This window comes from Tachyglossus aculeatus, chromosome 24, assembly GCF_015852505.1.
Source record: "Tachyglossus aculeatus isolate mTacAcu1 chromosome 24, mTacAcu1.pri, whole genome shotgun sequence".
In the NCBI taxonomy this organism is placed as follows: domain Eukaryota; kingdom Metazoa; phylum Chordata; class Mammalia; order Monotremata; family Tachyglossidae; genus Tachyglossus; species Tachyglossus aculeatus.
Window position 1 is genome coordinate 4,815,749 of NC_052089.1, and position 60,524 is coordinate 4,876,272.

At 56.8% G+C, this 60,524-nt stretch overlaps 2 pseudogenes; both read right to left on the bottom strand.

The window, feature by feature from the left end:
• Positions 1–10,628: 10,628 nt before the first annotated feature.
• LOC119945104 lies at positions 10,629–22,529 on the bottom strand (annotated as a pseudogene).
• Positions 22,530–26,056: 3,527 nt separating this feature from the next.
• Positions 26,057–55,532, bottom strand: LOC119945105 (annotated as a pseudogene).
• Positions 55,533–60,524: the final 4,992 nt, after the last annotated feature.

Consider the following 60,524-nt stretch of genomic DNA (forward strand, 5'->3'; position numbering starts at 1 on the left):
GCGAAATGAACCTCCCTTTAGGGAGGAATATGATAACGTACTGATATTATAGCTTCCCTATCGGGAGGAATATAAATATGTGTTCCTGGCAAGTGGTAAAAAACCCAGGTCCCACCCAGGAGAAATCCACTTGTTGTTTGTTTGCACGTGGTGAGGCGGCTAGCTCATCATCATCATCATCAATCGTATTTATTGAGCGCTTACTAAGTGCAGAGCACTGTACTAAGCGCTTGGGAAGTACAAATTGGCAATATATAGAGACAGTCCCTACCCAGCAGTGAGCTCACAGTCTAAAAGGGGGAGACAGAGGACAAAACCAAACATACTAACAAAATAAAATAAATAGAATAGATATGTACAAGAAAATAAATAAATAAATAAATAGAGTAATAAATATGTACAAACATATATACATATATACAGGTGCTGTGGGGAATGGAAGTAGGTAAAATGGGGGGATGGAGAGGGGGACGAGGGGGAGAGGAAGGAAGGGGCTCAGTCAGGGAAGGCCTCCTGGAGAAGGTGAGTTCTCAGTAGGGCCTTGAAGGGAGGAAGAGAGCTAGCTTGGCGGATGGGCAGAGGGAGGGCATTCCAGGCCCGGGGGATGACGTGGACCGGGGGTCGATGGCGGGACAGGCGAGAACGAGGTACGGTGAGGAGATTAGCGGCGGAGGAGCTGAGGGTGCGGGCTGGGCTGTAGAAGGAGAGAAGGGAGGTGAAGTAGGAGGGGGCGAGGTGATGGAGAGCCTTGAAGCCCAGGGTGAGGAGTTTCTGCCTGATGTGCAGATTGATTGGTAGCCACTGGAGATTTTTGAGGAGGGGAGTAATATGCCCAGAGCGTTTCTGGACAAAGATAATCCGGGCAGCAGCATGAAGTACCATGTGCACTTTCCACTTGGGATTCACCTAGCTTCCAGCCTCATAAGCATTCAGCGGGACATTCAGCCATCCCACGGCTCCTCACTTGGTGCAGGCAGAGGGGGCATCCCACGGTCTGGACAGAGGCGATCCACAGCCGGCTGGTACAAGTCTCGATCCCCTGCACAGAAGGTCACAGGCAGCTGGTATTCATCACCTGTGCTCCTAGGCTACTCCAGCTTCTGGTCTTACTTTATCCAATCTCCGCCCTCCCCCCTCCTCCATACCTAATTTGATTGGCATGGGGGCAGGCGACACCTTTTGAATTCCCGGCTTGGGATGTTTTGTTTGTGGGGGCGGTATCCCACCTACATTTCTGAGTTCCACCTTAATGGCTCGGGCATTTACGAGATAGCATTTGACTTTGAGACGATAGGTACCTCGGGTTCACCTTGGCACAGCAAGTCACTTCACTCCTCTGTGCCTCAGTTACCTCATCTGCAAAATTGGGATTAAGACTGTGAGCCCCATGTGAGACGTGGATTGTGGCCAATCATGTATCTATTCCAGCACTAGTATAGTTCCTGGCACACAGTAAGCACTTAAAAAATACAAAAAAAAAGACTGACAAAAGGTTTAGTCCCAAATACAGATTTTAGTTACAGAAAAACTAAAATAAAAAAGTAATCAGGTCGTATTGTACTAGAATCTGATTTTTTTGCATCTACTCCAGCACTCAGTGCAGTGCCTGGAACATCATAAACATGTTACAAATTCCCCAGTTACTAATCTAAACATATGTTCTAAACATATGATTAGATAAAAGTTAATCGTGTCAAACACAGTCCCTGCCCCACAAGGGGCTCACAGTCTAAGTACTGAATTTTACATATGACGAAACTGAGGCCCAGACAATAGAAGTGACTTGCCCAAAGTCACACAGCAGAGAAGTGGAAAATCAGAGATTAGAAGCTAGGTCCTCTGAATTTATTCCCCTCTGTTCGATCCCTTGAGTTCACTCACTCTTTATTAATTTTTCATTGTAGCACAGCCCATAGCGACCTTGTCATAGGAGACAGTGCATTTATCTTGTAATCTGAAAGTCCTGAATTTGAGTTGCAGATTGTGGCTTCACAGACTACATCCTCTCCTGGTTTTCTCCTCCTATCTCTCTGGCCGTTCATTCTCAGTCTCTTTTGCAGGCTCCTCCTCCCCCTCCCACCCCCTTACTGTAGGGGTTCCTCAAGGTTCAGTTCTTGGTCCCCTTCTGTTCTCGATCTACACTCACTCCCTTGGTGACCTCATTCGCTCCCACGGCTTCAACTATCATCTCTAGGCTGATGATACCCAAATCTACATCTCTGCCCCTGCTCGCTCTCCTTCCCTCCAGGCTCGCATCTCCTTCTGCCTTCAGGACATCTTCATCTGGATGTCTGCCCGCCACCTGAAACTCAACATGTCCAAGACTGAACTCCTTGTCTTCGATCCCCCACCACCCCTTCCCTCTCCCTGACTTTCCCATCACTGTTGACGGCACTACCATCCTTCCCGTCTCACAAGCCCGCACCCTTGGTGTCATTCTCGACTCCACTCTCTCGTTAACCCCTCACGTCCAATCCGTCACCAAAGCCTGCCGGTCTCAGCTCTGCAACATTGCCAAGATCTGCCCTTTCCTCTCCATCCAAACCGCTACCTTGCTAGTTCAAGCTCTCATCCTATCCCGTCTGAACTGCTGTATCAGCCTCCTTTCCAATCTCCCATCCTCGTGTCTCTCTCCACTTCAATCCATCCTTCATGACGCTGCCCGGATTGCCTTTGTCCAGAGACGCTCTGGGCATATTACTCCCCTCCTCAAAAATCTCCAGTGGCTACCAATCAATCTGCGCATTAGGCAGAAACTCCTCACCCTCGGCTTCAAGGCTCTCCATCACCTCGCCCCCTCCTAACTCACCTCCCTTCTCTCCTTCTACAACCCAGCCCACACCCTCCGCTCCTCTGCCGCTAATCTCCTCACCGTGCCTCGTTCTCGCCTGTCCCGCTATGGACCCCCGGCTCACGTTATCCCCCTGGCCTGGAATGCCCTCCCTCCGCTCATCAGCCAAGCTAGCTCTCTTCCTCCCTTCAAGGCCCTACTGAGAGCTCACCTCCTCCAGAAGGTCTTCCAAGACTGAGCCCCCTCTTCCTCTCCCCCTCCTTCCCCTCTCCATTCCCCCCGCCTTACCTCCTTCCCATCCCCACAGCACCTGTATATATGTTCGTACGTATTTATTACTCTATTCATTTATTCTGGGTCGTTGGACAAGGGGACCCGGACCAGGAGGCAGAGGGGCCCTGGCCGGGAGGCATAAGGGGACCAAAGCCTGGTGGCAGAGAGGTACCTGGGCCCGGAGACAGAGGGACCAGGGTCAAGAGGCAGAGGGGACCCACGGCCGAGACACATGGGGGTAAGAGGGCCGGGAGGCAGAGGGGCACCTGTTCTGGGAGACGGGGTTCAGGGGTTGGGATGCAGAGTGGGACCAGAGCCAGGAGGCAGTGGAGTACGTGGGCCTGTAGACAGAGGGGGACCAGGGCTGAGAGGCAGGAGGGTCCAGGGCAGGAACGCAGAACGCAGAGGGGGACCAGGACTGGGAAGCAGAGGGGAACCTTGGTCGGGAGGAAGAGTGTGACCAGGGCCAGGAGGCAGAGGGGTACCTAGGCCTGGAGACTGGGGGACGAGCGCAGGGAGGCAAAGGGGTACCTGGGCCCTGAGACAGAGGGAGCAGGGCCGAGAGGCAGAGGGCGACCAGGGGGGAGGCAGAGGGGGACCAGGGCCAGTATTTAGAAGGGTAACTGGGCCAGCAGACAGGGGGACCAGGGACAGGAGGATGAAGAGATCCAGGACCGGGAGGCAGAGGGGGACCAGGGGAGGGCTACAGTGGGTGACTAGGGCCAGGAGGTAGAGGGATACCTAGGCCGGGTGGTGGGGTACCAGGGCCGGGAGGAAAAGAGGGACCAGGGTCAGTAGGCAGAGGGGTACCTGAGCCGGAATGCTAAGGGATCCCCTTTGTAAAGGGATACCTAGGGCCGAGAAGCAGGGCAGAAAAGGGCAGGGAGACAGAGAGGGATCAGGACCCGGAGGTAGAGGGGGACCAGGGTCGGAGGCAGAGGGTTACATGGGCCGGAAGAAAGGGGTACCTAGACCGGGAGGTAGAGGGGACCCATGGCCAGGACGGAGAGAGACCCAATGTCCTAGAGGTAGAGGGAGACCAGGGCCAGGAGGCTCAAAGGGACCAGGGCCGAGAGGCGGGGAGCGACCGGGTCAGAGAAGCAGAGGCAGACTAGGGCCGGGAGGCAGAGGGCGACCTTTACCGGGAAAAAGGTGGACTAGGTCTTGTCCGGACCAGGGCCGGGAAACGGGGACTAGGGCTGGCAGGCAGAGGGTTTCCTCTGCCTCCCTGTTCTTGTCCCCCCCACATTCTGGACGTAAAGGCGAACTAGGGCTGATAGGCACACGGGAACCAGGGATGGGAGCCAGTGGGGTACCTGGGCCGGGAGACAGGGTACCAGGGCCAAGAAGACGGAGGGACAAGTGCCTGGAGACAGAGAGGGACCAGGGCCAGGAGGTAAAAGAGTACCTGGACCTGGAGACGGGGGACCAGGGCCCAGAGGCAGAGGGGTACCAGGGCCGTTAGATGGGGGACCAGGGCCAGGAGGCAGAGGGGGACCAGGGCCAGGAGGCTGAGGGGTACCTAGGCCGGAAGGTAGAGGGGTACACGGGCTGGTAGATGGGGGAACAGGGCCGGAAGGCAGTGGGGGACCAGGGCCAGGAGGCAGAGGGGTACCTGGGCCGGGAGATGGGGGACCAGGGCCGGGAGACAGAGGGGGACCAAGGCTGGTAGACCGGGGGACCAGGGCTGGGAGGCAAAGGGGTACCTGGGCCAGGGGACAGTGGGACTAGGGCTGAAAAGCAGAGGGAAACCAGGGCCGAGAGGCAGAGGTGACCAGGTCAAAGAGGCAGAGGCCGTCTAGGGCCGGGAAGCAGAGGAGGACCATGGCGGGACGGCAGAGGGAGACCAGGGCCATGAGGCAGAGGGGTACCTGCACCGCGAGGCAGGGGGACCTAGATCGAGAGGTAAAGTGTCCCAGGGTCGGGAGGGAGAGAGGTGCCATGGTCTGGAGGTAGAGGGAGAACAGAGCTGGTAGAACAGGGGGACCAGGGCCAGGAGGTAGAAGGGACCCTTGATCAGCAGGGAGAAACACCCAGTGGCCTGGTGGTAGAGGGAGGCCAGAGCTGGGAGGCTCAAAGGGACTAAGGCCAGGAAGCTGAGGGGGACCAAGGCCTGGAGATAGAAGGGGACCAGGGCCAGGAAGCAGAGGGGTATCTGGGCCAGGAGACGGGGGATCAGGTTTGGGAGGTAAAGAGGGGCCAGGGCCCAGAAGCGGAGGGTACCAGGGTAGGGAGGTAGAGGGGGACCAGAGGCGAGAGGCCGGCGGGGACAAGGTCAGGGAGGCAGAGGGGAACTAGGGCCAGGAGAAAGGGAAGGACAAGGGGCAGAAGGCAGAGGGGTACCTAGGCCTAAAGACCAGGTCAGAGAGGAAGTGGCGGGCCAGGGCCGGGAGGCAGAGGTGGACCGCGGCAGGGGGGCAGAGGGGGACCAGGGCCGGGAGTTAGAGGTGTACCAGAGCCGCGAGACAGGGGAACCAGGGCCGGGAATGAGAGAGTGACCAGGGCCTGCAGGTAGAGGGAGAACAGGTCCGAGAGCCATAGGGTGACCAGGGTCGGGATGCAGAGGGGGACCAGTGCAGGGAGTCAGAGGTGGACCAGGGCCAAGATGTAGAGGGGTACCTGAGTCCAGAGACAGGGGGGCCAGGGCCTGGATGTGTAAGGGACCCAGGGCTGGGACTGAGAGAAGGGTCATGGCAACGAGGTAGAAGGTGACGAGGGCTGGCAGGCACAGGGTGACCAGGGCCCGGAGGCAGAGGGTGACCAGGGCCTGGAGGTACAAGGCAAAGAGAGCTGGGAAGTACTGGGGCACCATGCCGGTAGGCAGAGAGGGCCAGGTCCAGGCGGGAGATTTGGACCGAGGCAGGGAGGTAGAGGTGAACTAGGGCCGGAGGGAGAGGACCAGGGCCGGACGTTTGCGGGAGGGCCAGAGTCAGACAGTAAAGTGGGGCCAGGGCTGAAAGGCAGATGTGGACAAGGGCCAGGAGGTAGAGAGGGACCAGGGGACGAGAGGCAGGGTGGGAGAGCAGGGCAGGGTGTCAGAGTAGGACCAGCGCCAGGAGGCAAAGGGGTACCAGGGTCGGGAGGCAGAGGGGGACAGGGCCCAAGAAGCGAGGGGGACCGGGGCCGAGAAGCCGGTGGGACCTGGGCAGAGAGGAAGAGGGAGACAAGGGCCGGGAGACAAAGGGGGACCAGGCCTGGGAGCCAGAAGTGTACCTGGGCCGGGAGACATTAGTACCAGGCCCAGGAAGTAGAGGGGTAACTGGGCCATGAGGCAGGGGGACCAGGGTCAGGAGGTTTAAAGGTCTTCATCCCTATTTCCACAGACGGGGGAACTGGAGCCCAGAGAGGTTGAGTGACTTTCCCAAGGTCACACGGCGACAAGTGGCGGAATGGGGATTTGAAACCATGACCTCTGACTCCAAAGCCTGTGCTCTTTCGACGGAGCCACGCTGCTTCTCTAACGAGCTGGCAAATACCACAAAAAAGGGGCAAGGCGGTACCGCTCGGGCCTGTTTCAACCTTCCCATGTCCAGAGCCGAGCCTTGTTGGGGCAGGGGGAGGCTGGCACTCTCTGGGTTGGGTGGGGTGGGGGAAGCGTAGGCTGTGGTTGGGCTGTTAAGCTCCCTCCTTCCTCAGACTGAGCCCCCTCCTTCCTCTCCCCCTCCTCCCCCCATCCCCCTGTCTTACCTCCTTCGCCTCCCCACAGCACCTGTATATATGTATATATGTTTGTACGTATTTGTTACTCTATTTGTTTTATTTGTACATATTTATTCTATTTATTTTATTTTGCTAATATGCTTTGTTTTCTTGTCTGTCTCCCGCTTCTAGACTGTGAGCCCGCTGTTGGGTAGGGACCGTCTCTATATGTTGCCAACTTGTACTTCCCAAGCGCTTAGTACAGTGCTCTGCACACAGTAAGCGCTCAATAAATACGATTGAATTAATGAATGAATGAATAAAGGGAGCAGGGCCTGGAGGCAGAGGGTCACTCGGGCCTGGAGGTAGAGGGTCACCAGGGCCTGGAGGCAGAGGGGGACGAGGGCAAGGAGGCAGAGGGGTACCTGGGCCGGGAGACGGGGGAACCTAGGCAGGGAGGTAGAGGGGATCCAGTGCCAGGATGGAGACAAAGGCCAGGGCCTGGGGATACAGGGAGACCATGGCTGGCAGAACAGGGGGATCAGGACCGGGAGTTAGAGGGGTACCTGGGTCGGGAGACAGGGGGACCGGGGCCGGGAGGCAGAGAGGGACCAGGGTTGGGAGGTAGAATGGGACCAGTGTGGGGAGGCAGAGGGGGATCAGGGCCCGGAGGCAGAGTGGTACTTGGGCTGGGAGACAGGGGGACAAGGCTGGGGCTGGGGAGGGGTAACTGAGCCGAGAGATGGGGGATCAGGGCCGGGAGGCAGAGAGTAACCAGGGCCAGGAGCCAGAAGCGTTACTGGGCGAGGGAGATAAAGAGGGATCAGGGCCGAGATGTTGGGGGGACCTGGGCCAGTAGCTAGAGAGGGACCTGGATCAGGTGACAGGAGGAATAGGACTGAGAAGCAGAGGGGGACCATGTCCGAGAGGCAGGGCATGACCAGGTCACAGACGCAGAGGCTAACCAGGTCCGGGAGTCAGAGGGGTACCTGGGCTGGTAGGCAAAGGGAGACCAGGGTGGAGATGTGGGGGCGACAAGGGCAGAGAGGCAGGGCGGGGCCAGGGCCGGGAGGCAGAGAGGGACCAGGGCTGGGAGGCCGAAGGGAACCAGGGCCTGAAGGCAGAGAGGGACCAAGGCTAGGAGGCAGGGGGGCACCTAGGACGGGAGACGGGGGAACAGGGCACGTAGGCAGAGGGGTCCAGTGCATTACCTAGCCCAGAAGACAGGGGGACCAGGGCCGGGAAGTAGAAGCGTTCCAGGGTGGGGAGGCAGAAGGTGACCAGGGCCGGGAGGTGACCAGGGCCGGGAGATAGAGGGGAACCAGGGCCGAGAGTCTGAAAGGGATCAGGGCAGGGAAAGAGGGGGATCAGGGCCGAGAAGCAGAGGGGGACCAGGGCCGGGAAACAGATGGGGACCAGGGCGGATAAGCAGAGGGGGACCAGGGCCAAGAGGCAGGGGGGTACCTACAGCGGGAGACAGGGGGGCCAGGTCCAGGAGGTAGAGGGTACAGAGGGTCAGGATAGAGACTCACCCTAGGGCCTGTAGCTTACAGGAAACCAAGACTAGGTGGCCGTGGGGGACCAGGGCCGGGAAGCACAGGGGGACCAGAGCCTCGGGCCCACTGCCCTTGTCCCCCGCCTCTTCTCGGCCCTGGTCCCCTTTTGTCTTTCGGTCCAGGTACCCCTCTGCCTCCGGGCCCTGGTCCCCCTCATCCTCCCAGCCCTGATCCGCCATCTCCCGGCCCAGGTACTCCGCTGCCTCCTGGCCCTGGTCCCCCACTGCCTCTGGCCCTCGTCCCCCACTGCCTCCCTGCCCTGGTTCTCCTCCGCCTCACGGCCTTGGGTCCCCTCAAACCTCCATTAATGTCCCTCTGTGTCCTGGGCCTAGACCCCATGTGCCTCCCAGCCCTGATCCCCCTCTGCCTCCCTGCCTTGTTCACCCTCTGCCTCCCTGCCTTGGTCGCCCCCTGCCTTACACCCCTGGTCCCCCTCTTTCGGCCCTGGGTCCCCTTTACTTCTGAGAAGCGGGGGGTACAAGTGCAGGGATTCAGTGGTACCACTATGCCTGCATTACCCGGCCCTGGTCCCTCTCTGCCTTCCTAGCCCTGATCCCCCTCTGCTTACCGATGCTGATCAGACTGCCTCTCTGACCTGGTCGCCCCCCGCCTCTCCGCCCTGGTTCCCCTCTGTTTCTCAGCCACATACGCCTTCTACCAGCACAGGTACCCCTTTGACTCTCGGCCCTGGTGCCCCTGTCTCCCGGCCAGGGACTCTTCTGCTTCCTGGCCCTGGTTCCCCTGTCTCCTGGCTAGGGACCCGTCTGCCTCCCGGCCCCGGTCCCCTTGTCTACCGGCCCTGGTCCCTCTCTGCCTACAGGCCCTGGTCCCCCTCTGCCTCCCTGCCCCGGTCCCCTTCTGCTTCTCAGCCCTGGCCGGCCTCTGCCTCTCTGAGACCTGGTCAACCCCCACCTCTCAGCCCTGGTTTCCTTCTGCTTCTCAGCCTTAGGCCCCGTCTCCTGTCCCAGGTAACTCTCTGCCTCCCAGCCCCAGTACCCCTGTCTACCGGCCCTGGTTCCCCTCTATCTCCTGTCCCCGGTCCCCCTCTACATCCCTGACCTTTTCCACCATGCTTCTCGGCCCTGGTCCCCCTTTGCCTCCCGGCCCTGATCCCCGTTTCCCAACCCTGGTCCCCCTCTGCCTGCCGAACCTGGTCCCCCGTCTCCTGGCACAGGTACACCTATACCTCCTGGCCCTGGTCCTCCTCAACCTCCAGGGCCAGGTCCCCCTCTGTCTTCCGGCCCTGGTCCCTTTGAGCCTCCCGGCCCTGGACTCCCTCTACCTCTAGGTCACTGGGTCTCTCTCGGTCCCGGTCATGGGTCCCCTCTACCTCCCGGCTCTGGTCCCCATCTCTACCGGCCCTGGTCCCCCTCTGCCTCCCTGCCCTGGTCCACCTCAGATTCCCAGCCCAGGCCGGCCTCTGCCTCTCTGACCTGGTCACGCCCCGCCTCTCGGCCCTTGAAACTTCAAGTATCAACTCAAGGGGAATATGCTGCGTGGAGTTTATGGCAGACACAGGATGGAAGAAACGTACCTTTGGGATTCTGGTCCAGAAAGCTCCCCCCGGCAGGGGAAAATTATACCCCCTTTGAAAAGAAATTGTTGGCCTCTTATTGGGCACTAGTTGACACCGAACACTTAACCCTTAATCATGAAGTATGGATGAGACCCCAGATCCCCATTATGGGATGGATATTGGGACCCTGGCCTCACATAAGATAGGACACGCCCAAGAATCCAGTATCATTAAATGGCAATGGTATTTGCAGAATAGGGTGAAAGCTCGGAAGGCAGGAATATCCACTCTACATGAAAGGTTATTTGATACCGCCACCCCGAGGACAATTCAGGCATCCTCTGGTCTTCGGTGGGCTCCCCTGGGGAATCATCTATTAAATGGAATTCTGGTTTTGACTCACTAACCTCCGAACAAAAGAAGCATGCTTGGTTCACTGATGGGTGCCAAGTATATTGGACAGAGTCAGCATTGGAAAGCGGTGGCATATAACCCAATTACCAAAGTGGTCTTGGAAAGTGTAGGAAAAGGGGGAAGCAGTCAGTGGGCTGAACTAGCCGCGGTGTCCCAGGCCCTAAGACAAGAAAGAGGGGGGCAGTGCCACCTATTTACGGACTCTTGGGCAGTAGCAAATGGACTAACTACATGGATGCCCATATGGGAGAATAAAGGATGGGAAATCCGCGGGAAAGAAATATGGAGAAAAGAATTGTGTATTAGCATTTGGGAGACATCAAAGAATACTAACATCTCAGTTTTTCATGTAGATGCCCATGCTGCCGTGAACACCCCGGAACGTGAGTATAATGCTTACATGGATGGTCTTGCCCAGATAGCTACCATCTAGCAAGACTCAGTACCGCTACGGGACGACGAAGAAAGTTTTGCAAAATGAGTACACCTCAAGGCAGGACATTTAGGTCCATAAGCCACTCAAAGGTGGGCACTAGATAGAGGAGTATCACTACCGTTACCCCTTTTGAGACAAATTACAGATGCTTGTGAACTGTGCCAACTTTATAAGGAACGATCTGTCCCTAGGACTGTTAAGGGGAATTAAATAGGGGAAATATACCTGCCCAAATATGGCAAATTGACTATGTGGGACCTCTTCCCATAGGTAGAGGATGTCAATATATCTGCATTTGCGTTGACACATATTTAGGGGTATTGATAGGTTGCCCCTACAAAAGGGCAACCCAACATAACACCTGCAGGACATTAGATATAATAACTTTATACTATGGCCCCCCTTTACAATTACAAAGTGATAACGGTACACATTTTAAGGGAAAGGAGATCGAGGCATATTGCCTACAACATAATATTGAATGGATTTATCGTATACCGTACTATCCGCAAGCCACAGGACTGATAGAACGAATGAATGGACTATTAAAAGAAAAACTTAGGAAATTAGGGAATAACTCCTATAAGAACTGGAAAGATAACTTATCTGATGCATTACAACAACTGAACAATAGACCCTTAGGCGATGGAACCCCTTTATCACGCCTAATAACTCCGAATCTTCAAATATGGGCTCAATCTAATTCAGACGGTAATAAGGTCATAAAGTGGTGGGCCTTTAACTCCAAAGCCCAGGTACCCTATCACGGTACGGCCGGATCTGCGGGATATGACCTATTTACGTTGGAAGATCTGTGGTTGAATCCTCAGCAGATCCGGATGTTTAATACCGGATTAGGGATAAAGATCCCAAATGGATACTACGGGCATATAATGCCGAGATCTAGCCTAGCAATACAAGGAATTACAGTATTAGGTGGAATAATTGACTCAGACTATGTGGCAGAAATTAAGGTAATATTACAGAACACTGGCCCAGAACCTTACAAGATCACAGAAGAAAAAAGTGTCGTCCAATTATTAATTATCCCGTCTTAACCTGGAATGGCAGAAAGTTGAGAAACCTGAGGCCCTGGAGTCCCGACAAGGAGGGTTCGGGTGCACGGATGTCCGAATAGGATCCAAAGTATGGGTAAAACGGCAGCCTACTGACAGACTTAGGCCTGCCGAAATAATTGCAGAAGGGCATAATAACACTATCCTGATATGCTATTCGGGTAGTGATCGTATATATACTGTTCCGCTAACTCATGTTTTCTTATGCGAATAAGTCTTCCGTCGAACGATGGAAAGTAAACTGGATCATCCCTTTCGGAATCAACGTGATGGGAGTCGGTCTGACCTGGACTCTAGGGGTACAATTAACCCTTAAAGGTACCTAAATGACCCGACTGGGATGGACCAATGCCACGACAGACAGAACTCAAGACAACTTCACGTGTCCTGCTAATCGACGTTGTTCTATACTGAATATGACTTTCAGTACGAACGTTGCATATTGGAGGGGATCCTCCTGATTGTACGGCCTACTTTTTGTGAAAGGACTAAGGTATAACATGACTGTGCAAACTGAGAACGACATAAATATTACATTCTGTATGTATAACGACTCTATAATGCTACCTTCTCCTTCTACCCGAGACGATATCTTTGCCTTAATAGGCGAATGTAGCAAGAGTAACAGTAACAGCACTGTTACCCAGTACCAGGGCTCTAACTTTACTATTAGTGTGAACCGCGCCACCACATTGTTTTGTTTTAACACCACCACCATAACTAATAGGACTTGGTGGGTAGAGTACGTTAGGTTATTGACCAATATTACCCCCATGTCACAAGAATTAATTATCGTTCGAGTACCTGGAAGTTGTCAGAATGTGACATTTAACACCCAGAAAAACTTGCTACATTTTAACAAAACTTTTCCCTCCAGGAAACCTTGTAACAGGCGGAGGAGATCATGGTTTGATACTCTCCTTGGGGGTGGGGAGGCAGGAATAGGTTTGGGTATAGTAAATTTAGTAGACCTTGAGACCCTGGCCAACAGACTGCGCAGTGCTGGCCACGATGTCTCTCAGGCTCTCACAATAAATGCTCAATGGTTACCCACAACGATCCTGCCCCACCAGCGTACCTTAAACATCCAAGGACAATTTCTATAGTTGTTTGATGCTTCAACGTTAGTTTCTCTCAACATAGACACTGATTTTTCTAAGCTATTTAATTGGACAAGGTGTTCATTGGAGAATACAACTTGGTAGAAAAAGAACGGGTTCAAAGAACGTTATCGGCTGGAACCCCGGACATTTGGAGACCAATTCTTTCTCGTTTCATTCCTCGAGATAACTGGATATCCAATAGAATTGTGACGCAATGTACTGAGGATATATGTACAGGGACAATTGCTCACTTTAAGGTTAGGTCTGCTATGATTATATGTAATTATCATGTCATTCCTTTTGTCTTGTCTTCGTATTTCGTTTTGCCCCAGTTGAATGGCGAATATATTCACCATTGTTTACCAACGTAACAATCCTCGAAGGGATGGTATATGGAATGGCCACATGACAGATGGAACCCTGTTTGTTAAACCATTCCTCTAATTTATGTACCTTAACGCTCTATAATAGTACTGATTTGGAATCCGTCGGGAAGGATTCCCCTTTCTCCGGTTGCCTACGAAATATTAGTTTTCTTCACTGGCAGGGTGATGATTTTTACTTTGCCCCTGTACAGGTGAATGATGTCCTACGAAATATTAGTTTTCTTCACTGGCAGGGTGATGATTTTTACTTTGACCCTGTACAGGTGAATGATGTAAACCTCACTTGTATCCCGAAACCCCTCCCGTTACCCACTACCTATGTATCTATCGAACCCCTAGTAGCCATCCTGAATACATCACAGTTACTACGTCAATTGCTTATTAAAAATCAAATAGCTCTTAATGAACATCGCATACAAACTCATATAGTTCCTGGAAAACTGATAGACTCATCTCATGTAATAGTAACAGACATAAATCATCATTGGTATGATTTCTTCTTTAAATCAGCGACTGCGCAGAAGTATTTTAATGCTCTGGCTAACCCTTTGCTAATATTTACCTGCATTTAAATCATTTTATGTTTATGCAATTGTTATATGTTTTGCAGGATACAAACGTTGTATAATAACTTTACTCCCAAGTTATTAACGGCCTATACTGTTAATGTGCCTGATTTTGAGGCCGAATGATCGGTAAATTTTGAAACTCTTGCACATTAAGTATAGTCCTCTATTTGGCAACGGCTAGACCGACCTGACCGCTGGGCGACCTCTACCGGGCTTGGCAAACAATCAATTGCAAAGCAAAGGAGAAGAAAAACAACTTATCTCTGTACTCTGGAAACGGGTCAATTCCCACAGAACAGAAACATCTTAAATAAACACATTTTCCCAGTGTGACCTGGCCAGTTGCCGGGGAACTTGCGCAATTGGCAAAATGCCTTCTTTTTTTTTTGCAAAGGGTTTATTAAGGCTCGTATGTTGGCGCTAACTCGGAATCTCACCCAAGGAGAGGACGCTCTGCCTGGGACCGTCCCATTCGGGACCCTGAAAGCTGAATCAGGGATTCCCCAGCATGAAACTTCACGAGTTGTTGTTCCCCTGAATTGGTGATATAACCCCTTTTTTGTATTTGTTTGTTCTCTTCTTTCGTATTCCCTTCCTTCTATTAAAATTGTAACGATGCACATATATTGCTATGTGTCTGCGCTTTTTTCTCTGAAAAAAGGGGACTTGTAGTCGCGGATCTGAATCTTATTTGTTGGTTACCTGAATAAATATTTCGTTAACCTAACACCCTGGTACTCCGTAGCCTCCCGGCCCTGGTCCCCCACTGCCTCCCTGCCTTTGTCTCCCCCGATTCTCGACCCTAGTGCCCCTTTGCCACCCGGCCCAGGTGCCCGTCTGCCTTCTGGCCCTAGTCCCCCCTGCCATAATGCCCTTATCCCCCTCTGCATTCCGGACCTGGTCCTTCTGTGCCTCCAGGCCTTGGTTTCCTCGTACCGCCAGGCCCATGGGTGACTCTCCATCCTGGCACTGGTCCCCTCTCCCTCCCGGCCCTGGTCCCCCTCTGCCTCCTGGCCCTTGTCCCAATCTGTCTTACAGCCCTGGTCCCACTGTACTTTCTGGCCCTGGTCCCCCGCCCCACTCCACGACCTTACAGCCCTGGTCTCATTCTCCCTCCAGCCATAGTTCCCCTCTACCTCACTGCCTTGGTCCTCATCTTTCACCCGGACCTAGTCCCTCTCTGCCTACCAGCCCAGGTCCCCCTTGTGCCTGCCAGCCCTCGTTTCCCTCTACCTCCTGGCCCTAGCCCTTCTCTCCGTCCCGGCCCTGGGTCCCCTCTACCTCCAGCTCCTGGTCCCCCTGTCTCCAGACTCAGGTATCCCTCTGCCTCCTGACCCTGGCCCGTCTCTGCCTCCCCGCATTGGTCTCCCTCTGCCTCCCGGCACTGGTGGACCTCTGTCTCAAGGCCCTGGTCTACCCCTACCTCCAGGCCCTGGTCACTCTCTCATTCCCGGCCCTGGGTCCCCTGTCTCCTTGTCCAGCTACCCCTCTACCGCTCGGCCCTGGTCCCCCTGTTTCCAGGTAAAAGGATACTTCTGCCTCCCGCCCCTGGTCCCCTTCTGTCTCGTGGCCCTGGTCCCAATTTACCTTAGGACTCTGGTCCCCCCCGACATTTTAACCATGGTCCCCTTCTCCCTATGGCCCTATTTCACCTCTATGTCCCTGCCTTGGTCCCCGTTTTTCTCCCGGAATTGGTCCCTCTCTGCCTACCGGCATGGTGCCACAGTTCTTCCCAGCCATCGTCACCTTGTACCTCAAGCCCTGGCCTCCCTCTACGTCCAGGCCAGTGGGTCTCTCTCCGACCCGGCCATGGGTCCCCTTTACCATCCGGCCCTTGTTCCCCTGTTCTGCCAGCCCTGATCTCTCTCTGCCTCCAGGCCCTGGCCCTTATTTCCATCCCGGCCCTGGGACCCTCTACCTCCCAGTCTATGTCCCCCTGTCTACCGGACCAGGTACCCCGTCTGCCTCCCTGCCTTGGTCCCCACCTACCTCACGTCCCTGGTTCGCCACTGACTTTCCGCCCTAGTTCCCCTTTACCTCCGAGAAGTGGAGGCAGGGGGGACAAAAGCAGGGAGGCAGAGGTAGCCCTCTGCCTGCCGGCCTTGATCTCCATTTCCTGGACCTGGTCCCTCTCTGCCTCCTGACCCTGGTCCCCCTCTGCCTCCCGACCCTTGTCCCCCATCCCCCGGCACTGGTCCCTTTGATCCTCCTGGCCCTGGCCTCCCTCTACCTCCAGGACACTGGGTCTCTCTCCGTCCCGGCCATGGGTCCCCTCTACCTCCCAGCCCTGGTCCCCCTGTTTTACCAGTACTGGTCTCCCTCTGGCTCCTGGACCTGGTCCCCCATTTACCGGCCTTGGTACCCCTCTGCATACTGGCCATGTACCTCCTCTGCCGCCCTGCCCTGGTCCCTCTCTACCTCCTGGCCATGGTCCCCCAGTTTCCCCGCCCAGGTCCCCCTCTGCCTCCTGGCCCTGGTCCCTTTGTGCCTCCAGGCCCTTCTCCTACCCACATCTCGGCCCTGGTCCCCCTCTGCCTCTTGGCCCTGGTCCACCGTCTCCGGACCAGGTACCTCTCTGCCTCTTGAACCTGGTCCCCCCTGCCACGTTGCCCTGGTAACCATCTGCCTCCTGTCCTCGGTTCCCCTGTGCCTTCCAGCCCTAGTTTCCTCTTACTTCCAAGAAGCTGGGGGGTAAGGGCAGGGAGGCAGATGGGGAGCAGAGCCAGGATTTAGAACGGTACCTGGACCAGGAGGCAGGGCGACTAGGGACGGGAGGTTGAGGGGACCCAGGGCCTGGAAGTAGAGGGGGACCAGGGCAGGGCAGCAGAGGGGGATCAGAGCTGGGAGGCAGAGGGGTACCTAGGCAGGGTGACATTGGTACTAGGGCTGGGAAATAGAGAGGTACCTGGGCCGTTAGACAGGGGGACCGGGGTTGTGAGGTAGAGGGGACCCAGGGTTGGGATGGAGAGAGAGACCCAAGGGCCTGGAGGTAGAGGGAGATCAGGGCCGGGCTGGAGAAGGGGACAAGGGCTGAGAGGCAGGTGGCTACCAGAACAGGGAGGCAGAGGGGGACCAAGGCCGGGAGGCAGATGGGTACCTGGGCCGGGAGGCAGATGGGTACCTGGGCCGGGAGATGAGGAGCCAGGGCCGGGAGGCAGAGGGTGATGTGGGCCAGGAGGCAGAGGGGTACTTGGGCAGGGTGGCAAAGGGGATCCGGGGTGAAGAAGAGGGGGCGACAAGGGCTGGGAGGCAGAGGGGGACCTGGGCCTGGAGGTAGAGAGGGACCAGGACTAGGAGGCAGTAGGGCAGTTGCGCATAGGGGGACCAGGGCCAGGAGGCAGAGTGGAACCTAGGTCGGGAGACATGTGGATTAGGGCCGGGAGGTAGAGGGGATCAGAGCCGGGACGGAGAGAGGGACCAAGTCCTGGAGGTCGCGGGAGACCAGGGCCTGGAGGTCGCAGGAGACGAGGGCCGGGAGGCACAGATAGTCCAGGGTCGGGAGGCAGATGGGGATCAGGGCGGGGAGGCAGATTGGGACCATGGCCAGGAAGCAGAGGGGTACCTAGGCAGGGATACAGGAGGACCAGGGCGGAGAAGCAGAGCAGGGCCAGGGCCGAGAGGCAGGTGATGACCAGGTAATAGAAACAGAGGTGTATCAGGGCCGGGAGGCAGAGGGGTACATGGGCCAGGAGGCAGAGGGGTACCTGGGCTGGGACGCAAAGGGAGACCAGGGCCGAGAAGCATGGAAGACAAGAGCAGGGAGGCCAAGGGGGACCAGGACCGAGAAGCGTGGAAGACAACAGCAGGGAGGACAAAGGGGACTAGTGCCAGGAGGCAGATGGGGCCCAGGACAGGTAGGCAGAGGGTACCTGGGCCAGGAGATAGGGGCACCTAGGCCGGGAGGTACAGTGCTCTGCACACAGTAAGCACTCAATAAATACGATTGATTGAATGAATGAATGAATTCCCCTGTGACGGGCTCATCCGTTGAGCGCCCGAAACCGAAGGGAAGACAATAATAATAATAATAATAATAATAATAATAATAATAATAATGGCATTTGTTAAGTGCCTACTATGTGCCAAGCACTGTTTTAAGCACTAGGGGGATACAAAGTAATCAAGTTGTCCCACATTCATTTATTCATCCAATAGTATTTATTGAGAGCTTACTGTGTGCAGAACACTATACTAAGCGCTTGTGAAGTACAAGTTGGCATCATATAGAGACGGTCCCTACCCAACAACAGGCTCACAGTCTAAAAGGGGGAGACAGACAACAAATCACAACATGTGAACAGGTGTCAAGTCCTCAGAATAAATACTAGTAAAGCTAGATGCACATCATTAACAAAATAAAATAAATAGAATAATAAATATGTACAAGTAAAATAAATAGAGTAATAAATCTGTACAAGCATATATATACAGATGCTTTGGGGAGGGGAAGGAGGTAGGGCGGGGGGGGTGGGAGGGGGAGAGGAAGGAGGGGGCTCAATATCAGAAGGCCTTCTAGAGGAGATGAGCTCTCAGTAGGGCTTTGAAGGGAGGAAGAGAGCTAGCTTGGAAGATGTGCGGAGGGGAGGCATTCCAGTCCAGGGGGAGGACGTGGACCGGGGGTCGATGGCGGGACAGGTCACGGTCTTAATCCACATTTTCCAGATGAGGTAACTGAGGCACAGATAATTGAAGTGACTTGGCCCAAGTCACACAGCTGGTAGGTGGGGGAGCTGGGATTAGAACCCGTGACCTCTGACTCCCAAGCCCAGGCTCTAGGGAAAATAAGGAGATCTGTCTTGGACCTGTTGAGTCTTAGGTGTCAGGTGGACATCCAGGTGGATATGTCCGGAAGGCAGGAGTAGATGCGAGCTTGGAGGGAGAGAGAGAGGACTGGGGAGGAGATAGAGATTTGGGTATCATCTGCATAGAGATGATAGTTGAAGCCGAGGGAGCGAATGAGTTCTCCGAGTGAGTGCAGATGGAGAATTCATTCAATCGTATTTATTGAGCACTTACTGTGTGCAGAGCACTGTACTAAGTGCTTAGCAAGTACAAGTGGGCGACATATAGGGACGGTCCCTACCCAACAGCGGGCTCACAGTCTAGAAGGGGGAGACAGACAACAAAGCAAAACATATTAACAAAATAAAATTAATAGAATAAATATGTACAAGTAAAATATATAAATAGAGTAATGAATATGTACAAACGTATATACATATATACAGGTGCTGTGGGGAGGGGAAGGAGATAGGGCGGGGGGATGGAGCGGGGAGGGGGAGAGGAAGGAGGGGGCTCAGTCTGGGAAGGCCTCCTGGAGAAGGTGAGCTCCCAGTAGGGCTTTGAAGGGAGGAAGAGAGCTAGGTTGGTGGATGTGCAGAGGGAGGGCATTTCAGGCCAGGGGGAGGATGTGGGCCGGGGGTCGATGGCGGCACAGGTGAGAACGAGGCACGGTGAGGAGATTAGCGGCGGAGGAGTGGAGGGTGCGGGCTGGGCTGGAGAAGGAGAGAAGGGAGGTGAGGTAGGAGGGGGCGAGGTGATGGACAGCCTTGAATCCGAGAGTGAAGAGTTTCTGCCTGATGCGTAGGTTGATTGGTAGCCACTGGAGATTTTTGGAGAGGGGGAGTAACATGCCCAGAGCATTTCTGCACAAAGACGATCTGGGCAGTGGCATGAAGTATGGATTGAAGTGGGGATTGACAGGAGGATGGGAGATCGGAGTGGAGGCTGATGCAGTAATCCAGTCGGGGTAGGATGAGAGACTGAACGAGCAGGGTAGCAGTTTGGATGGAGAGGAAAGGGCGGATCTTGGCGATGTTGTGAAGGTGAGACCGGCTGGTTTTGGTGACGGATTGGATGTGAGGGGTGAACGAAAGAGCGGAGTCAAGGATGACACCAAGGTTGCGGGCTTGTGAGACGGGAAGGATGGTAGTGCCGTCAACAGTGATGGGAAAGGCAGGGAGAGGGCAGGGTTTGGGAGGGAAGACAAGGAGTTCAGTCTTGGACATATTGAGTTGTAGGTGGCGGGCAAACATCCAGATGGAGATGTCCTGAAGGCAGGAGGAGATGCGAGCCTGATGGGGAGATATGTCTCCAAGAAATGGAAGGCTCTGGTTTCCCAGTGGCCAAGCAAGTGAGGGTGACATTGGTTCCTTCATTAACAATCATGTCAGTCGAGATGTCACAGATCTGCGGAGGAACTTGTACAGTTAGGTGCACCTGCATGGATCTAGGAGTGTGTTGAGTCTGCACGGAACAAGTATATGGACCGTCATCTGTAACATCAACGTTCTGTATCTGGAGGCTGTAGTCCCTTTTATTTGAAGTGGAAATTGAAACTCGAGGATCCACCGACCATTTATCGCTTCCGGCAAAAATGATACTTGACCGGTTCAGCCTAGCGCCCTTTGAAGCTTCATCTTCCAGGTAACACCTAAGCACCGCCGTTTCCCCCTTTTCTGACCATCATGTTGTCCACAGCCGGCCAGGGGAAGTCCATACTCTGTCCAGCCGGGAGGCAGGAAGGCAGCAGACAGCAGAGGCTGAGGAGCACGGCTGCCAGCCACTGGTTCAGAGAATAGAAGGGGACCAAGAACTGACCCTTAAGGGACCCCTACAGTAAGGGGATGGGAGGGGGAGGAACCCGCAAAGGATACTGAGAATTGAAGGGCCAGAGAAATAACCGGAGAGGGTAGAGTCAATGCGACTCCGCTCTGTCATTCGCCCCACACATCCACTCCGACACCAAAACCGGCCGGTCTCACCTTCACAACATCGCCAAGATCCTCCCTTCCTTCTCCATCCAAATTGCTACCTTGTTGGTTCAATCTCTCATCCTATCCCGACTGGCTGTCTGCATCAGTCTCCTTTTCTCATGTCCCATCCTCCTGTGTTTCCCCGCTTCAGTCTTGTCACCCGTCGTCCGGGGACGGGTTCGTTCAGTGATCGGCGAGGCGAGAGAGAGAGAGAGGCCGGGGACGGAAAGCCTAAGTTTTATATAAAATTTATTCCGCGAGGTGAATTGAATTTATGTAATTGTTTAGACGCAATGGATTGAGCTTCCCTTTCGGGAGGAATATAATCAGTTAGCAATATTAGAGCTTCCCTACACGGGAGGAACACAATCATCCGTTAATCGCACGTGGGTGAGTTGGTTAACTCTCACCCATGTGCACTTCCCACTCCGGAAGAATCCACTTACTTTCCCACATGGGAAGAATTCATTACATTACCCGCGCACGTGGTGGGCGGCTAGCTCTCACAATGTGCTCTCCCTACATGGGAAGAATCCACTCATAATTCCCATCAGCAGCGGGATACCTGGGTCCCACCCACGGCACACTCACCCATCCCGCGGCCCTTGCCTCAGTGTGTTGGTTCTGGTTGTAGAACGGTCATCTGGCCTTCTGGGCAGGGACAGAGACACGTGGGCTGCTGCTGCTGCTGCTGCTGCTGCAGCGGCTGCTCCTGCTGCTGCGTGTCCTGGTGTTCTGACCCGGAAGGTCAGAGGCGACAGGTATTTATTGCCTGTGCCCCTAGGCCATTCCAGCTTCCGGCCTCAGTCTATCCAATCGCTGCCCTCCCCGCCTCCTCCATACCTAATTTGATTGGCACGGGGGTGAGGGACACCTTCTGTATTCCCAGCTTGGGCTGTCAATCTAGCAGATTTGGTCGTGGGGGCGGTATCCCACCCTCACTTCCGAGTTCCGCCTGCTGGCTCAGATGGTCACGAGATAGCTTTTGACCTTGAGATGGCCGGTACCCGAGGGTCACCTCGGGACAAGTCTATACTTCACTCTGCTGCCCGGATTATCTTTCTACAGAAACGCTCTGGGCGTGTCCAGTGCGTCATGCCCGCTACTCTGAGCAGTGCCAGTCCTCCACTCTTCCCTCCCAGCCCCCTCCCTCCCCTCCTCCCCGCCCCCACCCAATTCCAGTTCTCCTTTCCCATCGCCACCCCTCTTCGCACTCTCCCCGCCTAGGCCCCGCCAACTCATTCCAATCCAAACCCTCCTCACCCCTCGCACGCTTCCCCTTCCCTCCCCTCACTCGACAGCTACTGCCAAGTGTGGCCTATGGAACCCCCGCTCCATTATAAGTAAGATGCCTTTCATCCTGGACCTATTCCTTTCCACCTCTCTACTCCTCCTCTCCCTAACTGAAACATGGCTGTCTCCGGACGACACGGTATCTTCTGCTGCTCTCTCCAGTGGAGGCCTCTTCTTCTCCCAATCTCCCAGACTCACCGGAAAAGGAGGTGGTGTCGGTTTCCTTCTCGCCCCCAATGTCGCTTTCGCACGATCCCTCCTCCTCCTTCCCTTTCCTTCCCTTCCTTTGAAGCCCACATTATTCGCCTCTTCCACCCCCTCCAGATTCTTGTAGCCGTCATCTACCACCCCCCGGCCCCACGTCCAACTTCTTTAATGATTTTGACCCCTTCCTCACCTTCCTTCTCTCCTTTTCCATGCCCACTCTGATCCTTCGAGACTTCAACATCCACATGGATATACCTGGCGACTCCTCTGCCGCCCGCCTTCTATCTCTACTTGACGCTGCCAAACTCTTCCTCCACCCCACGTCGCCCACTCACCAACTTGGTCATACCCTCGACCTCATCATCTCCTACCGCTGCACTGTGTCCACCCTCACCAACTCTGAAATCTCTCTCTCTGATCATAATCTTCTCACCTGCCTCCTCACTCACACTCCTTTCCCCTGTAAATCTATATTACTCCCTCACAGAGATCTCCACTCTCTTGACCCCATCCATCTTTCTGGGCGCCTCACATCCTACCTCGCCTCCCTCTCCTCTCCATCCATTCTTGATGATCAGATTACTGTTCTCAACTCTACTCTTTCTACTCAGCTAGACTCACTCGCTCCCCTTTCCCTTCGCCGCTCTCATACAACTAACCCACAGCCCTGGATCACTGCCACTGTCCGCCTCCTTCGCTCTTATGCTCGAGCTGCCGAACGCTGCTGGCGAAAGTCTAAACACCATACCAACCTCGTTCACTTCAGGTTTATCCTTTCCTGCCTTAACTCAGCCCTCTCCTCTGCCAGACAAAACAATTTCTCCTCCCCTATTGACACCCATGCCCATCATCCCCATCAGCTCTTCCGTACATTCAACTCCCTACTCAGGCCCCCGGTTCCTCCCGCTCCTCCTTCCCTCATCCCCAACGATCTGGCCTCCTAAGTCATTAATAAAATTAAATCCATCAGGTCTGACCTCCCCAAAGTCACTCCCCCAATTCTCCAAGCCCCCGGCTCACAACACTCTCTACTACTCGCCCATCCTTCCCAGCAGTATCGTCAGAGAAGCTCTCCTCCCTCCTCTCAAGTGCTACTCCGGCCACCTGTGCTTCTGACCCATTCCCACTCATCTCATGAAATCTCTCGCTCCGTCCCTTCGCCCCTCCTTAACTTCCATCTTCAACCGCTCACTCTCCACTGGTTCCTTCCCCTCTGCCTTCAAACATGCCCATGCCACTCCCATCCTAAAAAAACCCTCTCTTGACTCCACCTCACCTTCTCGTTATCGCCCCATCTCCCTCCTAAAATTCAATTTCAAACTCTTTGAACGAGTCGGCTGCACGTGCTGCCTCGAAATCCTCAACACCAACTCTACTCCACCCCCTCCAGTCTGGCTTCCGTTCCCTAGACTCCACGGAAACTGCCCTCTCAAATGTCACCAATGACCTCCTGCTTGCCGATACCAACGGCTCATACTCTATCCTAATCCTCCTTGACCTCTCAGCTGCCTTCGACATTGTGGACCACCCCCTTCTCAATCAATCAATCGTATTTATTGAGAGCTTACTGTGTGCAGAGCACTGTACTAGGCGCTTGGGAAGTACAAGTTGGCAACATATAGAGACAGTCCCTACCCAACAGTGGGCTCAGAGTCTAAAAGGGGGAGACAGAGAACAAAACCAAACATACTAACAAAATAAAATAAATAGAATAGATATGTACAGGTAAAATAAATAAATAATTAAATAAATAAGGAAAGACATATATACATACATACAGGTGCTGTGGGGAAGGGAAGGAGGTAAGATGGGGGGATGGAGAGGGGGACGAGGGGGAGAGGAAGGAAGGGGCTCAGTCTGGGAAGGCCTCCTCGAGGAGGTGAGCTCTCAGTAGGGCCTTGAAGGGAGGAAGAGAGCTAGCTTGGCGGATGGGCAGAGGGAGGGCATTCCAGGCCCGGGGGATGACGTGGGCCGGGGGTCGACGGCAGGACAGTCGAGAACGAGGCACGGTGAGGAGATTAGCAGCAGAGGAGCGGAGGGTGTGGGCCGGTCTGTAGAAGGAGAGAAGGGAGGTGAGGTAGGAGGGGGCGAGGTGATGGAGAGCCTTGAAGCCCAGGGTGAGGTGTTTCTGCCTGATACGCAGATTGATTGGTAGCCACCGGAGATTTTTGAGGAGGGGAGTAATATGCCCAGAGCGTTTCTGGACAAAGACAATCCGGGCAGCAGCATGAAGTATGGATTGAAGTGGGGAGAGACATGAAGATGGAAGATAAGAGAGAAGGCTGATGCAGTAATCCAGACGGGATAGGATGAGAGCTTGAACGAGCAGGGTAGCGGTTTGGATGGAGAGGAAAGGGCGGGTCTTGTCAATGTTGCGGAGCTGAGACAGGCAGGTTTTGGTGACGGCTTGGATGTGAGGGGTGAATGAGAGAGCGGAGTCGAGGATGACACTAAGGTTGCGGGCTTGTGAGACGGGAAGGATGGTAGTGCCGTCAACAGAGATGGGAAAGTCTGGGAGAGGGCAGGGTTTGGGAGGGAAGACAAGGAGTTCAGTCTTTGACATGTTGAGCTTTAGGTGGCGGGCAGACATCCAGATGGAGATGTCCTGAAGATTGGAGGAGATGCGAGCTTGGAGGGAGGGGGAGAGCGCAGGGACAGAGATGTAGATCTGGGTGTCATCAGCGTTGAGGTGATAGCTGAAGCCGTGGGAGCGAATGAGGTCACCAAGGGAGTGCATGTAGATCGAGAACAGAAGGGGACCAAGCACTGAACCTTGGGGAACCCTCACGGTAAGGGGATGAGAGGGGGAGGAGGAGCCCGCAAAAGTTACTGAGAATGAACGACCGCAGAGGTAAGAGGAGAACCACGAGAGGACGGAGTCTGTGAGGCCAAGGTCAGGTAGAGTGTTGAGGAGAAGGGGGTGGTCCACAGTGTCGAAGGCATCTGAGAGGTCGAGGAGGATTAGGACGGAGCATGAGCCTTTCGATTTGGCAAGCAGGAGGTCATTGGTGACCTTTGAGAGGGCAGTTTCCGTGGAATGTAGGGGACGGAAGCCAGATTGGAGGGGGTCGAGGAGAGAGTTGGTGTTGAGGAATTCTAGGCAGCGCATGTAGACAACTCGTTCAAGGAGTTTGGAAAGAAATGGTAGGAGGGATATGGGGCGATATCTAGTAGGTGAGGTGGGGTCAAGAGAGGGATTTTTTAGGATGGGAGAGACATGGGCATGTTTGAAGGCAGAGGGGAAGGAACCAGTGGAGAGTGAGCGGTTGAAGACGGAAGTTAAGGAGGGGAGAAGGGATGGAGCGAGAGATTTCATGAGATGAGTGGGAATGGGGTCAGAAGCACAGGTGGCCGGAGTAGCACTTGATACGAGGGAGGAGAGCTCCTCCGAGGATACTGCTGGGAAGAATGGGAGAGTAGCAGAGAGTGTTGAGAGCCGGGGAGTTGGAGAAGGCGGGGAAGTGACATTAGGGAGATCGGACCTGATGGATTTAATTTTGTTAATGAAGTAGGAGGCCAGATCGTTGGGGGTGAGGGAATCAATCAATCAATCAATCAGTCGTATTTATTGAGCGCTTACTGTGTGTAGAGCAGTGTACTAAGCGCTTGGGAAGTACAAGTTGGCAACATATAGAGACGGTCCCTACCCAACAGTGGGCTCACAGTCTAGAAGGGGGAGACAGAGAACAAAACCAAACATATTAACAAAATAAAATAAATAGACTAGATATGTACAAGATGGTCCCTACCCAACAGCGGGCTCACAGTCTATCAATAAATAAGTTTATTTATTTATTTATTTAGTGGCTCAATAAAATGCCACTGAATGAATGACGGGGACTGGATCTTCCGACTCGGCCGTCCTGTGCCCCACGTTCTGCACACCGGGGGCACTCAGTAGATACTACCGGCGGTGATGATGATGATGGAGACGTGAAGAGCCAGGGGTCGCCCACCCCCGGCTCCCAGGGCCCCCGTATTTGTTGCTAGACGTGCACCAAACTGGGTGGGGAGGGAGGGCGAGCCGGCCCCCGCCTCGGGCTCATTTCTTCTTCCAGAACTTTTGGTAGCAGTCCAGCTTGAAGTCGTCCAGGACCTCGGGCTTCTCCTCCTCCTTCTTCACGGCCAGCCTGGAGTTCCGCCTCCGCAGCCTGGCCTTCCTCTCCTCCGGGGACAGCGTGTCCATGTTGACGGGCATGGCCAGCAGGTGCCGGGGCTCCCGGTAACGGATGTGGATGGTGGAGCCGTCCTACTGCACTAGAAGCACCAGGTAGAGGCGGGTGTAGGCCGCGCGGTGGACGCTGGTCAGGGCCGCCCGGTTGGAGTTGGCCAGGGCCGGGGAGCCGTGGAGGAGCCTCTTTGCTGTCGGCCGCTGCAGGAAGCTTGTTGCTTGTCTTGGAAGGAGGAAAGGAGGAGGGGGAGGAACCGGGGGCCTGAGAACGGAGTTGAATGTATGGAAGAGCTGGCGCGGGTGATGGGCATGGGTGTCAATAAGGGAGGAGAAATAGTTTTGTCTGGCAGAAGAGAGGGCTGCGTTAAGGCAGGAAAGGATGAACTTGAAGTGAACGAGGTTGACATGGTGCTTAGACTTTCGCCAGCAGCGTTCGGCAGCTCGAGCATAAGAGCGAAGGAGGCGGACAGTGGCAGTGATCCAGTGCTGTGGTTAGTGGTACGAGAGCGGCGAAGGGAAAGGGGAGCGAGTGAGTCTAACTGAGTAGAAAGGGTAGAGTTGAGAGCAGTAATCTGATCATCAAGACTGGGTAGAGAGGAGAGGGCGGCGAGGTGGGGTGTGAGGCGCTCCGATAGATGGATGGGGTCAAGACAGCGGAGATCTCTGTGAGGGAGTAATATGGATTTACAGGGGAAAGGAGTGTGAGTGAGGAGGCAGGTGAGAAGATTCTTATCAGAGAGAGGGATTTCAGAGTTGGTGAGGGAGGACACAGTGCAGCGATAGGAGATGATGAGGTCGAGGGTATGACCAAGTTGGTGAGTGGGTGAGGTGGGGTGGAGCAAGAGGTTGGCAGCGTCGAGGAGAGATAGAAGACGGGCGGCAGAGGAGTCTTCAGGTATATCCATGTGAATGTTGAAGTCTCCGAGGATCAGAGTGGGCATGGAGAAGGAGAGACGGAAGGTGAGGAAGGAGTCAAAGTCGTTAAAGAAGTTGGAGGTGGGGCCGGGAGGGCAGTAGATGACGGCTGCAAGAATCTGGAGGGGGTGGTAGAGGCGAATAATGTGGGCTTCAAAGGAAGGGAAGGAAAGGGGAGGGGGAGGAGGGATAGTGCGAAACACGCTATCCAACCTTGGCTTCACAGACTCCGTCCTCTCCTGGTTCTCGTCTTATCTCTCCGGTCGTTCATTCTCAGACTCTTTTGCAAGCTCCCCCCGCCCCATCCCCTTACTGTAGGGGTTCCTCAAGGTTCAGTTCTTGGTCCCCTTCTGTTCTCGATCTACACTCACTCCCCTGGTGACCTCATTCGCTCCTACAGCTTCAACTACCATCTCTACGTTGATGACACCCAAATCTACATCTCTGCTCCTGCTCTCTCTCCCTCCCTCCAGTCTCGCATCTCCTCCTGCCTTCAGGACATCTCCATTTGGATGTCTGCCCGCCACCTAAAACTCAGCATGTCCAAGACTGAACTCCTTGTCTTCCCTTCCAAACCCTGCCCTCTCCCTGATTTCCCCATCACTGTTGACGGCACTACCATCCTTCCCGTCTCACAAGCCCGCAATTTTGTTGTCATCCTCGACTCCGTTCTCTCGTTCACCCCTCACATCCAAGCCATCACTAAACCCTGCCGGTCTCAGCTCCTCAACATTGCCAAGATCCACCCTTTCATCTCCATCCAAACAGCTACCCTGCTCGTTCAAGCTCTCATCTTATCCCGTCTGGATTACTGTATCAGCCTCCTCTCCGATCTCCCATCCTCCTGTCTGTTCACACTTCCATCCATACTTCACGCAGCTGCCCGGATTGTCTTTGTCCAGAAACGCTCTGGGCATGTTACTCCTCTCTTCAAAAATCTCCAGTGGCCACCAATTGATCTGCGCATCAGGCAGAAACTCCTCACCCTCGGCTTCTGGGCTCTCCATCACCTCGCCCCCTCCTACCTCACCTCCCTTCTCTCCTTCTCCAACCCACCCCGCACCCTCCGCTCCTCTGTCGCTAATCTCCTCACTGTGCCTCGTTCTCGCCTGTCCCGCTGTCGACCCCCGTCCAACGTCGTTCCCCTGGCCTGGAATGCCCTCCCTCTGCCCATCCGCCAAGCTAGCTCTCTTCCTACCTTCAAGGCCTTACTAAGAGCTCACCTCCTCCAGGAGGCCTTCCCAGACTGAGCCCCCTCCTTCCTCCCCCCTCCTCCCCCTCTATATCTTGCCCGCCTTACCTTCTTCCCTTCCCCAAAGCACCTGTATGTGTGTATATATTTTTGTACGTATTTATTACTCTATTTATTTATTTATTTATTTTAATTGCACATATCCATTCTATTTATTTTATTTTGTTAATATGTTTTGTTTTGTTCTCTGTCTCTCCCTTCTAGACTGTGAGCCCACTGTTGAGTAGGGACCATCTCTATATGTTGCCAACTTGTACATCCCAAGCGCTTAATACAGTGCTCTGTACACAGTAAGCGCTCACTAAATACGATTGAATGAATGAACCCCAAACCAAGTGGTCACACCACCACCTGCTTGGCAGTGTGACCAATCCAACCTGTGTGTCTTTGCCCTCCTCGTCCCTGACTCCATCAGTGACCCAGCATGGACCATCCAGCACCACTGTCTCTCCCATCCCTATCCCTGACGCTCCCCAAGTGAACCAGCAGGGACCGTTCAAAACCTCTGACCTTCCTTTATCCATTAATCACTCTGCCTCAGTTTCCTCATTTATAAAATAGGGATTTATACTGTGAGCCCAGTGTGGATCAGAGACTGTGTACAACCAAATTATCTTGTGTCTAAGCCAGCGGTTAGTACAATGTCTGGCAGATAATAAGTGCTTTACAAAGACCACAGTTGTTATTGTTATTATCAGGGAAGTTGGATTTGGCCAGTCTTTGGGGGATTGATCAGCATAGGTGCCGTTCTCATTTCCCTTGCCACTTGACTTTTTTTCATTTTATATTTTCAGTCATTATTATAGTAGTATTTGTTAGGCCTCGACTCTTTCTGTTAGGATGCGGGGATATGCAGAGAAGCAGCGTGGCTCAGTGGAAAGAGCCCGGGCTTTGGAGTCAGAAGTCACGGGTTCAAATCCCGGCTCCGCCAACTGTCAGCTGTGTGACTTTGGACTGTCAACTTCTCTGCGCCTCAGTAACCTCATCTGTAAAATGGGGATTAAAACTGTGAGCCCCCCCTCCCAAGGACAACCTGATCACCTTGTAACCTCCCCAGCGCTTAGAACAGTGCTTTGCATATAGTAAGCGCTTAACAAATACCATCATCATCATTATTATCATTATTACAATATAAGTGATGCAGGGCCAAAAGCGAATGGTCAAATTTCACAAATCCCTGGGTGTAGACAATACAGAACGGAGAAGGAGCTGGAGGAAAGAGGGTTTAATCAGAGAAGGCCTCTTGGCGGAGTTGTGACCCCAATGCTTTGGAGAGGGGGCTAATGACGTTCTGGCATATGTAAAGGAAGGGAGAGGGAGTTCCAGATCAGAGGAAGGACTTGGAAGAGGAGGCGCAGGCCAGATAGGAGAGATGGAGGCCCATGGGGTAAGCCGGCGCTGGAAGAGCAAAGTGCCACCAGGTGGCGATAGAGAGGCTCGGTGTGGGAAAGAAGCATCGCTGCCTTGTGGATAGAGCCTGGGGGTCAGAAGGACCAGATTTCTAATTCAGGCCCTGCTACTTGTCCGCTGAGTGACCTTGGGCAAGTCATTTCACTCTTCTAAGTCTCAGTTACCTCGTCTCTAAAATAAGAATAGTTACAATAAAATCATAGTAATCATAACAGTTTAGTATTGTCGTATTTGTTAAGCACTTACTGTGTGCTTAACACTGCTCTAAGTCCTGGGGTAGATACGGGGTAATCAGATCGGACACAGTCCATGTCCCACTTGGGACTCAGTCTTAATCCCCATTTTATGGATGAGGTAACTGAGCCTCAGAAAAGTGAAGTTACACACCCAAGGTCAGATAGAAGACATGTGGGGGAGCTGGGAATGGAACCCAGGTCCTCGGACTTCCAGGCCCGTGCCTCCCAGAATGACACCAGATGCTGTGAGGGGGTGATTAAGAGGCACAGCTTCACAGAATACTGCCTAGTAGCACTATGGGGCGGTAGAGCAGAGTAAGATCCCAGAACAAGCTTACTGCTGTATAATAATAATAATGGTACATTTTATGTGCTTCCTTTGTGCCAAGCACTGTTGTTAGACCTAGGGCAGATCCAGGTTAATCAGGTTGGACATAGTCCCTGTCCCATATGGGCCTCATAGTCTTAATCCCCATTTTGCAGATGAGGTAATTGAGGTAACTGCCCAAGGTCACACAGCAAGCATGTGGCAGAACTGGGATTAGTACGCAGGACCTTCTAACCCCCAGGCCCGTCCTATCCACTAAGCCACGAAGCCACGCTGGCTTAGTGGAAAGAGCACGGGCTTGGGAGTCAGAGGTCGTGAGTTCTAATTCCAGCTCTGCCACTTGTCTGCTCTGTGACCTTGGGCAAGTCACTTAACTTCTCTGTGCCTCAGTTACCTAGACTGTGAGCCCGTTGTTGGGTAGGGGCCATCTCTATATGTTGCCAACTTGTACTTCCCAAGTGCTTACTACAGTGTGCTACACACAGTGAGCGCTCAATAAATACGATTGAATTAATGAATGAATGTAAAATGGGGATTAAGACCGTGAGCCCCATGTTGGCCAATCCGATTACCTTGTCTCTACCCTAGTGCTTAGAACAGTGCAGCGTGCTTAGAATAGAGAAGCAGCGTGACTCAGTGGAAAGACCACGGGCTTCGGAACCAGAGGTCATGGGTGCAAATCCTGGCTCTGCCAATTGTCAGCTGTGTGACTTTGGGCAAGTCCCTTAACATCTCTGTGCCTCAGTTACCTCATCTGTAAAATGGGGATTAAGGCTGTGAGCCCCCCGTGGGACAACCTGATCATGTGGTAACCTACATAGCGCTTAGAACAGTGCTTCGCACATAGTAAGCGCTTAATAAATGCCATAAAAACAGTGCTTGGCACATAGTAAGTGCTTAGCAATAGAGAAGCAGCGTGGCTCAGTGGAAAGAGCCCGGGCTTTGGAGTCAGAGGTCATGGGTTCAAATCCCTACTCCGCCAATTGTCAGCTGTGTGAATTTGGGCAAGTCTCTTAACTTCTCTGTGCCTCAATTACCTCATCTGTAAAATGGGGATTAAGACTGTGAGCCCCGCCGGGGACAGCCTGATCATCTTGTAACCTCCCAGTGCTTAGGACAGTGCTTTGCACATAGTAAGCGCGTTAAAAAAGGCCCTCATTACTATTATTAAATATCATTATTATTATTATTATCATTATATAATACTATACTGCCACCAAGCACAGCCCCCCTGAACAAGCCCACTGCTGCCACCAGGGTGTGATAGAGAGGTGCAGCCTCCCAGAATAACGATTGGTGCCACCAGGGGGAAGGCTGCTGCTCTCCGACCAAAGAATGTTTCTGGTTCCAGGGGCCAGGGACATCTCTCCAGAGCAGCTGCTCAGTGCTTTTCCTCGGCCTGTTACACCATGGGCACATTCCACACCCAGATTTACCCCACTAAGAAGTGATCTGTATTGCTACCCCACAGGGTGTGTGTGTGTGTGTGTGTGTGTGTGTGTGTGTGTGTGTGTGTGTGTGTGTGTGTGCGTGTGTGTGTGTGTGTGAGAATAATTGGGGAGAAGATGAGTAATGAAGCGGCTGCCACTGTTGGGAGAACAGAGTCTGGGGCTTTGTGCAGGAGGCTAGTTCTGTCTGACTCGATTGGGACTGATAGGAGCCAGGGCCCTTAATTCTATAGACGGGGCAAGCTTCTCCGTGTCTCAGGTCCTTCTCCACGGTCACTGCAAAGTCTCAGTCCCCAGAGAAAGGACATTTCAGGGCATCACACAGAAGCTTGAGTGATCTAATGTCAGGAGGAGGACAGGGTGTCTATCAGAATCTCTATTATATTTTTCTCTGAGAAGCAAAGTCTGCAGACTCCTACCTGAATTCAAGGAAGCAGGGGTGTGGGCAGGGAGCACAAAGAGCAGGTATTGTACTAGAAATTGCACTCTATCCACTGTGCCGTTCTGCTCCTTCAATCGATCAGTTGGGTCGATGGAGCTGTTGCTGTGTGCAGAGCACTGTACTACGCGCTTGGGAGAATACAGTATGACAGACACATTCCCTCCCCACAATAAGATGAATATTAACGATAATGTTGGTATTTGTTAAGTGCTTACTATGTGCCAAGCACTGTTCTAGGCACTGGCACTGTTCTAAGCGCTTACCGTATCGGGGGGACTGGAGTTCCTGGAGCAACAGAACTGGGGGTGCAGATGGGAGGACAAAGGAGGTTTTCTTTTCTAGAAATGGAATTCTATACAGTGTGTAGTTCTGTCCCTTTAGTGTGTGGAGAACAAGCCCCTTGTAGGGATGTGAGGAAGGGATAGGTAAGTGTTTGTAGTGTAGAGTGTGGCAGTCATAGTAGCTGCCGATCCACTTAACCATGTTGGGCCGGGAGAGGGCTGGGAGAGTGGGCAAAAGTTTGGCAAAACTAGGTTGTCTGAGCTTCCCCCCGCCGCCTTTTCCTGCTTCCCCGATTCCCCTTTCCACACCCAACTTTGAGCACTGGTTTTCCTTTCAACAGATGTGGTCCCGGTCAGACGTGTAGGATCACCAGTTCAGGTGTCTCAAGACCAGGGTTCAGAACTCGACATGTCCACGGGCAGGAACCAGAGGAGAAGCTCCAGTGCCACTTCACTCCGATGAGACCGAGGTTCTTCTGCCCATCCCCAGAGGAGGGCTGAGTGAGTCCTGAGGTCCCCCTTCCTGAAAAAGCATGTCCAGTCTGCTCAAAGCCCTCCATTCATCTAGTTACTACTCATTGTAGAAAAACTGCTCAATGCATCTCTCCAGCCTTGAGGCACATCTTTCTAATGTGGACAGATACCATTGCCCAGACATGCCCTACTGTCAAGATGGGGTCTTGGGTGGCACAGTCCTCCAAAAGAGGGGTGGTGGCCGTACTGGTGCTGGTGCTAGTGCTGGTGGTGGTGGGGTGTGTGTGTCTGTGTGTGTGTCTCTGTGTGTGTGTGTGTGTGTGTGTGTGTGTGTGTGTGTGTGTGTGCGTGTGCGTGCTTGGATGTGTATGGATGGATGAATATATGACAGGCTAGTGATTATTTGGTTCAACCCACACGTCATTCATCCATTCAATCGTATTTATAACAATAGTAATACTACTGTTATTTGTTAAGTGCTTACTATGTGCCAAGCACTGTTCTAAGCAAGGGGCAGATACATGGTCATCAGAATGTCCCACCAGGGGCTCACAGTCTCAATCTCCATTTTCCAGGTGAGGTAACCGAGGCACAGAGACGTAAAGTGGCTTGACCTAAGTTAAGGTCACACAGCTTACAAGTGGCAGAACCAGGATTAGAACCCAAGTCCTCTGACAACCAAGCTCGTGCTCTTTCTACTAAGCCATAGAGCGCTTACTGTGAGGAAAGCACTGTACTAAGCGCTTGGGAAAGTACAGTACAGTAAAAAAGATAGACAGTCCCTGCCCACAACTAGCTCCCAGTATAGATGGGAAGAGAGGTATTAATCCAAGTAAAAAGGCATCAGGACATCAATACAAGTTAGCAGGCATCAATTTAAAAAATACAATTACAGATCATCATCATCATCATCATCATCAATCCTATTTATTGAGCGCTTACTATGTGCAGACCACTGTACTAAGCGTTTGGGAAGTACAAATTGGCAACATATAGAGACAGTCCCTACCCAACAGTGGGCTCACAGTCTAAAAGGGGGAGACAGAGAACAAAACCAAACATACTAACAAAATAAAATAAATAGAATAGATATGTACAAATAAAATAAATAAATAAATAAATAGAGTAAAAAAAATATGTACAAACATATATACATATATACAGGTGCTGTGGGGAAGGGAAGGAGGTATACATTCAGTCAGTCGTATTTATTGAGCATGTACTGTATGCAGAGCACTGTACTGAGCGCTACATGTTGCCGACTTCTACTTCCCAAGCGCTTAGTACAGTACTCTGCGCACAGTAAGCATTCGATAATTACGATTGAATTAATTAATGAATGACCAGGGCCCAGAAGCGGGGTGACCAAGGCAGGGAGACACATGTGACCACAGCTGGGAGACAGAGGGGGGTCAGGGCCGAGATGCGCGGGGAGGGCGCGAGGGCCGAGATGCAGGGGGGGACCAGGTCCCGGAGGCAGAGGAGGACCAGTGCCGAGATTCGGGCGGGACCAGGGCCAGAAGACAGAGGGGGACAAGGGCGGGAGGCAGAGAGGGACCAGGGCCGGAGGCAGAGGGTTACCGGGGCCGGGAGAAAGGCGGACCAGGGCAGGGAAGAAGAGGGGTACCTGGGCCGCGGGATGGGGGACCAGGGCCGGGAGGCAGAGGGGAACCTGGGCTGGGAGGCAGAGGGGACCCAGGGCCAGGACGGAGAGAGACCCAAGGTCCTGGAGGTAGGAGACCACGGCTGGGATGCACTGAGGGACCAGTGCCAGGAGATAGAGGGGGACCAGGGCCAGGAGGCATAGGGGTTCCTGGGCCGAGAGACATTGCAGACAAAGGCAGGGAGTCAGGTGGGTACTTAGGCCGGGAGAAGGGGGACCATGGCCGGGAGGCAGAGGGGGATCAGGGCCGGGAGGCTGAGGGGGACCAGGGCCAGGAGGCAGAGAGTTACTTAGGCCAGAAGACAGGGGGAGCAGGCCCGGGAGGCAGAGGGTTATCTAGGCCAGAAGACAGGTGGACCAGGGCCGGGAGACTGTGGAACCTAGGCCGAGACATAGAGGTTCCTGGGGCCAGGATGGAAAGAGAGGCCTGGGCCGGGATGGAGAGAGGGGCTAGGGCTTGGAGGTAGAGGAAGACCAGGGCCTGGAAGTAGTGGGGACCCTTGGCCAGGATGGAGAGAAACCCAATGGCCTAGAGGTAGAGAGAGACCATGGCTGGATGACTCAAAGGGACCAGGGCCGGGAGGCAGAGGGGGACCAAGGCCAGGTGGCAGAGGGGTACCTGGGCTGGGAGATGGGGGACCAGGGTTGGGAAGCAGAGGGGACCAGGGCTGGGAGGCAGAGGGGCTCCATGGCCCGGAAACGTGGACCAGGGCCGGGAAGCAGAGGGGGACCAGGGCCAGGAGGCAAAGGGGTACCTGGGCCCAGAGGCAAAGGAGGACCAGGGCCAGGAAGATGGGGGGACTAGGTCAGGGAGTCAGAAGGGGACCAGGGCCGAGAGACAAAGGGGGACCAGGGCCAGGAGAGAGAGGGGGACCACTGCCGGTAGACAGGGGTACCAGGGTCGGGAGACAGAGGGATACCTGGGCCGGGAGACGGGGCTGAGGTCCGAGAAGCGATGGGGGCACGGTCAGGGAGTCAGAGGGGGGTAAGGTCCAGGAGAAAGTGGGGGACCAGGGCCGGTAGACAATGGGACCAGGGCCCGGAGACAGAGGGATACCTGGGCTGGGAGACAGGGGAACCAGGGCCGAGAGTCAGAGGGGTACCTGTGCCCGGAGACAGTGGGACTAGGGTTGAGAAGCAGAGGGGAACGAGGGCCGAGAGGCTGGGGGCAACCAGGTCAGAAAGGCAGAGGCAGACCATGGTCGGGAAGCAGAGGGGGGCCAGGGCCAGGAGGCAGAGGGGGACAAGGGACGTGTGGCAGGGGGTTACCAAGGCAGGTAGGCAGAGGGGGACCAGGGCTGGGAGGCAGAGGGGGACCATGTTGGAGAGGCACAGGGGAACCATGGCCAGGAGTTAGTAGGGTACCTGGACCAGGAGACTGGGAGAACAGGGCCCAGAGGTTGAGGGGACGCAGGGCCGGGAGGCAGAGGGGTTCCCCTGCAGGGGAGCACTGGGGGACCAGGGCCAGAAGACAGAGGGGTACCTGGGCCGGGATACGGGGGAACAGGGCCTGGAGGAAGAGGGGGACCAAGGCCAGGGGGAGAGCGGTACCTGGGCCAGAAGGCAAAGAGGGACCAGGGCCGAGAAGCGGGGACCGGGGCCGGCAGGCAGAGGGGTTTCTCTGCCTCCCTGCCCTTGTCCTCCTGCTTCTTGGAACTAAAGGGAAACTAGGGCTGGCATGCTCAGGGGTGGGGAAGCAGCGTGGCTCGGTGGAAAGAGCACAGACTTTGGAGTAAGAGGTCAGGGGTTCATATCCCGGCTCTGCCAATTGTCAGCTGTGTGACTTTGGGCAAGCCACTTAACTTCTCTGTGCCTCAGTTCCCTCATCTGTAAAAGGGGGATTAAGACTGTGAGCCCCCGTGGGACAACCTGATCACCTTGTAACCGCCGCAGCGCTTAGAACAGTGCTTTGGACATAGTAAGCGCTTAATAAATGCCATTATTATTACTATTATTATTATTATCAGGGGGACGAGGGACGGGAGGCAGAGGAGGACAAGGGCTGGGTGGCAGGGGGGACCAGGGCTAAGAGGAGGGGGGGACCACGGCAGGGAGGTAGAGAGGGACGCGGGCAGGGAGGCAGGAGGTGACCTGGGGTGGGAGGTAGAGGGGGACCAGGGCTGGGAGGCAGGGGGTGACCAGGGCTGGGAGGCAGAACGGGACCAGGACCAGGAGGCAGAGGAGTACCAGGGATGTTAGACAGGGGGATCAGGGCCGGGACGCAGGGGGTGACCAGGGCCGGGAGGCAGAGTGGTACCCGGGCTGGTAGATGGGGGACCATGGCTGGGAGGCAGAGTGGGATCAGGCCTGGGAGGCAGAGGGGGATCAGGACCAGGAGGCGGAGGAGGACGGGGTCGGGAGGGAAAGGGAACAAGGGCTGAGAAGCGGGGGTGACAAGGGCAGGGAAGCAAAATGGGACCCGGGCTGGGAAACAAGGTGGGACCAGGGATGGTAGACAGGGGGACCAGGACCGAGAGGCAGAGGGGTATCTGGGCTGGGAGACAGGGTAAAAAGGGACGGGCGACAATGGGATTCCTCTGCCTCCCTGCCCTTGTCCCCCACGCTTCTCGGAACTAAAGGGGAAATAGGACTGGCAGGAACAGGGGAACCAGGGATGGGAGGCAGAGGCAGAGGTGGACCCGGGCTGGGATTTAGAAGGTACCTGGTACAGGAGACAGGGGGTCCAGGGACGGGAGTCAGAGGGGGACCGGGACCGGGACGCAGTCGGGGACCAGGGCCAAGAGGCAGAAGGGTACCTTGGCCACGAGATAGGGGACAAGAGCTGAGAGGAAGAGGGGGACCAGGAAGCAGAGGCGTACCTGGACCCGGAGGCAAAGGGGTACCAGGGCCGAGAAGTGGGGAAGGACAAGGTCAGGGAGGCAGAGGGTGACCATGGACGGGAGATAGAGAGGGATCAGGGCCGGTAGACAGGGGGAGCAGTGTTAGGAGGCAGAGGGGTACCTGTACTGGGAGACGGTGGGACTAGGGCAGAGAAGAAGAGGGGAACCAGGGCCAAAAGGCGGGGGGCAACCAGGTTAGTGAGGTAGAGGCCGGCCAGGGCCGGGAAGCATGGGGGGCCAGTGCGGTAAGGCAGGTGGGTACCTGGGCCAGGGGACCAGGGGAACAGGGCCGGGAGGTTGAGGGGACACAGGACCGGGAGGCAGAGGGGGACCCCGACAGGGTGGAAGTGGGGGATGAGGGCCAGGAGGCACAGGGGACCCTGAGCCGGGAGACAGGGGGACTGGGGCCTGGAGGCAGAGGGGCATCAGGGTCGGGAGGTAGAATTGGACCAGGGTGGGGTGTCAGAGGGGATCAGGGATGGGACGTAGAGTGGTACATGGGCCGGGAGACAGGGGAACCTGGACCAGGAGAGAGGGGGACCAGGGCTGGGACGCAGAGGGGTAACTGAGCCAAGAGATTGGGGACCAGTGTCGGGAGGCAGAGGGTGACCGGGGCCAGGAGCCAGAGGCGTATCTGGACCAGGAGGTACAGAGGGACCAGGGCCGAGACGGTGGGGGAACCAGGGCCGGTAGCTAGAGGGGGACCTGGATCGGTAGTCAGGAGGACCAGGTCTGAGAAGCAGAGGGAGACCATGGCCAAGAGGCAGGGAGTGACTAGGTCCGGGAGGCAGGGGGGTACCTGGACTAGGAGGCTAAGGGGGACCAGAGCGGAGAAAGGGGGGGCCAAGGCCAGGGCGGCAGAGGGGGACCAGGGCCGGGAGGCCGAAAGGAACCAGGGCCTGAAGGCAGAGAAGGAGCAAGGCTAGGAAGCTGAGGGGTACCTAGGCCGGGAAACAGGGGGACCAGGGTGGGTAGGCAGTGGGGTCCAATGCTAAGAGGCTGTCGGATACCTAGGCCAGAAGACGGGGGACCAGGGCCAGGAGGTAGAAGCAGTCCAGGATGGGGAGGCAGAAGGTTACCTGGGCTGGGAGGTAGAGGTGAACCTGGGCCGAAAGACAGGGGAACCAGGGCCGAGAGGCAGAGGAGGACCAGGGTAGCAGAGAGGGGGACCAGGGCTGAGACGCAGAGGGGGACCAGTGCCGGGAGGCAGAGGGGTACCTAGGCCTGGAGACAGGGGTACCATGTCCAGGAGGTAGAGGGTACAGAGGGTCGGGACAGAGACTCACCCAAGGGCCTGGAGGGTGAAGGAAACCAAGGCCAGGAAGCCATGGGGGACCAGGGCCTGGAAGCACAGACGGGCCAGGGCCAGGAAGCAGAAGGTTACCTGGTCTGGGAGGCATAGGGGGACCAGGTTCGAGGAGCCGGGGGACAATGGCAGGGAGGCAGAGGGGGACCAGACCCGGGAGGCCGAGGAAGACCAGGTCAGGTAGGTAGAAGGGGACCAGGTACAGGAGGCAGAAGGGTTTCTCGGCCGGGAGGCAAAGGGGGACCAGGGCCGAGAGGCGGTGGGGAACGAGGACAGGGAGGCAGAGGGGGACCAGGGCCGGGAGATGGAGACCAGGGCTGAGAAGCAGAAGGGGACCTGTGCCGAGAGGCAGGGGGTGACGAGGTCAGAGAGGTCGAGGCAGACCAGAGCCGCGAGGCAGTGGGATACCTGGGCCGGGAGACAGAGGACCTGGGCCGGGAGGCAGAGGGGTAACTGGGCCGAGAGACTGGGGTCCAGGGACGGGAGGCATAGGGTGACCAAGGCCAGGAGGCAGAGGCGTACCTGGGCTGGGAAAAAGAGAGGTACCAGGGCCGAAATGTTGCGGGGACCAGGGCCCGAGGCAGACGGGGACCAGGGCCGGGAGACAGGGAGACCAGGGTCAAAAGGTAGAGGAGAACCAGGCCAAGATGCAGGGGGCGACCAGGGCAGTGAGGCAGAGGAGTACCAGGGCTTGGAGGAAGAAGGGGACCAGGGTGGGGAGACAGAGGGGGACCTGGGCAGGTAGTCAGAAGGGAAGCAGGTCCAGGAAACAGAGGGATACCTGGGCCAGGAGATGGGCGACCAGGGCCGGGAGGCAGGGAGACCAGGGCCGGTAGGCAGAGGGGGACCAGGGCCAGGAGTCAGAGGGGTACCTGGGCAGGGAGGCAAAGGGGAACCAGGGCGAGGAAGCTGGGGCGACAAGGGCTGGGAGGCAGAGGGTGGCTAGGGCCTGGAGGCAGAGAGGGACGAGGGCTAGTAGGCAGAAGGCTTCCTCTACTGGGAAATCAATCAATCAATCAATCATATTTATTGAGCGCTTACTATGTGCAGAGCACTGTACTAAGCGCCTGGGAAGTACAAATTGGCAACATATAGAGACAGTCCCTACCCAACAGTGGGCTCACAGTCTAAAAGGGGGAGACAGAGAACAAAACCAAACATACTAACAAAATAAAATAAATAGAATAGATATGTACAAGTAAAATAAATAAATAAATAAATAAATAAATAAATAGAGTAATAAATATGTACAAACATATATACATATATATAGGTGCTGTGGTGAAGGGAAGGACGTAAGATGGGGGGATGGAGAGGGGGACGAAGGGGAGAGGAAGGAAGGGGCTCAGTCTGGGAAGGCCTCCTGGAGGAGGTGAGCTCTCAGCAGCGCCTTGAAGGGAGGAAGAGAGCTAGCTTGGCGGATGGGCAGAGGGAGGGCATTCCAGGCCCGGGGGATGATGTGGGCCAGGGGTCGATGGCGGGACAGGCGAGAAAGAGGTACGGTGAGGAGAGAAGGAGAGAAGGGAGGTGAGGTAGGAGGGGGCGAGGTGATGGACAGCCTTGAAGCCCAGGGTGAGGAGTTTCTGCCTGATGCGCAGATTGATTGGTAGCCACTGGAGATTTTTGAGGAGGGGAGTAATATGCCCAGAGCGTTTCTGGACAAAGATAATCCGGGCAGCAGCATGAAGTATGGATTGAAGTGGAGAGAGACACGAGGATGGGAGATCAGGGAGGCCGGGAGGTAGCGTGGACCCGGGGCCGGTACAGAGAGAGGGACCAGGGCCTGGAGGTTGAGGGAGACCAGGGCCGGGAAGCACAGAGGGACAAGGGCTTGGAGGCAGAAGGGGACTAGGGACAGGAGGCAGAGGGAGACCTAGGCCGGGAGACATGGAGATCAGGACCGGGATGTAGAGGGGACCACAGCCGGAACGGAGAGAGGGACCAGGGCCTGGAGGTCGTGGGAGACCAGGGCCAGGGAGGCACAGATGGTCCCGGGTCGGGAGGCAGACGGGGATCAGGGCCGGGAGGCAGAGTGGGACCAGGGCCAGGAAGCAGAAGTGTACCTAGGCAGGGATACAGGAGGATCAGGGCTGAGAAGTAGAGGGGGGCCAGGGCTTGGAGGCAGATGGGGACCAGGGCAGGTAGGCAGAGGGGGACTAGGTCCAGGAGGCAGAGGCGTACCTGGGTCTGGAGTTGAGGGTCAAGGGCCAGGAGGCAGGGCAAGGGCCAGGGGGACCAGGACCAGTAGCCAGAGGGGTACCTGGGCCGAGAGAAGAAAGGGGACCAGAGTCGAAAAGTGGGAGAGGGGCAGTGCCGGGTGGCCGAGGGGGACCAGGTCCGAGTGGCCGAGGTAGACCAGGGCCAGGAGGCAGATGGGTACCAGGGCAGGTAGACGGAGGGCGACCAGGGCCAGAATGCAGAGGGGTACCTGGACTTGAAGGCAGGGGGACCAGGGCAGGGAGGCAGAGGGGAACAAGGGACGGGAGGCACTGAGGGACCAGATCCGGGAGGCAGAGGGGGATCAGGGCAGCATTGTAAGGAGGGACCAGGGCCAGGAGGCAGAGGGGTACCTGGGCTGGGAGGCAAAGGGAGACCAGGGCCGAGAAGCGTGGGGGACGAGGGCAAGGAGGCAGCGTGGGACCAGGGCCAGGAGGCAGATGGGGACCAGGGCAGGTAGGCAGAGGGGGACCAGGACCAGGAGGCAGAGTGGTACTTGGGCCGGGAGGGGGGAGGCCAGGGACAGGAGACAGAGGGGTACCTGGACAGGGAGGCAGAGGGAGAAATGCAGCGCGGCAGAGGGGTCCCTGGGCTGCGAGACAGGAGGACCAGTGCCTAGAGGCAGAGGGGGACGAGGGCCGAGAGGTGATGCGAGGCAAAGACCAGGAAGCAGAGGGGTGCCGGGAGACAAGGGGAAGACGGCCAGGAAGCAGAGGGGGACCAGGACCGGGAGACGGGCAGCAGGGCCGGGTTCTATATGGGACCCAGGGCCGGGACGTAGAGGGGGACCTGGGCCTTGGGGCAGAGGGGGACGAGGGCCTGGAAGCACAGTGGGAGCCGGGCAGGTTTTCCGAGGGGGACCAGGGCCAGAGAGCAGAGGGGTACCTGGGCCGGGATACAGGGGGACCAGGTCATGGAGGCAGAGGGGTACCCGGGCTGGGAGAGAGAGGGGTAACTGGTTCGAGAGACAGGGGAGCAGGGCCGGGAGGCAAAGGGTGACCAGGACCAGGAGGCCGAGGCGTACCTGGCCAGGGAGGTAGAGAGGGACCAGGGCCGAGAGGCAGAGGGGGACCAGGGCCTGGAGGCATAGGGGGACCAGGACAGAAGGGAACCAGTGCCAGAAGGGAGAGGGGTTCCTGGGCCGGGTGACAGGAGGACCTGGTCTGGGAGGCAAAAGGGAACCACGGCCGAGAAGCAGGGCGGGACCAGGACAGGACCAGGGTCCTGGGGGACCAGGGACGGGAGGTAGAAGGTGACCAGGGTGGGAAGGCAGAGGGGGACCAGGGTCGGGAGGTAGTCGGGTACCTGGGCCGGGAAACAGGTGGTCCAGGGCTGGGAGGTAGAGAGGACCAAGGGCCGGGATGGAGAGAGATCCAAGGGCCCGGAAGTAGAAGGAGACCAAATCCGGGATGCACAGAAGGACCAGGGACGGGAGGCAGAGAGGTACCCGGGTCGGGAGACGGAGACAATGGCTAGGAGGCAGAGGGGTACCAGGCCAGAAGACAGGCAGCAGGGCCGGGTTGTATATGGTACCAAGGGCTTGGACAGAGGGAGGAGTAGGGTCCTGGAGGCAGAGGAGCACCAGGGACTGGAACCATAGGGTGACCGGGGCCAAAATGCAGGGGGACAAGGGCAGGGAGACAGAGGGGGACAAGGGCCAGGATGCCGAGGGAGACCAAGGCCGGGAGGCCGAGGTAGACCAGGGCCTGGAGGCAGAGAGAGACCAGGACTTGGAGGCAGAGGGGTACCTGGACCAGGAAACAGGGGGACCAGGGCCGGAAGGTAGGCGTGACCCAAGGCTGGGACAGAGAGAGAGACCAGGGCATGGAGGTTGAGGGAGACCAGGGCGGGGAGGCACAGAGGGACCAGGGCTGGGAGCCAGACGGGGATCAGGGCGGGGAGGCAGAGTGGGACCAGGTTCAGGAGGCAGACGTGTACCTATGCCGGGAAACAGGGGGAACAGGGCTAGGAGGCAGAGGGGCACCAGGGCCTGGAACCATCGGGGGAACGGGGCCAAAAGGCAGGGGGATACCTGGACCAGGAGGCAGAGGGTGAACCGGGCCAGGAGGCAGATGGGTACCTGGGCCGGGAGGCAAAGGGGGACCAGGGCGGAAAAGCGGGGGGAACAAGGGCAGGGAGACAGAGGGGGACCAGGTCTGGGAAGCCGAGGGAGACCAGGGCCTGGGGGACGAGGGAGACGAGGGCCTGGAGGTAGAGAGGGACCAGGACTAGGAGGCAGAAGGGTACCCGGGCCAGGAAACAGGGGGACCAGGGCCGGGAGGCAGAGGGGAGCCAGGACCAAGAAATGGCGGGTGACCAGTGCAGGGAGGCAGATGGGACCATGGCTGGGGGGTAGAAGGGAACCAGGGCCCGTAGGCAGAGGGCGACCAGGGTCAGGATGCCGAGGGGTACCTGGCCCAAAGACGGGGGACCAGGGCTGGGAGGCAGAGGGGGATCGGGGCCGATAAGCAGGAATAACCAGGATATGCAGGCGGAAGCCAACCAGGGATGGGAGGCATAGGAGGACCAGGGCCGGGAGGCCGAGGGTTACCTTGGCCAGGAGACCCGGGGACCAGGATTGGGAGGTAGAGAGGTACCTGGGCCGGGAGACAGGGGGACCTGGGCATGGAGGTAGCGGGGACCCCGTTCTGGGCTGGAGATAGACCCAATTGCCTGAAGGTAGAGGGAGACCAGGACTAGGAGGCACAGAGTGACCAGGGCTGCGAGGTAGAGTGGGATTAGGGCCTGGAGGCAGATGAGGATCAGGGCCAGGAGGCAGAAGGGGCGGTGGCGGCGCAGAGCAGACTTGCGCTCGGTCGCTTAGGCTTTTGTGGCATTGCGGTGGTCGCCATGGCTCGTGAGTGTGGGGCCGGGTCGAGGACGGGCGGGAGCGTCGATATCTGTAATCATAATAGTAATAATGGCATTTATTAAGCGCTTACTATGTGAAAAGCACCGTTCTAAGTGGTGGGGAGGTCATTCAATCAATCAATCGTATTTATTGAGCGCTTACTGTGTGCAGTAACGCCCAACGTGCCTCAGTTGGAAGAAGAAGTGATTCTGAAAGTGAGACTCCCAAATGCACACAGCTGTTGCCAAAAGCACTCCTGGCCTCGTGGAAAGAGCACGGGACTGGGAAGCAGGCGATTGCTGTTTCACCAGCCTGCAGGGTGACCTTGGGCAAGGCATCGGTTTGGGCCTCATTTCCTCATCTGTAAAATGGAGCTAAAAGACCCGCTCTCCCTTCCTCGGACTATGAGACCCAAGTGAGGCAGGGACTAGGTCTGATCTGATTACCTTTACAGACCTCATCTGTAAAATAGGGATTCAATACCTCTTTTACTCTGTTGGGTAGGGACCAGCCTGGTAGTCATACAGCTGACAGTTGGCGGAGCTGGGATTTGAACCCATGACCTTCCTCCCTTCAAGGCCCTGCTGAGAGATCACCTCCTCCAGGAGGCCTTCCCAGACTGAGCCCCTTCCTTCCTCTCCCCCTCGTCCCCCCTCCATCCCCCCATCTTACCTCCTTCCCTTCCCCATAGCACCTGTACATATGTTTGTACATATTCATTACTCTATTTATTTTACTTGTACATATCTATTCTATTTTATTTTGTTAGTATGTTTGGTTTTGTTCTCTGTCTCCCCCTTTTAGACTGTGAACCCAATGTTGGGTAGGGACTATCTCTATATGTTGCCAACTTGTACTTCCCAAGCGCTTAGTACAGTGCTCTGCACATAGTAAGCGCTCAAAAAATACGATTGATGATGATGATGATGATGATGATGATGCAGAGCACCGTACTAAGAGCTTGGGAAGTACAAGCTGCTAACATATAGAGACAATCCCTACCTAACAGTGGGCTCACAGTCTAGGTTGTAAGGTGATCAGGTTGTCCCACGGGGAGCTCAGTCTTAATCCCCTCAAAGCCCTACTGAGAACCCACTTCCTCCAGGAGGCCTTCCCAGACTGAGCCCCTTCTTTCCTGTCCACCTCCTCCCCCTCCCCATTCCCCCGCCTTACCTCTTTCCCCTTCCCACAGCACCTGTATATATATATATATATATATAAATGTTTGTACATATTTATTACTTTACTTATTTATTTTACTTGTACATATCTATTCTATTCATTTTATTTTGTTAATATGTTTTGTTTTTTATCTGTCTCCCCCTTCTAGCCTGTGATCCCGCTGCTGGGTAGGGACCGAGCCCGTTATTCTATTTTGTTAGTATGTTTGGTTTTGTTCTCTGTCTCCCCCTTTTAGACTGTGAGCCCACTGTTGGGTAGGGACTGTCTCTATATGTTGCCAACTTGTACTTCCCGAGCGCTTAGTACAGTGGTCTGCACACAGTAAGCGCTCAATAAATACGATTGATGATGATGATGTTGCCAACGTTTACTTCCCAAGCACTTAGTACAGTGCTCTGCACACAGTAAGCGCTCAATAAATCCGATTGAATGAATGAATGAAAGAGGGGTATCTGGGCCGGGAGACAGTTGGACTAGGGCTGGGAGGCAGAGGGGTACCTGAGCCCGGGGACAAGGGGACCAGGGCCTAGAGTGAGAGGGGAACCAGGGGTGAGAGGCGGGGGGGGGGGGTCAGGGCAGGGAGGTAGATGTGGACCATGGCGGAGAGGCAGAGGGGAATCAAGGCTAAGAGGCAAAGGGGTACCTGGATCCGGAGACAGAACCAGGGCTGGGAGGTAAGGGGACCTTCCAGACTATGAGCCCGCTGTTGGGTAGGGACCGTCTCTATATGTTGCTAACTTGTACTTCCCAAGTGCTCAGTACAGTGCTCTGCACACAGTAAACGCTCAATAAATAAATTGAATGAATGAATGAATGACCCAGGGCCAGGAGGTACAAGGCGATGAGCGCTTGGAAGAACCGCAGCACCATGCTGGTAGGCAGAGAGGGATCAGGTCCGGGTGGAAGATAGGGACCAAGGCAGGGAGGCAGAGGGGACCTAGGGCTGGAGGGAGAAGGGGACCAGGGCCAGGAGGCAGAGGGGTACTTGGGCCGGGGGACATAGGGACCAGGGCCAGGAGGTAGAGGGGAACCAGGGCCAGGAACGGGAGAGTGACCACGGCCTGGAGGTAGAGGGAGACCATTGCAGAGGTGGGGGGGAACAGGTCTTGGAGGCAGAGGGGTACCAGGGCCAGGAGGTAGAGTGTTACTTAGGTCCGGAAACGGGGACCAGGACCTGGAGGTAGAGGGGACCCAGGGCCGGGACGGAGAGAAGGGCCAGGGCCAGGAGGTACAGGGAGACCAGGGCCCGGAGGTACAAGGCGACAAAGGCTGGGAAGAAATGGAGCATCCTGCCAGTAGGCAGGGAGGGACTAAGTACGGGTGGAAGATGTGGACCAAGGCTGGGAGGTAGAGGTGAACTAGGGCCGGAGGGAGAAGGGGACAAGAGCCGGAAGGTCGGGGGTAGGGAGGCAGAGCCAGATAGTAAAGTGGGACCATGGGTGAAAGGCAGCGAGGGACAAGGGCCGGGAGGCAGAGGGAGACCAGGGCCTAAAGGGAGAGGGGGACTAGTACCAGGAGACAGAGGGATACCTGGCCCGGGAGACGCGGGACCAGGGTCGGGAGGCAGAGGAGGAGCAGGGTCGGGAGGCAGAGGGGGACCAAGGCCCGGAGGCAGAGGGGGACCAGGGCCCGGAGGCAAAGGGGCACCAGCGCCAGGAGGCTGAGGGGCTCCTTGGCCAAGAGGCAGAGGGGGACCAGGGCCACGAAGCAGAGGGTTTTCTGGGCCGGGAGGCAGAGCGGGATCGGGGCCGATAAGCTGGGGAGATCAGGGTATGGAGGCAAAGGGGTACCAGGGCCAGAAGGCTGAGGGGCTCCTCGGCCAAGAGGCAGAGGGGGACCAGGGCCACGAAGCCGAGCGTTTCCTGGGCCGGGAGGCAAAGCGGGATCAGGGCCGATAAGCTGGGGAGATCAGGGTATGGAGGCAGAGGCGGAACTGGGCCGGGAAGCAGATGGGGACCAGGGCGAGTAGGAAGAGGTGGACCAGGGCCAGGAGGCATAGGGGTACCTAGGCCGGGATACAGGGGGAACAGGGCCGGGAGGCAGAGGGGGATCTGGTCCGGGAGATCAGGGTATGGAGGCAAAGGGGCACCAGGGCCAGGAGGCTGAGGGGCTCCTCGGCCAAGAGGCAGAGGGGGACCAGGGCCACGAAGCCGATGGTTTCCTGGGCCGGGAGGCAGAGCGATATCAGGGCCGATAAGCTGGGGAGATCAGGGTATGGAGGCAGAGGCGGAACTGGGCCGGGAAGCAGATGGGGACCAGGGCGAGTAGGAAGAGGTGGACCAGGGCCGGGAGGCAGAGGGGGATCTGGTCCGGGAGACAGAGGGGTACCTGGGTCGGGAGGCAGAGGGACCAGGGTAGGGCGGCAGAGGGGTCCCTGGGCCGCGACACAGGGATCCAGGGCCGAGAGGTGAAGGGGACAAGGACCAGGAAGCAGCGGGGTGCCTGGGCCGGGAGGCAAGGGGACGATGGCCAGGAGGCAGAGGTGAACCAGGGCCGGGAGACGGGCAGCCGGGTCGGGTGGTATATGGGACCCAGGGCTGGGATGGAGAGGGGGACCCGGGGCTTGAGGCAGAGGAGGACCAGGGCAGGTATTCAGAAGGGGACCAGGGCAAGATGTCAGAGGGGTACCTGGGCCAGGATACAGGGGGACCAGGTCAGGGAGGCAGAAGGGTACCTGGGCCAGGAGACAGGGGGAACAGGGCCAGGAGTCAGAGGGGTAACTGGGCTGAGAGACGGGGGAGCAGGGCCTAGAGGCAGAGGGACACCAGGACTTGGACCCATAGGGGGACCAGGGCCAGAAGGCAAGGTGTACCTGGGCCTGGAGGTAGAGGGTGACCTGGGTTGGGAGGCTAAGGGGGACCAGGGCAGAAAAGTGGTACGACAAGGGCAGGGAGGCAGAGGGGGACCAGCACCGGGAGGCCGAGGGAGATCAGGGCCTGGAGGCAGAGAGGGACCAGGACTAGGAGGCAGAGGGGTACCTGGACCAGGAAATGGGGACAAGAGCCGGGAGGTATAGGTGACCCAGGGCCAGGACTGAGAGAGGGATCAGGGCATGGAGGTTGAGGGAGACTAGGACCTGGAGGCAGAGAGGGACCAAGACTAGGAGACAGAGGGGTACCTGGGCAGGGAGACAGGGGGACCAGGGCGGGGAGGCAGAGGGGTAACTCTGCCAAGAGACGAGGGACCAGGGCCGGAAGGCAGAGGATGACCAGGGCCAGGAGTCAGAGGCGTACCTGGGCCGGGAGGGAGCGAGGGACCATGGCCGATAAGTTGGGGGGACCAGGGCCGGGAAGCAGAGGGGGACATAGGCTGGGCAACAGGGAGATCAGGGCCTAGAGGCAGAGGGGGACCAGGGCCAGTAGGCAGAGTGGAACTTGGGCCAGGACACTGGGGGGACCTGGGCCCGGAAGTAGAGGGGACCAGGGCCTTCAGGTCGAGAGGGACCAGCATGCAGGCCGAGAGGGACCAGGGCCGGGAGGCTGAGGGGGACAGAGCGGGGAGGCAGATGGGACCAGGACCTGGAAGCAGTAGGGTACCTGGGCCGGAAAGCAGAGGGGTATCTGGGTCCGGAGACAGGAGGACCAGGGCTGAGAAACAGGGGGACCAGGGTCGAGAGGCAGGGGGTGACCAGATCATAGACGCCGAGGCGGACCAGGGCCGGGAGGCATAGGGGTACCTGGGCCGGGAGGCAGAGGGGGACCAGGGCAGAGAAACAGGGGTGATAAGGGCAGGGAGACAGAGGGGAACTAGGGCATGGAGGCAGAGGGGCACTAGGGCTGGAAGGCCTAGGGCGACTAGGGCCTGGAGGCAGAGAGGGACCAGGGCTAAGAGGCAGAGTGGTTCCTGGGTCTGGAGATGGGGACCAGGCCTAGGAGGTAGAGGGGACCTAGGGCCGGAATGGAGAGAGAGACAAGGGCCTGAAGGTAGAAGGAGACCAGGGCCGGGAGGGTGACAGGGCGGCGGAAGGGGAGCAGGGCCAGAAGGCAGAGGGGGACTAGGGCCAGGAGGCATGGAATAGCTGGGCCGGAAGGCTGGTGGGGAACAGGGCCGAGAAGTGGGAGGGACCAGGGCACGGAGGCATAGGGGGACCAGGGCCGAGAGGCAGAGAGGGACCGGTGCCAGGTGGCAGAGGGGTAACTGGGCCGGTAGAGAGGGGGACCAGGGCCGGAAGGTAGAGGGGACCTAGGGCCGTGACGGAGAAAGACCCAAGGTCCTGGAGGTAGAAGAAGAACAAGGCCAGGAGGCAGAGGGGTACCTGGGCCGGGAGACAAGGGGACCAGGGCTGGGAGGTAGTGGGGACCCAGGGCAGGGACGGAGAGAGACCCAAGGGCCTGGAGGTAGGAGACCAGGGCCGGGAGACAGAGGGGAACCAGGGCCGGGAGGGAGAGGGGTACATGGGCCGAAAGACAGGGGGACCAGGGCAGGGAGGCCGAGAGGTACCTGGCCTGGAAGACAACGGGACCAGGGCCGGGTAGTATAGGGGACCCAGCGCCAGGACGGAGAGAGACCCAAGAACCTGGGAGTAATAGGAGAGCAGGGCCGGGAAGCACAGTGGAACGAGGGCCGGGAGGCAGCAGAGGACCAGGGCAGGGTGAGAGTGGGACCCGGGCCGGGAGGCGAAGGGGTACCTGGGATGGGAAACAGGTGGACCCGGGCTGGGAGGTAGAGGGGTACCTGGGCCGGGAGACAGGGGGATCAGGGCCGGGAGGTGGAGGGCACCCAAGTCCGGGATGGAGAGAGGGACCAGGGCCTGGAGAGAAGGACCAGGTCCGGGAAGCAGAGGGGGACCAGTGCCATGAGGCAGAGCGGGACCAGTTCCCGGGGGCAGAGGGGGACCTGTGCCAGGAGGCAGAGGGGTACCTGGCCTAGAAGGCAGAGGGGGACCAGAACCAAGAAGCAGGGGGGACAAGGGCAGGGAGGCAGAAGGGGAGCAGGGACAGGAGGCAGAGGGGTGCCATACCTGGGAGGCAGAGGGGTACCTGTGCCGGGAGAAGGGGGACCAGGGCTAGGAGACAGAGGAGGTCCAGGGCCAGGTGGCAGAGGGGTACCTGGTCTGGGAGGCAGAGGGGTACCTGGGCTGGAAGGCAGAGGGAGACCAGGGCCGGGAACCGGGAGGACCAGGGCAGGGAGGTAGAGGGGGAGCAGGGCCGGGAAGCAGAGGGGACCAGGGTAGGGTGGCAGAGGGGGACGAGGGAAGTTTGGTAGAGGGGGACCCGGCCTGGGAGGCAAAGAGGTACCTGAGATGGGAAACAGAGGGACCAGGGGAGGGAGATAGACGGGTACCTGCGCTCGGAGACAGGGGGACCAGGGCCGGGAGGTAGAGGGGACCCAAGTCTGGGATAGAGAGAGGGACCAGGGCCTGGAGGAAGGAGACCAGGACCAGGACGTACAGAGGTACACTCTTAATCCCCATTTTGCATATGGGGTAAATGAGGCACTGAGAGGTCAGGTGACTTGCCCAAGATCACACAGCAGACATATGGTGGAAGAGGGATTAAAACCTATTTCCTTCTGACTCTCAGGCCTGTCTTCTATTCTCTTTCTTGGCAACAAGTTAAAGTACCCATCCCATTTAATCTTTGCAGGTTCACGTCTTTGCTTTCTCAGGCCACCGCCATCAGTACCGGATAGATTAGGTGTGTAGGGCAGGCCTTGCACTGCCTCAGTTTCCATCTGGGTGGCACTGACTGGGCCTCAGAAAGTAAAAGGGCAGAACACAGGGAGGCTGGTCCTTGGGACCTAAGGCAAGCCCGTGGCGTAGTGGAGAGCTCATTTTGCTGGGTTCCTATTCTGGTTCTGCCCCTAACCTGCTTGGTGACCTCGGCTGAGTCGCTTAACTTCTCTGGACCTCTTTGTCTTAACTGTAAAACGGGGATAAAAATATCTGCATCTCCTTGTTTCACAGAGATGTTGGGAGGATAAAATGAGACAATTGACCTGAAAGTGCTTCAGAAAAGTAAAAGCGCTATAGTATTATCATCATCATCATCATCGTGATACTTGTTGAGCCTTTATTATGTGTCAGTCACTATTCTAAGTATTGGGGCGTATTTAATCACTTTGAACACAGTCCCAATCACAGTGGGGCTCAGAGTCTAAGCGGGAAGGAGAACAGGTACTTGATCTCCATTTTGCAGTTAAGGAAATTAAAGCATAGAGTAGTTAAGTGACTTGGTCAAGGTGTCAAAGCAAGCATCTGGAAGAGCTGGGATTACAACACAGGTTCTCTGACTCCCTGGGCCTCGCTCTTTCCACTAGGCCATGCTGCTTCTATGAAAAGTATTCTTGTCTTGTCTTATGCCGACGAGTCGTTTCTGACCGATAGCGACTCCATAGATGCATCTCTCCCAGAACACCCCACTCTCCACCTGCGGTCATTCTGGCAGAGTTTTCTTGGTAAAGATGAGGAACTGGTTTACCATTCCCCTCTTCTGCGCGATCAACGTGCGTCTCCGCCCTTGACTCTTGTACGTATATACTATTCTATTTATTTTATTTTGTTAATATTTGTTGTTTTGTTGTCTGTCTCCCCGTTCTAGACTGTGAGCCCAGTATTGGGCAGGGACTGTGTCTATATGTTACGAACTTGTACTTCCCAAGTGCTCTGCACACAGTAAGCACTCAATAAATACGACTGAATGAATGAATGAATGAATGAATGAATGGGATAGAGAGAGTGACCAGGGCCTGGAGGAAGGAGACCAGGACCAGGACGTACAGAGGGGGACTAGGTCTGGGAAGCAGAGGGGGACCAGTGCTATGAGGCAGAGGGGGATCACTTCCAGGTGACAGAGGGGGACCACTGACAGGAGGCAGAGGGATACCTGGGCCAGGAGGCGCAGAGAGTCCAAGGCCCGGATGCACAGAGGGACCAGGCCTGGAAGCCAGAGGGGTAACAGGGCAGGGCAGCAGATGGGGACCAGGGCCAGGAAGCAGAGGGGTACCTGGGCCAGGAGACGGGGGACCAGGGCCGGGAGTCAGAGGGCGACCAGTGCCAGGAGTCAGAGGGGTACCTGGGCCGGAAGGCAGAGGGGGACCACGGCCGAGAAGCAGGGGGGACCAGGGCAGGGAGGTAGAGGGGTCCAGGGCCGGGAGGCAGAGTGGGACCACGGCAGGGTGGCAGAGGGGGTTCAGGCCTAGGAGGCAGAGTGTACCTGGGCTGGGAGAAGGGGGACCAGGGCCGGGAGGCAGAGGGGAGTACAGGGCCAGGAGACAGAGGGGGTCCATGGCCAAGAGGCAGAGGGGTACCTGGTCCTGGTCCGGGTGGTAGAGGGACACCTGGGCTTGAAGACAGGGGGGACCAGGGTCGATAAAGCAGAGGGATACCTGGGCCTGAAGGCAGGGGGGACCAGGGTCGAGAAACAGGGGAGACCAGGTCAGGGAGGTAGAGGGGGACCAGGGGTGGGAGGCAGAGGGTGTCCAGGCCCAGGAAGCCGAGGGGTACGTGGGTTGGGAGACAAAGGGACCAGGGCCGGGAGGCAGAAGGGACCACGGGACGGGGTAGTGAGTTACACAAGGGCCTGGAGGTAGAAGGAGACAAGGGCCGGGAGGCACTAAGGCTCCAGGGCCAGGAGGCAGAGGGGAAACAGGGCAGGGAGGAAGGAGGGGATCAGGGCCTGGTGGCAGAGGGTTCCCTGGGCTGGGTGATGGGGTTTTGGGCCGGGAGACAGAGGAGGACCAGTACCGGGAGGTAGAGGGGACCCTGGGCTGGGACTGAGAGAGACCCAAGGGCCTGAAGGTAGAGGGATAACAGGGCCAGGAGGCACAGAAGGTCCAGGGCTGGGAGACAGATGGACCAGGACAGGGAGGCAGAGGGGTACCTGGGCCGGGGTACAAGGGGACCAGGGCCGAGAGTCAGAGGGCGACCAGGGCTGAGAGGCAGGAGGGGACCAGGGCGGGGAGGCAGAGGGGGACCAGGGCTGGGAGGCAGGAGGGGACCAGGGTGGGCAGGCAGAGGGGAACCAGAGCTGGGAGATAGAGGGGAACCCGGGTTGGGGCGAAGAGAGACCCAAGGGCCTTGAGGGAGAAGGAGACCAGAACCTTGAGGCACAAAGGGTCCAGGGCTGGGATGCAGAGGAGTAGCAGGGCAGGGCGGCAGAGGTGGACCAGGGCAAGGAGGCTGAATGGTCCCAGGCCTGGGAGACAAGGAAACCAGGGCCTGGAGGTAGAGGGGACCCAGGGCCAGGATGGAGAGAGAAGCAAGGGCCTGGAAGTAGAAAGTGACCAGGGTCTGGAGGCACAGAGGGTCCAGGGCCGGAAAGCAGCGGAGGATCAGGTCAGGGCAACAGAGGGGTGCTAGGGCCATGACTCAGAGGGACCAGGACAGGAAGGCAGAGGGGTACCTTGGCCAGGAGATGAGGGACTAGGGCCGAGAGGTAGTGGGAGACCAGGGTTAAGAGGCTGCGCGGAATTGGGGCAGGGAGGCATGGGGGACCAGGGCCGGAAAGTAGAGAGGACCCTGGGCTGGAACGGAGAGAGACCCAAGGTCCGGAAGGCAGAAGAAAAACAGGTCCAGGAGTCACGTAGGGACGAGGGCCTGGAGGAGGAGGGGAACCAGGACAGGGTAGTGGAGGGGTACCTGGGCCAGGAGACGGGGGAACAGGGCCAGCAGGTAGAGGGGACCCAGGGCCGGGATGGAGAGAGACCCAAGGGCCTGGAGGTAGAAGGAGACCAGGGCCGGGAGGCACAGAGATACCAGGGCCGGGAGGCAGAAGGGGACCAGGGAAACCCGGTAGAAGGGCACCATGGCCAGGAGGCAGAGGGTTACCTCTGCTGGGAGACGGGGGGCAGGGCCAGGAGGACTAGGGGGACCAGGTCAGGGAGAAAGAAGGTTACCTGGGCCTAGAGGCAGAGGGGGACCAGGACCTAGACTCAGTGGGGGACCAGTACCAGGAGGCAGAGGTGCACCTGGGCTGGGAGACGGGGACCAGGGATGGGAGGCAGTGGGGGACCAGTGCCAGGAGGCACTGCAGTACTTGGGGCGGGAGGCAGACGGGGACCAGGGCTGGGACTGAGAGAGTGCCCAGGGCCTGAAGATAGAGGGAGACCAGGGCCGGGAGGCACAGAGAGACCAGGGCTGGGATGTAGAGGGGGACCAGGATAGGGAGGCAGCGGGGGATCAGGCCCAGGAGGCAGAGGAGTACCTTGGCCGGCAGTCATGGGGACCAGGGCCGAGCGGCAGAGGGGGACGAGAGCCAAGAGATGGGGGGGGACCAGGACAGAGAAGCAGAGGGGGACCAGGGCCAGGAGGCAGAGGGGTACCTGGGCCAGGATGCATGGGGGCACCTGGGCCAGGAAGCAGTGGGCCACAGGTGCTAGGAGGCAGAGGGTGACCAGGGCTGAGGGGCTGGAGGGACCAGGGTAGGGAAGCAGAGGGGGACCAGGACTGGGAGGCAGAGGGGGACTTGGGTCGGGAGTCAGAAGGTGACCAGGGCCAGGAGGCAGAGGGGTACCTGGGCCAGGAGGAAGGGGTGACCAGAGCAGAGAGGCATAGGGGTACCTGGGCCGGAAGACAGGGGGACCAGGGCCAGAAGGTAGAGGGGACCCAGGGCCGGGACAGAGGGAGGCCCAAGGCCCTGGAAGTAGAGGGAGACTAGTGCTGGGAGGCACAGAGGTAACAGGGCCTAGACACACAGAGGGACCTGGCCCAGGAGGCAGATGGGGACCAGAGCCAAGAGGCAGAGTGGTACCTGAGCCAGGGAACCGGGAGACCACGGTGTGGAGGTAGAGAGGTACCTGAGCCGGGAGATGGGGACTAGGGCCTGGAGGGACTAGGCCAGGAGACCGGGGGACCAGGACCGAGAGGTAGGGATTGCCCAGGGCTGGGACAGAGAAAGATCCAAGGGTCTGGAGGTAGAAGGAGACCATGGCTGGGAGACACAGAGGGACCAGGGCCGGGAGGCAGACGCGGAGCAGGGTAGGGCGGCAGAGGGGGACCAGGGCCAGGAGGTATAGGGGTACATGAGCCGGGAGACAGGGGGACAAGGGCAGGGAGGCAGAGGGGTACTTGGGCTGGGAGACGGGGGACCAGGGCTGGGAGGCAGCGGGGCACCAGGGCCAGGGGCCAGAGGGCTACCTGGGCCGGAAGACGGGGGGAACAGGGCCGGAAGTTAGAGACGTACCTTGGCCGGGAGTTAGAGGGGACCCAAGGCCGGGACGGAGAGAGACCCAAGGGCCTGGAGATAGAGGGAGACCAGGGCCAGGGGGCACCGAGGGACCAGGGACCAGGGCACAGAGGTTCCCTGGCTCAGGGACCGAGGGACGTCATGGGATTCCCGGTTTCTGATTGAGAGCGGCGTGTATCTTCTTGGGGCGCGTCGGGCATTAACCTCTTGTTTGCCGGGTGGTCGGGCGTATTCTGCGCTCTGTGGCCCCCGGTCGCCCGCTCGCCCTCCGTCTCGCCCGCTCGCCCTCCCGCTCGCCCGCTCGCCCACCGCCTTCCATCCCACGCCGGCTCCCGGGCCCCTTGGGGCGGGACACCGAGCCCCGACGCCGTTCACCATGAACAAACCATCTTTCAACCTGATTTCTGAGAAATGTGACATTCTGTCCATCCTCAACGAACAACCCGAAAACCGAATCTACCAGCGGAAAGTTCAAGTTTAAAGAGCTGCTGCTGAAGGCCCCAAGCGATCTCGTATCAGCAGGATTTGAGGAGCCCAAGTTTCAGAGCTTCTTTGTAGCTTACAGTATATATGATTGCGGCCTTGCTGCTCCCGGAAGGATCCTCTTCTCAGAGCGCCGCCATAGACGCCCGGGACTCCGTTCCCGAGTGGCCCGCCCGCCGTCACACCGCGCAGCCTTGCTGCTCCCGGAGGGATCCTCTCCTCAGAGCGCCGCCATAGACGTCCGGGACTCCGATCCCGAGTAGCCCGCCGCCCGCCCGCCATCACACCGGGCGGCCTTGCTGCTCCCGGAAGGATCCTCTCCTCAGAGAGCCGCCATAGACTCCCGGGACTCCGTTCCCGAGAGGCCCGCCCGCCCGCCATCACACCGCGTGGCCCCCGCTGCTCCCGGAAGGCTCCCCACCTGAGAGCGCCCCCATAGACGCCCCCTGCTTCCACCCCCCCACACTCTAGCGACCTTCCTTACAGTGACCCCCATCCCTCCCCTTCCCGGTCCTGTCCTGACTGAATCTCCCCCCCCCCGCCCCCCACCCCGGGAAAAAGGCCCCTGTTAGCACCATGTTACATTAACGACAACCTCTTTCGCACCTACTCAGCCCTCCCATGCTAGTTGACTGTTCGCTCCTCTCCCCAGGTATCTCTGCTCCCTGACCGCCCTTAACAGGCCCACCCTACTCCAGCACTTGCTAGTTTGTATCTGCTCTCTGTGACATCATTATCTGCCAATTTTTATTATTGCCATAGCATATTGATTGTTTAACTACACCCTGTGATTCCATTGCCTACTTATATCATTGCTACTGTTTTATTGCTTCTGTATCTCAATTGTTAACCTCCCGCTGTACTGTCACTCGCCCTGCTGACCTCACCATGAACTTTCAATTCCCTTGCTCCCAACTGCTATTCCCATTCTTCACCTTCCCCTTCCCCCTCCCACCCAGCTTTTTCCCTCCCTATCACCCACCAAGACCACTCCCCCTCACCCCCTACCAAGGATCCCTCTGTACCAGCGCCAGTCCTCCACTCCTCCCTCCCGGCCCCCTCCCTCCCCTTCTCCCCGCCCCCACTCCATCCCAGTTCTCCTTTCCCATCGCCACCCCCCTTCCCACACTCCCCGCCCAGGCCCCCACCAACTCATCCCAATCCAAACCCTCCCCACCCCTCGCACCCTTCCCTCTCCCTCCCCTCCCTCGACAGCCGCTGCCACGTGTGGCCTCTGGAACCCCCGCTCCGTTTTAAGTAAGATCCCTGTCATCCTGAACCTATTCCTTTCCAGCTCTCTACTCCTCCTTGCCCTAACTGAAACATGGCTGTCTCCAGATGACACGGTCTCTTCTGCTGCTCTTTCCAGTGCAGGCCTCTTCTTCTCCCACTCCCCCAGATTCACCGGAAAAGGAGGAGGTGTCGGTTTCCTTCTCGCCCCCCAACGTCGCTTTCGCACTATCCCTCCTCCCCCTTTCCTTCCCTTCCTTTGAAGCCCACATTATTCGCCTCTACCACCCACTCCAGATTCTTGTAGCCGTCATCTACCGCCCTCCCGGACCCACTTCCAACTTCTTTAACGACTTTGACCCCTTCCTCACCTTCCTTCTCTCCTTCTCCATGCCCACTCTGATCCTCGGACAATTCAATATCCACGTGGATATCCCTGACGACTCCTCTGCCGCCTGCCTTCGATCGCTCCTTTACGCTGCCAACCTCTTCCTCCACCCTACCCCACCCAATCTCCAACTTGGTCATACCCTCGACCTCATCATCTCCTATCGCTGCACTGTGTCCTCCCTCACCAACTCTGAAATCCCCATCTCTGATCTTAATCTTCTCACCTGCCTCCTCACTCACTCTCCTTTCCCCTGTAAATCCGTATTACTCCCTCACAGAGATCTCCGCTGTCTTGACCCCATCCATCTATCGGAGCGCCTCACACCCCACCTCGCCGCCCTCTCCTCTCTACCCAGTCTTGATGATCAGATTACTGCTCTCAATTCTACCCTTTCTACTCAGCTAGACTCACTTGCTCCCCTATCCCTTCGCCGCTCTCGTACCACTAACCCACAGCCCTGGATCACTGCCACTGTCTTCCTCCTTCGCTCTTATACTCGAGCTGCCGAACGCTGCTGACGAAAATCTAAACACCATGACAACCTCGTTCACTTCAAGTTCATCCTTTCCTGCCTTAACTCAGCCCTCTCCTCTGCCAGACAAAACTATTTCTCCTCCCTTATTGACACCCATGCCCATCACCCCCGCCAGCTCTCCCGTACATTCAACTCCCTTCTCAGGCCCCCGGATCCTCCCCCCTCCTCCTTTCCTCACCCTCAACGATCTGGCCTCCTACTTCATTAACAAAATTAAATCCATCAGGTCCGACCTCCCCAAAGTCACTTCCACCCCTTCTCCAACCCCCCTTCTCTCAACACTCTCTGCTACTCTCCCATCCTTCCCAGCAGTATCCTCAGAGGAGCTCTCCTCCCTCGTCTCAAGTGCTACCCCGGCCACCTGTGCTTCTGACCCCATTCCCTCTCATCTCATGAAATCTCTCACTCCATCCCTTCTCCCCTCCTGAACTTCCATCTTCAACCGCTCACTCTCCACTGGTTCCTTCCCCTCTGCCTTCAAACATGCCCATGTCTCTCCCATCCTAAAAAACCCCTCTCTTAACCCCACCTCACCTTCGAGTTATCGCCCCATATCCCTCCTACAATTCCTTTCCAAAATCCTTGAACGAATAGTCTACACGCGCTGCCTAGAATTCCTCAACAACAACTCTCTCCTCGACCCCCTCCAGTCTGGCTTCCGTCCCCTACATTCCACGGAAACTGCCCTCTCAAAGGTCACCAATGACCTCCTGCTTGCCAAATCGAAAGGCTCATACTCCGTCCTAATCCTCCTCGACCTCTCAGCTGCCTTCGACACTGTGGACCACCCCCTTCTCCTCAACACGCTACCTGACCTTGGCCTCACAGACTCCGTCTTCTCGTGGTTCTCCTCTTACCTCTGCGGTCGTTCATTCTCAGTCTCTTTTGCGGGCTCCTCCTCCCCCTCCCATCCCCTTACCGTGAGGGTTCCCCAAGGTTCAGTGCTTGGTCCCCTTCTGTTCTCGATCTACATGCACTCCCTTGGTGACCTCATTCGCTCCCACGGCTTCAGCTATCACCTCAACGCTGATGACACCCAGATCTACATCTCTGCCCCTGCGCTCTCCCCCTCCCTCCAAGCTCGCATCTCCTCCTATCTTCAGGACATCTCCATCTGGATGTCTGCCCGCCACCTAAAGCTCAACATGTCGAAGACTGAACTCCTTGTCTTCCCTCCCAAACCCTGCCCTCTCCCAGACTTTCACATCTCTGTTGACGGCACTGCCATCCTTCCCGTCTCACAAGCCCGCAACCTTAGTGTCATCCTCGACTCCGTTCTCTCAGTCACCCCTCACATCCAAGCCGTCACCAAAACCTGCCTGTCTCAGCTCCGCAACATTGACAAGATCCGCCCTTTCCTCTCCATCCAAACCGCTACCCTGCTCGTTCAAGCTCTCATCCTATCCCGTCTGGAATACTGCATCAGCCTTCTCTCTGATCTTCCATCCTCGTGTCTCTCCCCACTTCAATCCATACTTCATGCTGCTGCCCGGATTGTCTTTGTCCAGAAACGCTCTGGGCATGTTACTCCCCTCCTCAAAAATCTCCGGTGGCTACCAATCAATCTGCGTATCAGGCAGAAACTTCTCACCCTGGGCTTCAAGGCTCTCCATCACCTCGCCCCCTCCTACCTCACCTCCCTTCTCTCCTTCTACAGACCGGCCCACACCCTCCGCTCCTCTGCTGCTAATCTCCTCACCGTGCTTCGTTCTCTCCTGTCCTGCCGTCGACCCCCGACCCACGTCATCCCCCGGGCCTGGAATGCCCTCCCTCTGCCCATCCGCCAAGCTAGCTCTCTTCCTCCCTTCAAGGCCCTACTGAGAGCTCACCTCCTCGAGGAGGCCTTCCCAGACTGAGCCCCTTCCTTCCTCTCCCCCTCGTCCCCCTCTCCATCCCCCTATCTTACCTCCTTCCCTTCCCCACAGCACCTGTATGTATGTATATATGTCTTTACTTATTTATTTAATTATTTATTTATTTTACCTGTACATATCTATTTTATTTATTTTATTTTGTTAGTATGTTTGGTTTTGTTCTCCGTCTCCCCCTTTTAGACTGTGAGCCCACTGTTGGGTAGGGACTGTCTCTATATGTTGCCAACTTGTACTTCCCAAGCGCTTAGTACAGTGCTCTGCACACAGTAAGCGCTCAATAAATACGATTGATTGATTGAGAAGGGGGTGGTCCACAATGTCGAAGGCAGCTGAGAGATCGAGGAGGATTAGGATAGACTATGAGCCGTTGGTGTCGGCAAGCAGGAGGTCATTGGTGACATTTGAGAGAGCAGTTTCCGTGGAATCTAGGGAACGGAAGCCAGACTGGAGGGGGTCGAGTAGAGAGTTGGTGTTGAGGAATTCGAGGCAGCACGTGTAGCCGACTCGTTCAAAGAGTTTGAAATTGAATTGTAGGAGGGAGATGGGGCGATAACTAGAAGGTGAGGTGGGGTCAAGAGAGGGTTTTTTTAGGATGGGAGTGGCATGGGCATGTTTGAAGGCAGAGGGGAAGGAACCAGTGGAGAGTGAGTGGTTGAAGATGGAAGTTAAGGAGGGGCGAAGGGACGGAGCGAGAGATTTCATGAGATGAGAGGGAATGGGTCAGAAGCACAGGTGGCCGGAGTAGCACTTGAGAGGAGGGAGGAGAGCTCCTCTGACGATACTGCTGGGAAGGATGGGCGAGTAGTAGAGAGTGTTGTGAACCGGGGGCTTGGAGAATTGGGGGAGTGACTTTGGGG